General features: G+C 40.5%; 2 protein-coding genes and 1 long non-coding RNA gene across 4 annotated transcripts; 1 reads left to right on the forward strand and 2 right to left on the reverse strand.

Moving 5' to 3' along the window:
* The first annotated feature begins 811 nt into the window (after positions 1 to 811).
* Positions 812 to 26,270, forward strand: diexf (digestive organ expansion factor homolog (zebrafish)). Of its 2 annotated transcripts, none has more exons than XM_023951735.1 (12): positions 812 to 968; positions 6,473 to 6,512; positions 6,587 to 6,758; positions 7,497 to 7,730; positions 9,850 to 9,938; positions 10,005 to 10,409; positions 14,032 to 14,248; positions 14,335 to 14,537; positions 22,140 to 22,322; positions 22,414 to 22,523; positions 22,806 to 23,051; positions 25,386 to 26,270. In XM_023951735.1, exons 1-12 carry the CDS (start codon positions 868 to 870, stop codon positions 25,636 to 25,638), a joined length of 2,253 nt encoding a protein of 750 aa, XP_023807503.1. In that variant the 5' UTR covers positions 812 to 867; the 3' UTR covers positions 25,639 to 26,270. The 2 variants fall into 2 exon arrangements, with proteins under 2 accessions (XP_023807503.1, XP_023807504.1); XM_023951736.1 differs by having other exon boundaries at positions 6,587 to 6,752.
* Positions 26,271 to 30,479: 4,209 nt separating this feature from the next.
* Positions 30,480 to 36,136, reverse strand: LOC101165530 (b(0,+)-type amino acid transporter 1). Its single transcript, XM_004084668.4, has 6 exons — positions 35,368 to 36,136; positions 33,067 to 33,200; positions 32,754 to 32,883; positions 32,531 to 32,655; positions 31,395 to 31,482; positions 30,480 to 31,318 (listed from the first exon to the last, which is right to left on the reverse strand). The coding sequence occupies exons 1-6, from the start codon at positions 36,064 to 36,066 to the stop codon at positions 31,088 to 31,090; spliced, it is 1,407 nt and encodes a 468-aa protein (XP_004084716.1). The 5' UTR covers positions 36,067 to 36,136; the 3' UTR covers positions 30,480 to 31,087.
* Positions 36,137 to 56,679: 20,543 nt separating this feature from the next.
* Positions 56,680 to 57,141, reverse strand: LOC111946855. Its single transcript, XR_002872638.1, has 2 exons — positions 57,090 to 57,141; positions 56,680 to 56,914 (listed from the first exon to the last, which is right to left on the reverse strand). It is a non-coding gene; the product is annotated as an uncharacterized LOC111946855 (long non-coding RNA).
* Between the last annotated feature and the right edge of the window lie 14,948 nt (positions 57,142 to 72,089).

Consider the following 72,089-nt stretch of genomic DNA (forward strand, 5'->3'; position numbering starts at 1 on the left):
AGAGTTAGTTTCTGCTTCTCAAGCTGTTTCTTGTTGGAAAGGTGTAGTTACAGATTAAGATTGGGAAAAAATTTGGGTAATTCCTAGTAGATGTTTAACCCTTGTGCTATCTTAGATGACCCCACCCTCACATTGATGTGTTCTCCCTACCATGATGTAATCCATGGGCACCAGTGAGGTTCACAAATAATTGTAGAAAAAAGGTTTAGCTCACTATCTAGTGGTCTAGAAGACCCAACTCCCAATATTAAAGTGCCTAAGATAGCACAAGGGTTAATAACAGACAAAGTTTCTTTCAAAATTTTACATAAGTTTTACCCTGTTAACAATTTCATGTCCAAATTCAATAGGAACATTGTTGCAAGGTATTCCTATGAGGAAACCACCCAGAGTCTCTACATCACCTCTTCTCGATCTGTTCACACACTAGGGTTTTGATCATCTGCACAAGGATTTTATCTTAAAATAAGAAGACACATTTTTTATATAAACATATTAATCCTAATGGCAAATTTTCACATCCACAAAAAATGTGGATGTGAAATCCAGAAATCCAAACAAAGTCAACAAAGACCGTTTTGAAGCACTTTTAAAATGACATTGTTGTTACATGTCACAAATAAGTCATGCTAGTAAGAAAAAGGCCTTGAAAACCACCAATATATTATTACTTTACTCTGTGTCTGAATATTTGTAACACCTCCTGACTTTGTTTCTTTGATATCTATTTGTATGATGTTGCTATTTCTATGTGCATCATTTCTAACTAAAAAAAAAAATACTCCGCAACTGTAGGTGGCGATAGAGTCGCTTCTTATCTTTACCATAGAAGAAGTCCTTCCTCCACACGTGGCTCAAAAGCACAACATGACGAAGCGAAGACAGAAAAATAACTTCTTTACGAAACTGTCCAAAAAGCAGAAGAAACACTTGAAGGAATTTGGAGAGGAGCACCCATTCCACGATGTGTAAGCGCTGTTTCCTTTTTAGTTTTACAAATGTTAAGACATATACAGACTTGAGGGTTATCAAGAATAATGTATGTTTTATTAAACAAGTTCTGCTAACAGCTCGTATTTATCTATTTAATTAAGATTTCAATGTATTTCTTGGAGAAACATTTTTCCCATTTATTTTTTTGACCATGCTCGTATGAGTAGATTAGCCACCGGAAGTATCTGGCAAACTAGCGATCCGAGCTTGTGCGCGAGGCTGCAGCGTTGACTTTCTTTGAATAAACATCGCTTGTCATCAGTAGGTAGCATAAAGTCGAGCACATCTTGTAATAAAATTTGTTTTTGACCTGCTTCTCAAATTTTAACTCGTGTAACGACGTAGGAATTTTTCCGGACGGAAATTTCGGTTCACAAAACCTCTCGTCAGCTTTTAAGTTAGTTGGTGTCTGATTTTGATACTAGTCGATTTTTGCTGTCGTGTTCTCCACCTTCTGCAAATTTAATGAGATAAAAAAGTAAACAGGTACTGTGTTTTTCGTTGGCAAGCAGTGCAAGCTTGAACATGAGGTCACATGACAGGTTTTGGGTAAGCTGACTGGCCGGCTGGTTTGGGCACCGCAGAATTTCCTCTCTGCTCTCTGCAGATGATGTCCTGTTGGCTTCATCGAGCCATGCATTGGGGCTGTTTGCGTCCGAGTGTGAAGTGGCTGGAATGAGGGTCAGGACCGCTAAATCTGAGGCCATGGTTCTTGACCAGAGAAAGGTAGTTTGCCATCTCTTGCTGGGTGAAGTGTCCTTGCCCCAGGTGGAGGAGTTTTAATATCTTGGAGCATGAGATTGATGGGCAGAGCGGGCTGCATCCAGAGTTATGTGGTTGCCGTATCGGTCCGTTGTGGTGAAGAGAGAGCTGAGCCCAAAAGCAAAGCTCTCAATTTACCGGTCGATCTTTGTTCCAATACTCGCCTATGGCCATGAGCTCTGGGTCATGACAAAAAGAATGAGGTCTCGAATACAAGCAGTTGAAATGAGCTTCCTCCGTAGGGTGGCTGGGCGCTCCCTTAGAGATAGGATGAGAAGCTCGGTCACCCGCAAAGAGCTCGTTGTAGAACCACAATTCCTCCACATCAAGAGGAGCCAGTTGAGGTGGCTTGGGCATCTAGTCCGGATGTCTCCTGGACGCCTCTCTGGGGAGGTGTTCCGGGAATGTCCCACTGGGCGTAGGGCCCGGGGAAGACCCAGGATCCGCTGGAGAGACTACGTCTCTCGGCTGGCCTAGGAATGCCTCATGGTCCCCCCTAGAGTAGCTGTAGTTAGTGGCAGGGGCGAGGGAAGTCTGTGCGTCTTTGCTAAGACTGCTGCCCCTAGGACCCGGTCCCGGATAAGCGAAGGGAGATGGATGGATGTATCAATCATGACTTTTTAAAAAATATTTCATGTATTTCTACCCTTTGGTATCATATTTTTGCGGACTTTGTAGATATTATTTTCATGTTTTTCTGACTTTCTCTTTATGTTGGTAACTTAAAATAAAATAAAAAAATATCCAGTGTAAATAAGATGTCTGCTTTAAAAATGTTTTTTAAGCTAAATAATTTCATAAACATGATATGTAATACTTAGGGCTGCATGTAATAAGGAAAACTCGAGATAGGCGATATTAGTGATCAATATTGCAATGACGATATTACTTGCAATACATGAACAATAGCAAAACAACCAAAAACCAAATTTCCATTTCACTGCAACAGTTTAATTTAAGAGTTAACCCTAGTCTACAAATGAGGCCAACATCTAACATAAAAGAGCTCCATCCAATTGATCAAATACATGAAGGGATTTATTTGATTCGTTAAATACTTCAAGCTGTCATAAGACTGTAACGATTTATTGCAATTTTCACCATCTTTTGCGATATCCGTATTGCACAACTTAATATCGTGATAACGATAAATTTGAAATTTATTGTGCAGGCTTAGTCATGCGAAGATGTTGGTGTATATTCTGCCCTACAGCATCAGTGTAAGTTCAAATTGATCTGTACCATTTCTTGATTATTTTACTAATTGATTATTATTTGATAATACAGAAATAAAAATGTATTTGAAATCAACTTTAATTGTTGTAGTTCTTTTGACTGGCTTTGCAAAGATGCCTCCCTTTTTTGGATTGGGAAGTTATGACACTAAGAACACTCATCTTTGATTCCGGTCACACAAATTGTGTTGTTTTCCTTTATATTTTAGAAATAAAATATGCCCTACATGTGATCACTTAAAATGCCATAACTTTATTTGTTGGCCTATCTGAATGATCTGTATACTAATTAAATTTTAGTCACAGGAATGGAAAAATGTGAACTGCACATAGAACTATTTACTAGTTCTATGTGCAGTTCAGTTTACTAGTTAAAGTTACTTTTACCATGCAAAATGACAACCATCTGAAATAGGGTTGGGCGATGTCCATTAAATTGGCCGTTGACGATGTTTGCTGTCAACCATCGGGATGGACGATGACATCGTCGGGGGGGGGGGGGGGGGGGTATTTTTACATTTTTCGTTCTTATATAACTGCTATTCGTTTTTTTGCTTTTTTCATTTTATTTCCCAACTGATGACTAATCCGTGATGATCCAGTATAAACTGAGGGAAGTGACTTTGACAAAAAAAGTAACAAACAAAATAGAAAAGAAGTAGTCCGCACCCGCACTTCCGGGGGAGTGCGGACTTACAGCTTTGTGTTTGATGGGAAGGGGGGGGGGTACATGAGCGGTATGTGTGGGAGATTTAAGACTGCGATCCGTCCCGCAGCTCTAGGGGTACTACCTACCGAACTCAGAACCGGGTCTAAAAGTGTGTGTCTGTGCACAGCTCGGATCGTCAGCAGAAACACAGCGGTTTGAGCTTCAAAGCAGAAATGTCGCTCAGTCCTTAGAAAACATTCAAACAATCACGCGGATTTGTGTTTCCAGTCGTGTCCCGACTAAATAAAGGCTGATGTTATTCTTACATGTTTACGTGCAGCCAGCAAGCAGCACCACCCAAAGCTAATGTTGTTAGCCCGTGTTAGCATACTGCTAATCCTGGCTTCGTTCAGAAAAAGCACTGACCACACGGATTAAAATTCAAATGATGAGCGAACAGGTGTTTCATAATAACCGTAACATTATTAAAAGCACGTTTAGAAGATCGTCTCGTATTTTACCGAGCTGACATGTCAATGTATATAGCCGCTCGGCGCTGTTTAACATTGTTTTGTATTGAATTGTTACATACAATAAAGTTTGAAGAAAAAAAGCCGCTCGGCGGAGTTTATATCCCTCCGTTTTTCAAACCCTACTGCGCATGTGCGAATGATTTATTCCGACGGAAAGTGTGACCTTAGTGAACGTTTTTATATTCTAAAAACATTCTTCTGGGCCCATGTACACGGTTGGATTCTAATCCGACCATTGATCCCATCAAGATATTTTGTACATGTAACCACGGCTTATGGTGTCGACGCGCAACGGGGCGGGGGCGTGGCATCACGATGGTGGTCTCTCCATCGGGATGTCAGTCACCCATCACGATGGACGATGATATTGTCCATCGGCACAACCCTAATCTGAAACAACTGAGACATCCTTATTAACAAAAAAAGTTACACTTCCCAGCTTGGCAAGCAGGGGGCGTAACACTACTAGAGCAATTAATTATTGATAGAAGATTCATAACATCCCAGGAACTTCAAGACAAACATGGAATAAATAACTTCTTGAAATATAAACAACTTAAATCTATAATTACTAAAACATTTAAATACAAAGACAATTACCTAGAACTACAAGAACCAGTTGTATCTGATTATTTCTTTCAATGAATAAAACCTCCAAAATATATGAACAATCTTATGCAATCTAGATAATATTTCAATCCGATAACAAAATGGGATGCAGATTTGAGTTTCATTACAGTTAAAAGCTTCATGGGAGATGACCAAGGAGGACACCACTATTGAAAGGAAATCATAAAAAAGCGAGACTGGAATTTGCAAAAATGCATCTTAACAAGCCACAAAGCTTCTGGGAAACCGTCCTTTGGACAGATGAGACAAAACTGGAGCTTTTTGGTGAAGCATACGACCAAAAGAACACTGTCCCTACTGTGAAAACATGGAGGAGGCTCAGTTCTGTTTTGGGGCTGCTTTGCTGCATCTGGAACAGGGTGTCTTGAAGTTGTAAAGGTCAAATGAAATCTCTAGATTATCAAGGCATTATGGGTAGAAATGTGCTGCCTAGTGTCTGAAAGCTTGTTCTCAGTGGCAGGTCATGGGTCTTCCAACAGGACAACGATCCAAAACACACAGCCAAAAAACCCCAAGAATGGCTGAGAGAAAAGCGTTGGACTATTCTGAAGTGGCCTCCTATGAGCCCAGATCTGAATCCCATTGAACATCAGTGGAAGGAGCTGAAACATGCCATTTGGAGAAGACACCCGTCAAACCTGAGACAACTGGAGCAGTTTGCTCATGAGGAGTAGTCCAAAATACCTGTGGACAGGTGCAGAAGGCTCATTGACAAATACATAAACCCTTTAATTGCAGTGATTGCCTCAAAAGGTTGTGCAACAAAATATTAAGTAGTGGGTACCGTCAGTTTTGTCCAGCTCTATTTGATTAGTTAGTTTTTTTAAATAATTCTGATAATCAACTCAATTTTAATGTATTGTTACTTTTGAACATTTCAAGTCATTTCAGTAAGCATTGTGGACTTTCTTTCTTTAACTGAGGGGTACCAACAATTTTGTCCACCACTGTATGTTTGTGGCATTTGGGTGTGTGTGTGTGGACAGGTTAAAGAAAAGAAACATGTTTGAAATTTAAAAAGAAGAAAAAGTTTTTTTGTTTAAATAATAAAGTCAAAGACCATAAAGAAATAAAGTCAAGATGGTCCTAAACTAAACTAAACAACATTTCACAAACACTGAGGGTTTTTTTTTAAGGAAATGAAATGAATCCCTTTTGGATTTATATTACTTATCAACCTGAATGGAATGATTGCAAACATCCAACAACTTGTTGCCTTATGCTGCTGACCCCCCCCTCCACTTTAATACCCCCCCCCCCCCCCAAGGGCACCCCTCTCTCTTCTTCCCTTCTTTTCTTTGCCGTCCAGTCCAACAAAACACTGTTACAGATATGAGTAAGATGAATAAAGTTTAGCCTAAATTATCCTATCAAAAATGTATATAATCTATTTATGACTAATAATTCTCTAGAATATTCACCTAGTGTGTCAAACATTTCATAACCCCTATTGTAACAGTAAAATATGTCCAACACAAGAGGCTTTCACCTCTCATCTGTCTACTTAGCTGTTCAACAGGACAAGTTTAAAAAATGTAGCTGGAAAATCTGCAGTCTGCTGACCTAAAACTACCAGAAAATAAAATATGTTTGCACGGACATGGATATTAGTAACTGCAATGCAAACGATTCTCTGATTGCGTCTTTATCTTTTCTGTTTTTTTTCATAGAGTTACCGAAGGATCTGAAAGGATGGAAATAGTAGAACTGGTGAGTTTTGCTTTTCCACTTGTTATCCTTTCTGAACTCTAGTTTCCTCATTTACACTTCTGTGTCTGCTTCAGCCACCTAGCCCAGAACATTCACCCGTAGACCCAGAAGAGCAGGAAGATGGGCAAGAAGACAAGGAACCAGAAAAGAAAACGCCCTATCAGAAGCTACTTTCAACAATGAACCAATGCACACCTCATGCAGAGGAGGAAAGCTCAGAGGATGAAGAGGAAATTCTAAGTAAAGGTTATTGTATAAAGGCTTGTTTGGATGATATTTAGCCTTAAAGTCCCACGAAAGAAATCTTGTGATTTATTGTAAAAACATTATCAGTGGTGTTTTAATTATGATTATGCTATTTTTTTAAACCAAAATCTAAAAAACTGGGTTGTTTTCTAGGACATGCTTTTTACAGAGCAGCAGCAGTTCATTAGAAATTTACCTTTGAGTTTTGGATGGAACTGTTGTCACAGAACAAGCCCACGGCCTCTTCCTGTCACACATCTGTTTACACTCTCTCCCACTAGCTTACAGCCCCTCACACCCTCAACCTTACGTTACTGGTGCAACAAAAACTGCAAGCAATATTGGATTTATCTTGTCGTACAGTTGTCCTTGTCTAAGATGGCATCTGGCTCTAAACTGCACTGCTGGATAGCTTTATATTGCTCATCAGTTTTGTGCCAGTAATGTTAGCTTGGGTATAAGCTTGCGATGGAGCAAGCAAACCAAGCTCTCAGCGACTGGGTGGGGAAGGGGGTTGGATTCCTTCACACCATCTGTCCTGCCCTCAATTCAGAGGCCAATTTATAATGAGCTCCTGCCGATGTGCAGAAAATGTATTTAAAAAACAACACAGGCTTTTTGATTCTGGCTAAAATCTACATAATCATAATTAAAAGAGCACTGGGAACAATTTTACGATATAAAAAAATGTAGTTGGAGAGGGACTTTAATTAGCATTTTGTTTTTAATGTATTACAGAAGTCAATGATGAAGCTGAGGATGAAAGTAATAATGATGAAGAAGATGTGAAAGAGCTGGAGGAACTTGCCAATAGAGAAGCTGAGAATGGAGATTGCAAGTACCAAAACGAGGCTAAAGAAGAAGAGTTTGTTGACAAGGGGCAAGAGTTGGAGTTTTCCCTAGATACCAACTTCCTGAACAGAAAAGAGCAGTGTGAAGCCGGAAACTTCACGCAGGAGGAAAACGGCAAAGGTCAGAATCTACGATAGGGCCAATATATATTATGGTTATGTGTTAGGGGTGTAATTATTCATTAACACAGGGGTGCTCACACTTTTTTGGTGTGTGAGCTACTTTTGAATCGACAATGTCTTGAAGATCTACCTAAAAGATATTCATGCATATATATATATATATATATATATATATATATATATATATATATATATATATATACACACACATATATACATATATACATACATACATACATACATATATACATACATACATACATACATACATACATACCAGGGACTCAGAGAAGAACTGGAGAAAGCATGGAAAGTGAAGGTGACAGTGGTGCCTGTGGTAATTGGAGCACTTGGGGCAGTAACCCCCAAGCTGGAGGAGTGGCTACAACAGATACCTGGAAAGACCTCAGACCTCTCAGTCCAGAAAAGCGCAGTGCTAGGAACAGCTAAGATACTGCGCAGGACCCTCAAGCTCCCAGGCCTCTGGTAGAGGACTCGAGCTTGGAGGAGAAACCACATGCGGAGGGTGAGAGGGGCGTTTTTTTGTTTTTTTTTTTTTTTAATAAATACTATTAGTAAATGACATTGAATCGACAATGTCTTGAAGATCTACCTATAAGATATGCATGCATATATATATATATATATATATATATATATATATATACTATTAGTAAATGTTTATTAGTCACATTAGTTGTTTATTTGAACATTATTGTTTATGTACTGATGATTAAAAAACTACACAGTGAGATTACACAGATACTTTTGTATTAACAGATTAGGCGTTTTATGACAAAGACAGAAAGCAGCAACCATCGTATGACATGCTCTGCTGAAAATCGTGCAATAGGAAGAGCGTGGCATTTAATGCGCTGCTGGCTCCGTACGCGCGTGCCTCTGATAAAACAGCTTCCTTAATGAGCTCGTATTTATCGGCCGAGAACTGCAGAGCTGATAGCAAGAGGAGAAACGCGGGGCGACTTCAATAAACACTCCGGTTGTCCGGAGAGCTCTCCTGCCGGGGACAAGATGTGCCGCGGGGCAGAAAACGACTTTCTCATGACAGTTTGCGCTCAGTGAATTTATGCGCTCAGTGAATTTAAACAGGCGTCTGCAGTGACGTATGTATCAGAGGATGTCCGATTGGCCGTTCTGCATGTCAATCAAGTCCCGTACTTCTCGGTGAGGATTTTGATTGGCTGGTGGATTTTTAAGAAGTGCTTTTTTTTTTTTAATCTTCTCTCTCCTGGATCTACCCTCATGTCCTTGAAGATCGACCGGTCGATCGCGATCGATGTACTGAGAACCCCTGCATCAATCTAACCATATTAATTTGTCTGAGACAAGTTGTTAATTGAGTCAAATTGACCTGTATTGTTATAAATTTATATCAAAATAATACAGTGCCTTGCGAAAGTATTCGTCCCCCTTGAACTTTTCAACCTTTTGCCAGGCATCAAACATAAAGATATAAACTGTAATTTTTTGTGAAGAATGAACAAGTGGGACACAACCTTCAATTGAACAAAATTTATTGGATATTTTAAACATGTTTAATTAAAAAAACAACCAAGTGCCATCACAGCGGACAACACACACGTGATGGGAGCATTAATGATCAAGCCATCATTACAGTCCAATGTATGGAAACACTGAATTTTGCAAAGACGTGACAATTCAGTGTGGTAGAATGTACCGTTTGTATTATTTATATGTGGATAATCATTAGTGGGCTGAACTTATGAAACTCAAATGTAAATGGTTCTGCCATTAGGTCTTGTTTACTTGTTTGTACACTTTTTTTTACACTTGATTATCCTACAAGAAATGCAAGGAATCTGGAAAATTTCCCCTGCACTGTTCAGTACCCAGGTATTTATCTCTTGTGACACATTGGTTGAAGTCTTGGCTAAAGATTTCCTGGATCGATTTTAAGTCAGTGAATCGGATCGTTCAAAATGAACTAATGTCGACTATGAATTGTATCAAAAACCACATTATTATATGAATCAAATCATTGTTAAAATGAATCGTTACACCCCTAACAAAAATGCATTTTTAATGTAGATCTTAATTTCTGTTATAATTACAAATGTTTTGACTGTTATCTGTAGATATGTTCCAGCAGCATTTGTACACAGAGCTCACTGAAGAAGATGTGCAGAAGATAATATCTGACAGCAAATCAAAAACACAAACTACGGTATGGAATGAGTACTTTATTTTTTGCTAAACTCTGCTTACAGTTTTGTCTTTTTTTCTGAATTAGTTGGCAAGAATGGGAACGCTTCTCTGCACCACTTTCCTTGAGAAGTTTGGGCAAGTTGACCTGCAGAAAGATAGAAATCTCCCCGTTTTCCACCCATTTTTGAAAACCAGCTGGAAGGATCTGAACCAACTATCCGACCCTAAAGAAACACCCGAGGAGATCAGCCCTCTCCAGCTGGAGTTACTGACCCTCATGGCCTCCTACAAGGATTTGTGTTACTCAGAGACCTGTCCACTTAAGCTGGGTCCTCAGGTCCGAAGTGCATACTGCCTCCATGTGCTTAACCACGTTCTGAGGGCCAACTCTCAAGTACTGTTGCACAATGCGCAGGTGAGGGAGCGGAAAACAAAATCTACAGTTGAGTGCCAAGAAGAACACAGAGACCAGGGACTGACCAGGCCCAAGGTAACCCAGCCATAACCAAGCAGTTCTTGTTTTCATACATGACTGATTAACAGCTAAGGCAGGGGTCGGGAACCTTTTTGGCCAAGAGAGCCATAAATGCCACATATTTTGAAATGTAATTTCGAAAGAGCCATACAATAATGTAGTGTCCCTTCCCCACACTGAGGCACGGAGACTTAACCTTTTAAAGTTCTTTATTCCGATTACTGCAGACCGCAACAAACGCCGTACAATTAATTCAGCAACTCCTGAATCTCTCCCGCCGAGACGAGAGAGAGCGCTTCTCCCAACTTTATATTCCCCTGCTACCGCTGCAGCCCTCCCATTTCCCTTATTCGGCCCATAGCTGAACCCCATTGGTCCAAACTACCTAACAACAGGCTGAGCGACAGAACTGAGAGCCAATCAGATCTCTGCTTGACGCGTTCAATGAACTCCAGAACTTTTAACGCGGCCCAACAGCCATCCAACTCAGTCCGCGACAATTTGTTTAAAACTAAATATACAAATGAATGTGTGCATTTGATTTAATTTCAACATTTTTAAAGTACAATAAGTCTGTGGATTCTTTTTAATAACATAGTTATGCTGTTGCTAATAAATGATGAGTATTTCTCGTGGTAGTTTTGCTGATGGTCTAGTCTGGTTGATCCGTGGTGAGTTTCTGCTTCGTTAAGGCGTTGAAACTTTAAACGTGATCGTAGGTCTGAATGTTCTGTAGATGTGAGAAAGACTGCTCACATGCAGACGGGGAGCCAAACACACACTCACACGCTGCAGTGAGTGACGGGCAGCGGGTTTTACGTTTTTATAATCCCTGCGCGATTCACCTGCTGTCCCCCCACCCCCACCCTCTGCTTTCTCCCTCTCAGTCACATCCTGTCCCCGCATCTGCGCGCTCTTTCTCAGAGACGGGAGCGCGCAGTTTTAGGCACGTCAATTCACAAGTTTCCAGCTGGTACAAACTCTGTGAAATAATAGATAATAGTAACTGATAGCGCTGGCGCAGATTTCTCTCTCTAAGCACTGCTACTACTGCGCGCCTCTGGCATCGCATCGCGCCCGAGAAGGACTGGTCTAATGAAAAAAAAAAAACTATAATTAAAGATTTGTCTGCGAGCCACATGTGACCATCAAAAGAGCCATATATGGCTCGCGAGCCATAGGTTCCCGACCCCTGAGCTAAGGTGTTATCTAAAAACCCACTCAGATGAAAATAATTTTTTCCCTGCACTTTTCTGAAAATTCAGTTTTAAAAAGATTATATTTGTGATGAAGAAAATATGCTGGATAGCCACAATCTTCCTGCTTCACTCTATCCTGATGCACCTGTTTGCAGATGACTAGATCAATTCACGTCTGTGTCCAAAAAATACTAAAAACGTGTTTTAATTTAGGCTAAAAACAGCTTAATCATGAATGAAAGACCACTGGGGATGCTTTCACAATAGATCGGGTGGGACTTTAAAAGAGAAAAATTGGACATTTCAACAGGACTCACACTGGTAGGGCTGAGCGATAAAATTCTAATTAAATATATCGCGATAGACATTTATTTTGAAGGGTCCGAAATTAGCACTCCCCAGTTGCAAAGATTTTCTCTTCTTTAGCGAGTAAAAGTTGGAGGGTTAGTCGGCACAGGGCGAGTAAATGTTTGCATAAACATAGTCATGTTAATTTGCTATCCTTTTGGTGAACCTTTTTTGTCCTCTCTACCGTTTGCACACAAGTGAAACAAACGAGACGCTTCCCACCCCCGCTGCCTTTTCACCTACACATCGCTAAGTTTAAGCTCATAAAACAGAGGAACATACAGCGATTTTTAATAGTATCCAGTAAGGTTGCACTGCAACCGTTTATCTTAAATAAGAGTCAACATACCTTAAATTATTCTCCAAATGACCCTCGTCTACATAGTAGGCAAGCATCTAACATAAAAGTGCTCCATCCGATTGGTCACATGCATAAAGGAATTTATTTGATTTATTAAATAATTCAAGCTACTATAAGATTGTTTTTACACATTTAAGGAAACTATCTCAATTTTCGCTGTCTTTTGCGATATGTATATTGCACAGCTTGATATTGCGATAATAATAAATTTGCGATTTTGTGCAGGCCTTGTAGCCAGTAAGAACAGGAGGATAAAGCCGCTTCACCTGTGTCTGCATTCATAGCTTGAAGATAGCATTTCCTTATTAAAAGGCATACAAAACAATCTTTTTTTCTTATCAAAATGCATTTGGAGTTCACTCTCTTTCGTTTATACAAAAGCATTGAGATACTTGCTGTTACTTATGAACGTTTATCAGAAGAGTTATTCAGAGATTCACAGAAGAGATATTCACAGATTCGGCCGGAAGACCGAATCTGTGAATATCTTTCTAACTTAAGTGAACTAAAACTGTGAGCTGCCAGATGTCCTGAATCGTCCTGCGTCTTTACTCATGAATGTTAATGATTAATAATAACAATAAATAAAAACATTATGTGGTTTTCAGGCAATTCTTTTGTTATGATTAAATATAAAATATAATCACCGGGAAGCTGAATAAGGATATCGCTGTTAAACCTGTTTTTGTTTTTTCAGCATGTTTGAATTTGATTTTACAGTTAGATGACAATAAATATGTTTTCATACCATTTATAAATTACTAATATGCTTTTTATTTGCCTAAAAATATTTAAAAGATAGAAGGTATTTCTTGTAAAATAGTGTTATAATTTGCCGATAAAAACAAGTTTGGCTGGTAGGTTTTTTTTAATTAACCAGCCAACTTGGCCGGTGACTCAAAAATACGTTTTGGTCCCTGTGTGGAGTTTTTACAGTTATCCGACAAAAAACAGAGTCCACTGCAACGTGCCCTTGAATATTCCTTCTGCAAATTGTGCAGAAGGCATATTCCTTCTAAACTGGAAATACCACCAACCTTTTTTATCACCTAAAGCAGTACCATCAAGCACGCTCAATCTCAGACTGAAATAAACGATTCTCGAGCAAAAACTACAAAGTTCAGACCTGCACAGCAGCAACAGTCTAAACTACGAGAAGACATTCTGAGAAATTGCTTTTAGTTCTTAGCTTATTTACAGGATGTTGACAAAGATGTTTGTAAATTTTATGTTTGTTTTGTAAAACTTGAAAACATTTATTTGTGGAATTAATGTTTTGTTTTTAAACGGAACTGATCAAACAGTTTGGCATTCTGCTTTGTTTGTATTTAAACTTGATGCCTTTTGCTTGAATCATGTTTCTTCAGTAAATCTGTTATGTTTAAAGTATGATAGGAAATAAATATTTAAATCTAAACAACCTGCTGATGACTACACAATTCTCTTATGAGCAGTGTGTTCAAATTTGACAAATATATTTATCAGGATTATATTGTGATCATAAATCGTTATCGTCTGATATGAAGAAAAAATCGTGATATAAAAAATACTATAATCGCCCAGCCCTACTCACAGAGTAACGATATGTGATTGGTCACTAACTTATGGTTCTCTTTTCAAAATAATTTTGCTGGCAATTTTTTTTTCCAAACTAAAGAGGCAGATTTGGAGTCAGATATTTTCCTCTACTCATCTGCTTTCATGTTAATGACTGACATCACTGTGTCAGGTTCTTATTCTCCTTCCTTTCCGGAGTGGAGCTCTTCAAGTGATTCACATCCTTCTCAGTTTGCTGGAGACCAAAGGCAAGAAGATTGTTGTGAGCAACAAGAAAAAATTCAAGGAGGAGTTTGGCGAAGATGCAGATGAAAAGCCACCGAACCTCCACAGACCTGATGATTATCACGCCATCTTTGCTGGCAATGTGGATGACCACTTCAGGATAGGTTTGCTTTAGGGCAAGAATGCACTTTTGATTACCTCCTTGAAGTGTTCCTCACTAACTTCTTTTTGTGTGGACTTGCCTTCGCAGGAGTGTCCATAGTGAGAAACAACATGCGGCTCTACGCCCCCTTCTATTCCTCAGACATCATCATCACTTCTCCACTGGGGCTGCGCACCATTTTGGGGGCAGAAGGAGAGAAAAAGAGAGACTTCGACTTTTTGTCATCCATCGAGCTGCTGGTGGTGGATCAGGCAGATGTCTTCCTCATGCAGAACTGGGAACACGTCCTGGTAAGAGCATCTACATACTGTCTTTTTTAAACTTTTAGTCAGGATTAATTATTTTAATAACTTCTGGGTTCTTCATAAAAGTTTAAGAAGTAAGTAAAAGTGCCCAGGGGTTAGTGACTTGGACCTCCATTTTCAGACTTCACTCTTGTTTAACCCTTGTGCTATCCTAGGCACTTTAACATTGGTAGGTGGTTCATCTAGACCCCACAAGACAGTAGGGGTGTGCCAAAATAGCGATATGGTGATATATCTAGTATATTTAGTCCTGCGATTGATTCTCGAGACGTCTTCGTCAAGTATCGACCTTTTATTTACATTTAAAGACCCTGTAAAACGGTATATTAACCATCCTTTGGTAAGAATTCTTCGGAGGGTCGATAGGGGGCGCTTGTTGCAAGATTGGTTGTTGCAGGTGGACGAAGAAAAATACACATTCAAACAAAGAGGGTGGAGGGGGAAAACAAGATGCGAGAGCAGCAAGTTCAAAGACGCGCCGGCAGCATTGAAGTTGCATCACCTGGAGTTGTGTGAGAAAGCCGTGGCTGTTGCTGGCCTGAAGCCGACACAGCCCAGCGTGGATACCTTTTTCCAGGCGAAGCTACCGCCGTCTTCTGTGAGACAGAGCAGCGGCAATATAACAAACGGAAAACAAAACGGGAGGTGGAGAACAAGGGATTGCGGTTTTTATTGAATGCATTAGAGCCACGCTTTGACATTCCCTCTGGGAAATACTGAAAAAAGGATCCCTGCGCTGTACGGCCAGACCAGAGTTACGGATGAGATGGAAACGGAAGAAAGCGAGGCATCCATCCCTTAGACCCCCCTTCTCCTCTAAGCAGCGGTAGACGAGCAGCTTGAGGCCTGTGGTTCTCCAGAAAAACACGAACATTTAAACATCCATCACATGCAGCTTTTCCCCAATCGTGGTGTTCACAAAGATGTTTACTTTTAGATGCACTTTAAGTTCTTCATGTATTTTATCCTTGGTCATTTATTTTGAAAGTAGTTTATGTCTTATTTTTGTTTCCACCACATTTGCACTAAATGGTGTCATTTATTTTTAACAAAGACACTAAAATTTGTTCACAGAATTAATATCTGATTCACAACTATTTTTTTAAATTAAGCAATGACTATGGGTTTGTTTTTCAAAAGTTAATACCAATATGCCTGGCAGCTACTTGACTTATTCATTTTGTATCCTGTTTACAGCAATTTTGTACTAAATAATGGCTGCTGTTCATGTTCACTATTGTTTAAACCAAATTTTATAGATATTTCCAAATGAAAATTGTCATTGTCAAAGACAGAGTATTACTGATTTCAGCAATGTAAAGACCCGTACACACCGGGATGAATTTCGCGCGCGATTTTCACCGACGTTTAACGCCTCGTGACTAAACAAAGGGCACCAATGTGAGTGTGCATACCGACGCGAAAAACGCCACGCGTAAAAGCGTCATTTTTAAAAAAACGCTTCGGGTTCGTTTTTTTGGTTTGACGCGCTGCGTTTAAAACTATACGACCAATGAGAATGCCGCTTTTGCACACGTTTCTGGAGCTTCTGAAGTTACAGTAAAACACAACTTGGGGGCGCTCAAACACAAAACTGCCTTTCTGAGCACACATACCAGCGAAGAAGACAGTCGCCAAGTAGCGTCTACACTGCCGCGAAGAAATAATGACGGACATTCTAAAATATGCCCGAAAACGCTCATGATACATTTTCAGCTCTTGTACCAGTCGATAAAACTCCCCATGTTCTTCTCTTCTCGTAACTATGGGATGTACCCGAAATCAGCATCTTTTCCGGCGTCTTTCATCATTCACCAGAACTATAATTTCTTCATCGCTGAAACTGGAGCTGGAGCTACTGGTGCTTGAAATATTCATGTTGTCTTTGTTTGATTCTGACAAGCGCGTAAATACTTGCTCTCTTCTTCTGAGTGAAAAGCGAGTTTAAGAAGCGTAAAGTTGCGCAGCGCCACCTTGTGTACAGGGGGAATTTCTGTTTTACATTAAGCGCCATCTAATGTCAGGGAATGAAACTGCATGTTCACTCGGCTCATCGTCAGTGAAAATCGCCTGGGTGTGAACACAAAAAACATGTTGAAAAACGCTGGCGAATAACGTGCGCTGATTTTCGTCTCGGTGTGTACGGCCCTTAACACAAAAGTCTGTTATGAAAAAACTAGAAAACTACAAAAGGCGCACCGGGTGTTAAGGCGGGGGCATGTTAACGCCCCGTTCAGAGCCTCCAGAGTGGGTTAATAAAAGAACCAGTCTCTGTTCTTTTAGACCAGGGGTCTCAAACTCGCGGCCCCCAAGATGATATTTTGCGGCCCCCGCCCTAATGTGAAAGTTTAATGTTAATGCGTTCCGCCAGTCTGTGTGAATGACACTTTTTCAGTATTGTGCGCGGAGCTGACAAACCAACCAATCACAGTGGAGTGTATGACTCTTGGGGGCATGACATTGACCTGGCTTGAAAGTAGGAGAACATTTAAGACAGGAAACCTGACAGCGCCCTCCCCGGACCACATTAAGGAGTTCCTTACTTTCCTTTTTAGAACGTATTTATTCGCTCGTAATTTTTAAATCCATGCAGTCCGTGCTGAACGTTTCTCTGGGCCGCACAGACCCGGTGGAGGGTTAAGGTTATGGTTACGGTTAGGCGCGCGGCGGCATCTTAACCCCAACCAAAACGGTTCTCGTGCGCGGCTGTCACTGCAGCACATCGTTCCAGCAGGAGGTGGATTGTTGCGGAGAATAAATGTCCCACATCTATGTGTGACAGCTAACAGGGCTTTAACATTAACATTAAAATGCAACAACAGACGTGTTTGAGATGAACCAGCGCCGCGCCTGGATCGTTAGCAAGACCGGGGGGGGTTGTGAGATGTAGGCGAAGCTGCAGCGAGACTGAAGGAGAACAGGAAGTTGGAGTTCAATTTAGTTTTAATATGCCTTCCCCCTTTAGTATGATCTGTGTTATTATATCTTTTATAATTATTTGAATGTTTTGTAATGCATGTAGTAGAGCCCTGGGCAGGACTATTTTCTTCATCCCACCTGCGCCTGCCAAATTTCTGATCAATCCCGCCCGCTCCTGCAACGTATGCGCTACGGAGGTTCTGCTTTTGGTTTGGATTTACGGAGAGTTTGAAGGTCAGCTGCAGCTTTGCTCTGAAACGGTGAAAGAGAAGAAAACTTTTCTTCATGTTTGCTTTTTCCCCCTTTTTAAATTGTTTTAATTTCTCTCCATTCAGCAGCAGCTCACTGACGCAAAGACTTTTGATGACTTTTGAGTTGTGACAGCTCTGTCAGTCTGCCCCAGGGCAGCTGTGGCTACAATAGTAGCTTACCATCACCAAGTATGAATGAGGAGTGAATGAATAATGGACACAATGTAAGCGCTTTGGGTGTCTTGAAAAGCGCAGATAAATCCAATCCATTAGAGGGATGGGAATCTGCTTCTTGCTGTAAAATGTGACAGTCTTTAACAATAATCCTCCCGGGTGTGCGTGTGTCCGCGCGCAGACAGACGGCCTGAAGCGCGCTGAACCAGCTGGTAAAGATGCAGGTCAAAGTCATTTGAATTTATGGAGGAAAAAAAACATTGTAATGGTTCAACATAGATGAAAATCTATGAATTAATTTTTTCCTGACGCAAAAATACTTTTTTTAACTTCAGCCTTTTCCAGTTTTTGCTGTTTAGCGCCTCAGTGGGGCATCAGCACGCAGATCTGAACACCATGCGTGTCAAACGATTAACCTCGTTTTTGGTTCTTTTCTGCTTCATCCATTGACATCATGTCCCTGCCAGGCAACCTGCTCCTTCCCTATCCTGCGCAGTGTTGCCAGATAGATTCACAGCTCTTCTGCTGCGCTGGAGCGCCCCGACTATTGTGTCAACCTATGATGACCGTACTTTGCGCTCTCTGTTTAGAACAGACTTGAGGAGCGCGGGGAAAACAACTCTCAGCTGCAGAGGATGTGAACAGGTGTACAGGTAGAGGAAAAGCAGGTAGAGAGGCGGGGGAGGGGCCTTGGCTTCAAACTCTCCCAAAAAGATGGAAACACGGGCGGCAGATTCAGACGCAGCTTTATTATTCTTCAAAATAATAAACCTGATCTCTCCACATTCTCCGTGACTGACAAAACATACGTCACACAGCAGGGGGGTATTCCAGGAAGCATGTTTAAACTCCCCTGACTTTAACCCTGAACTCTGGCTGAAATCCACCTGTACTTGCTTACTCTGGGTATGTCGGTTCCAAAACACCGGATATGAGTTGGCGCAATTACGCTCCACTTGGTAACCCTGGGTTAATGCTCGTGCACGGCGAGTACATAAAGACATTCTCAATGGTTCGCTGATTTCTGGAGTCACCATGGGAACGCTTGGAGAAAAAAAGAGAGCGCCATACTTCAGTGATACAGAGTCTGAGATTTTATTGACGTCGTATGAAGATTATAAGTCCATCAAAAAAGTAACACGGCTGCATCATCAAATATAGAGTTTCTGCTTAGAGAAAAATAACAAAGTTTCTGATCTTGTTTCCATTTTCCTTGTGAAGCGCATATATATATATATATACACACACACATACTTAAATAAATTTTTTCTATTAGTAACAAATAATTTACTTAAATTTATTCAACCTAATTTTTTACGTCTATAAAATTCAATAATTGTTTATATACCTCAAATTTACGTATTTATCTAACTAAATGTCACATTACTCCATTGATCTTTTTTTAATCTTAATTACTTATACTTCTTGAACTCTCATATGTCTAAGCTTGAGCCGGCAGATATGCTCATTTTTATGACAATAAAAAGGACGGAAAAAATGCACAGAGTGCAAAAATTCATTAAAGAATTTTCCATCATTGTCATTATAATATATACTTGTATGGAGGCTTGTAGGGGTGCTATATAAATTCATCATCCTCTCCTTCACTCTCACTCATGGTGCATAGTAGGACAAAATAACTCGGCAAAACACAGTAAAATAGCTATACAACTAAACACATTCTGTCAAAAAGCCACACTTAAACCCAAATCCGTCCAGACAGGCAAAGGGAATGGTATCCCACAATCCCTTGCGGTGCCGATCTAACAGCAGCACCAAAGTTACACCTACTTAATTGAATTAATTTGAATGAAAGGAAAATAATTGTCTGAAAATTACGTGTTATTTTTAAGGTGACCTTAAAAAATGATTTATCTTAACTGAAGCAATTAATTTAATTGGATCAAAGTAAAAATGTTTATCTTTACAACATCCATACGTGGTCTTATCACCCTCTCACCGTGGAAAAAGTATTATCTGAACTTCTTCATCCACTAAATCATCTTCAAATGGACACGCCATGCTGCTTCACCTCTCTGAAAACAAACTAACCTTAAACTAAACCTGTTCCGGACCAGGTTATGTTCAGAGCATGAGTGGCCATGGTAACTTGACCTACCCTGAAACATACCTCCATTTCTGTGAACAACCAAGAGTGTTGTTCACTTGGTTGGCTGTTGTGAACGGGTTCGTCTTCACCATGGAAATGATTCTGCCATCATCCACCACTGTGGACGTCCAGGTCTTTTTGCGTTGCTGAGTTCACCAGTGGTTGCTTGCTGTCTGTCTGTCTGTCTGTCTGTCTGTCTGTCTGTCTGTCTGTCTGTCTGTCTGTCTGTCTGTCTGTCTGTCTGTCTGTCTGTCTGTCTGTCTGTCTGTCTGTCTGTCTGTTGCTGTCTGTCTGTCTGTCTGTCTGTCTGTCTGTCTGTCTGTCTGTCTGTCTGTCTGTCTGTCTGTCTGTCTGTCTGTCTGTCTGTCTGTCTGTCTGTCTGTCTGTCTGTCTGTCTGTCTGTCTGTCTGTCTGTCTCTGTCTGTCTGTCTGTCTGTCTGTCTGTCTGTCTGTCTGTCTGTCTGTCTGTCTGTCTGTCTGTCTGTCTGTCTGTCTGTCTGTCTGTCTGTCTGTCTGTCTGTCTGTCTGTCTGTCTGTCTGTCTGTCTGTCTGTCTGTCTGTCTGTCTGTCTGTCTGTCTGTCTGTCTGTCTGTCTGTCTGTCTGTCTGGTCTGTCTGTCTGTCTGTCTGTCTGTCTGTCTGTCTGTCTGTCTGTCTGTCTGTCTGTCTGTCTGTCTGTCTGTCTGTCTGTCTGTCTGTCTGTCTGTCTGTCTGTCTGTCTGTCTGTCTGTCTGTCTGTCTGTCTGTCTGTCTGTCTGTCTGTCTGTCTGTCTGTCTGTCTGTCTGTCTGTCTGTCTGTCTGTCTGTCTGTCTGTCTGTCTGTCTGTCTGTCTGTCTGTCTGTCTGTCTGTACGTACGCGTGGCGCACCTCTGTGTGTGTTGTCTGTCTGTCTGTCTGTACGTACGCGTGGCGCACCTCTGTGTGTGTTGTCTGTCTGTCTGTCTGTACGTACGCGTGGCGCACCTCTGTGTGTGTTGTCTGTCTGTCTGTCTGTACGTACGCGTGGCGCACCTCTGTGTGTGTTGTCTGTCTGTCTGTCTGTACGTACGCGTGGCGCACCTCTGTGTGTGTTGTCTGTCTGTCTGTCTGTACGTACGCGTGGCGCACCTCTGTGTGTGTTGTCTGTCTGTCTGTCTGTACGTACGCGTGGCGCACCTCTGTGTGTGTTGTCTGTCTGTCTGTCTGTACGTACGCGTGGCGCACCTCTGTGTGTGTTGTCTGTCTGTCTGTCTGTACGTACGCGTGGCGCACCTCTGTGTGTGTTGTCTGTCTGTCTGTCTGTACGTACGCGTGGCGCACCTCTGTGTGTGTTGTCTGTCTGTCTGTCTGTACGTACGCGTGGCGCACCTCTGTGTGTGTTGTCTGTCTGTCTGTCTTTACGCGTGGCGCACCTCTGTGTGTGTGTGTGTTGTGTGTCTTTAGCGCTTTTGTAGGATAAGGAGGAAGGGAGACAAGAGCGCGCAAGTGAGTGACCAATCCGTTTGTGTTATTCAGTTAGGGAGAACAGTAACAAAAAAAAACGTTTCTTCTAAAAAAAAACAGGGATTAAAAGGGATTTTACAGGGAAAAACAGGGATTTTATTAACCCACTCTAGAAGCGCTGAGGGTCTGAACGGGGCATTAACATGCCCGCGCCTTAACACCCGGTGCGCCTTTTGTATGTGTCAAAGACGGAAAAATCCCGTGACTGAGACCGGGCCCTACCATCCGGCGCGCCCTATAGTCGTGAAAGTACGGTACTTTGATTTTTTTCAAAATTCCTTTGAAATTCGTTTTATTTATATTTGTAGAAAACACCCAAGTTCCACTTTTAAATTGAGACTTATATATAACAGGTAAAAAAAAATACTTGATTTTTGCTCTTTTTTTTTATATCATATTTTAAAAAAATTAAAACTTTCCCTTTTTCTATTTGTTTTTTGTTTTAAAAAAAGAGACTTAAAAGTCCAAAAAGGTACATGAACTGAGGTTAAAATTCATTTTTGGGCTTGTTTTAAATCGCAAATACCTAATATGCTTCTAACATTTTAGAAGCCTGTTTTTTTTTTTTTTGGCACAAAAGAATGAATAATGTTTATAAAGACTTTGGTTGTATTTTTAAACTGTGTTTGAGTGACTGTCTTCTCCCATCAGCATGTGTTAAATCACATAAACCTGCAGCCGCTGGACTCTCATGGAGTTGACTTCTCCAGGGTGAGGATGTGGAACCTGAACAACTGGGCCCGACACTATAGGCAAACCCTGGTCTTCAGCTCCATCCAGGACCCACAGATCAACAACATCCTTACCAAACATTGTTCCAACTACAGAGGACAGGTAAACTCTGCGGTTCACTTTGTATTATCTTTTTAGGACTGTTAATGCTTGGTTTTTCCTTTTACTGTTATGATGTTTATTTTTGCCTCAGATTGCCTCTAAGAATCTACCAAAGACGGGCTCCATCTGTCAGGTGCTGGTTCAGCTTCCCCACGTGTTCCAAATGTTTTCTTCTGAGAGCTTCATTGATCACGATGCTCGGTAAATCCTTTTTAAATCAAAGTTTTGACTGTTACAGTAGATATCTGTGCTTTAAACCTATGGAGATCTTGAGTTTATTCTTTTTATTTGTTTTCATGTATCCTTTATTTACCCAACATGGTTAGCTTGAAAACATCCAATATGTTCTTTGAAAACACTAAAATGCTTTGTTTGTAGTTTCACTAAAAGCAATACTTTATATTTCTTTTTAAATCTTGTAAAAGTTTTTATTGAAGTGGTTTATCTTTGTTATCTTTTGTTGATGTTTTGCTTTGTTTGTAGGTTTCGGTTCTTTGTGGATAAAGTCCTGCCTCAGTACAAGGACTCTGTTATATCCCACACTCTGGTCTACATCCCATCCTACTTTGACTACATCCGATTACGAAACTACATGAAAAAGGCGGGGATGAGCTTCACCAGCATCTGCGAGTATTCCAGTAAATCGGAGATTTCCCGAGCCAGACATTTTTTCCTGAAAGGCGACAAACACTTCCTGCTCTTCACCGAACGCTTCCACTTCTACAAGAGGTGAGTTCTTTGTGATGAGAAGGGTTTCAATTACTGCTCGAAAGAGACTATTCTGTCAGGGGGAAAAACGAAATTTATGAAAATAAATGTTTTTTATTTAAGAAATTAATATTTATTTAGTTAGCTGTCCCTAAAGATCTAGGTTTACATCCAAAAAATAAGGGAAATCCATTTTTAGTTTTTGAGTCTACTAAAGACCCACTCTATGAAAATCATGTTTTTGGTATTTATACATGTTCTCATGATGGAGGACACATAAAGAAAAATAAGCTTTCTTTATTCAAATCATTGTGAATCTGGATCAGATGGAAATATGCAATTTGAAAAATATCGTATTTGTTACGTAAAAAATACGCTGGACGGCCACAAGCTCCCCGCTCCGGTCCATTCTGATGCATTCACTTGTAGATGACTATATCCATTTAATCTTTGTTTTCCTCATCTGAACTGGCATCTGGCTCAAAAGTGTACGGCTGGATAGATCCAATATTGCTTGGCCTTTCTGTGCAATGTTAGGTTGGGGGGTGAGGGGTGTAAAATAACTGGAGAGAGTGTAAATGAAGAGCTCACAACTCAGAGATGAATTTCTAATGAACTCCTGTTGCTCTGCAGAAACTGTCCTAGAAAACAAAACAGGTTTTTTGATTTTGGCTAAAAATGGCATAATCATAATTAAAGGACTGCTGGGAACACTTTTACCATAGATCAAATTCTTAAACCTTTCAGCTAGGGCTGGGCGATAAATTGATTTTATCAATGAATTTAAATTTGAATTTGCAAAGCAGAGGGAAAAATAAGCTTGTTTCCCAATATTTACAAGCACACGTGACATGCAACTTCTTAACACTTCTTTGTAGATTTTAGTTCAGGCTGATGAAGCAGCAGGACATTTGGCAGCTTTTAATGGGATGCAGACGGAACTGGAGGCTAAACCTGCTGGACTCACAGCAGCAACAGAGTTTATTAAAGAATGTTGATCTGGAGACAGCGGTGTTGTTAGACACTGATGCTATCATGCTACGGCACTATAATGCTGATCTGACGAAATGTTTTCTGACTTTAAACCAGTTTGTGGTCGCAAACAGGTTTAAAGTCGGATGATACTTTCCCAGAGCAGACTTTAAAACGTGGCGGATAAATAAAACCAACTTACTTCAAAAGACATTCATTAAAAAAACTATTTTCACTGTGAAAAAACTTTATTAGCAGTATGTTGCAACACAGAGCCAGTGTTGAGCTGAAAAAGAAAACGCACTACCCACACATCTCGGAATGCACAGAGATGTTCGAATGAAGCAAAATATCACTTTGGGGTTGTTTTTGTGAGGAATTCGCATAATCCATTAATTTTTTTTCCTCATAATACATTCATTTAATTTAAAAAAAAAAGAAATTATTAATTTTTCAGTGTCTCCTTTTGTTTGTTAGGGCAAAAGATTGCAAGAAATCAAAACAATAAAAGTGCGTTTTACTTTATCTATCTGAGCTGAACCTTTTTGCTAATAACCATGGTGAATAATCCAAACCCATATATCAGTTGTTGGTGTTAAAAGACTTAAGAGCTCTAAAAGTTGATTTGATTATGATATAGGCCCTTTAAGGCTGTACAACTACTCACTAGACTCTTCATACACATTTCTGACACATGAACATTTTCACACGTTTTCATTAGACATTTTAGATGTTAATTTTTGTTTAAACTCTTGTTTTTTCTTGAAGAGAAATATTGTTTTTGTGAATTGTTTTATTTTTAGTTTTGGAGCAGACGCAAGAGATAAAAATTCCAAATAAATCTGTCTTCTTAAAATGTCAAGTAACTATTTAGCAGAATATTCTCTCCAGGGTTGTTATAAACCAGTGGTCCCCAAACTACGACCCCGTGGCCCCGCCTCCACATTTGGCCCACTGAACAATATCAGAGACGCACTTTACTGCATGCTGCTTTTTCCCTTTTAGAACATCGCACCTTGTTCTATGTCCTGATTGGCTGAAGACCTTATCAATCAATCTCCTCTGTGCCATTCTTCCACACATGCAGACTTCCAAATCTACATAAATCTTCGACTGGGATCAGATCTTTGTTTTCATTCTATAATACTGAAGTTATTTTTCTATAAAGGTTTGAACTATGAGAGTTTAAAGAAAAGAAAAGTGTGAACATTTTCATGTCTGTCTGAGAAACATGTAGAAAGTCTGTTGTGAGGAGTTTTACTGCCTCAAAACATCAGACTGTGCAGATTAACACAAAGTTCAAGACTCATCCATGCTCTTCATTTGAACTGTGCAGCAAACAGCTGAAAAACATATCACATAACTTCTGCATGTGATCTCCAGGTACACCATTAAAGGAATCCAGAACCTTATCTTCTATGGTCTGCCGTCCTTCCCTCACTTCTACAGTGAGGTGTGTAACATGCTGGCAGAGGGGGGTCCAGGAGGGGCGGCCAGCTGGACATGCACTGCCCTCTACTCCAGATATGATGCTCACAAGCTGACCGCCATCACAGGAGGCCAGCGAGCGGGACAGATGCTGCATTTGAACAAGACTGTTCATCTGTTCATCACAGGGGAGGACAAGACCCTCTGATGCTGTTAATTAAAGGAACAACGAGCTGCTGAATATTACAAGCTTATTAAATGGCTTTCATGTCTGGCAGTGTTTCCTTTCAGTCACATCAATGCAGCTTTGAAAAACCAAGTCAGACCATAATAAAAATAGGTTTATCATTAAAGCATCACTCACAATAAAAATGAGTTAACTATTGAAAGTTTGTCCTTATCTGTTAGGTTTATAAATGTGTCAGTGATAATGTTTCATAATATGTGACCCACAATAAAAGACAAGCTTAAAAAAAAGTAAGTGATCACAAAGTGTAACGTGTGACCTCCAAAAATTCAGTTAACTATCAAACATTTGTTTTTAAAAATAAGGTAAAAACATTTTGAACAATTTAATCTTCATCAAACATTTCAAGACCACTAAGTGTTGAATATTTACTTAGAATCTAGTTTTAGTCTGTTGGTTTCAAATCAGTCTTTTCTCCGTTTAATGGTTTGTCTTAATGTTATTTTTATTAGGGTCTTTTGCTGTTAAGGCTACCTAACTATTGTAGTACGTGTGTTTTCAGTAAATAAATGTAAAACACCTTTCATTCTGTTGCACACGTTTTCAAAGCCAATTGTAAAAATAAATGAACAATTCTAAATGATTAAAGAAAATCTGGATTGTTGTCTGACTTGTAGAAAATGCAGGTTGAAGAATATGATGCCATCCCAATGCAGTGAGGTGCCTTGCTGGGGGGTATTCTAGGAAGCATGTTTAAACTCCCCTGACTTTAACCCTGAACTCTGGCTGAAATCCTCCTGAACTTGCTTGCTCTGGGTCTGTCGGTTCCAAAACACCGGATAGGAGTTGGCGTAATTACGCTCGACTTGGTAACCCTGGGTTAATGCGCGTGCACGGCGAGTACATAAAGACACTCTCAATGGATCGCCGATTTCCAGAGTCACCATGGAAACGCGTGGAGAAAAAAAAGAGAGCGCTATACTTCAGTGATACAGAGTCTGAGATTGTAATGACGGCGTATGAAGATTATACGTCCATCAAAAAAGTAACACGGCTGCATCATCAGCAAAAGAGAGTTTCTGCTTGGAGAAAAAGAACGGACAAAGTAAACGCACGAGTTTCTGATCTTATTTCCAATTACGTTATGATATATACACACAACCTATAAAACTTAAATGAATTGATTCAATTGGTAAAGAGTAATTGAGTTAAATTATTCAGCCTAATATCTTATGTCTCAATAATTGTTTATACAACTCAAATTAACATATTTATCTAACAATGTAATTTTTTCCAATTCAATTAAATGTTTTTCCATCTTAATTTAATGTACTTCTTGAACTCTCATCTCATATATCTAATTTTATAGGGGTATTATGAAATTGAAAAACCAGTATGTCGGTTGGGTTTAATAATAATTTTTCCATCCGGTATTATGAGGGTTGTACAACTGTCTACCACATTCAATTTATGGAAACGGTAAAGTTATCCACATATTAACTGCAAATTTACGTTCTTTCATGTTGTTTGCCTTTTTTAAGAGCCACAGTCATATCTGCTCTAATAATGCAAACCAACACTCACTGGCCACTTAATTACATCTGTCCAACTGCTCATTCCAAAATGGTCAAGGCGATCTGCTTCAGTTCAAACCGAGCTTCAGAATGGGGAAGAAAGGTGATTTAAGCTACTTTGACCGTGGCGTTTGTGCTGGTGCCAGATGGGCTTAAATAATGCAAAGGAATTGTTTCAAAAAGAGAAAATATCCAAAACATGGCTGTCCTGTGGGCAGAGGTTAGAGGAGAATGGCCAGACTGGTTTCAGCTGATAAAAAGGCAACAGTGAACTCGTTACAACCGAGGTTAGCAGAAGTGCATCTCTGGATGCACAGCACGTCCAACCTTGAAGCAGATGGATTACAGTGGCGGAAGACCACACAGAGTGCCATCCTGCTTTGTATCAATGGTTCTGGAGGTGGTGTAATGTGTAGCGAATTTATTTGGGCCCCTTAGTACCAATTAAGCAAAGTGACAGCCTACAGGAATATTGTTGGTGACCACTTTATGACCACAGTGTAACCATCTTCGTTTGGCTACTTTCAATGAGGATACCGTGTTATTTCATAAAAGTGGAATCATCTCAGACCTGACCTAACCTGACAATCCCCTGTACTCAGGGGATCCTGGCTCTGCACCCTCGGGGGCGTGTCTAACCTAATTCCTCACTGACCGCGCAGGATTATGTGGCTGGAGGTGGGGCTGGTGTGCCCCACGGTCTCCTTGCCGCACTGTTCACCTAGTACGTCCACACCTAGGAGAGGGTCTGGGGACTGGGTTACCACAAGCCATCTTCTTTTGGAAGGAGTAATTGGGTGATTGGATGAAGCTGTTGGTGGACGGAGGCATCCATTTTGCCCCTTTACACTAATTTTAACTGCACCCTCTTATTATATGACATCCATGTACACACCAAGGGGATGGTGGTCACGTTGAATCCTGTCTTCCGCAATGACTTCGGTGGCTTGTCAGCCCAAGTTGGATTGGCCACCAACCGGTACAGGGGTGGCTGGGTGTTCGGAGGGATTCTGTAATCCTGATCTGCCTCACTTTCTGTCAGTGGTCTAATATAAAATATAAGATCATTGCTTGGAAGATCAAAAGGCTTTTATAATTTCAAGATATCTTTTTTATGAAGCTGGTCTGAGAACAGCCAGGGCCAACCTGTCACGAGGCATCAGGCTGGCCAAGAAGGAGCACTCCAGGAGGATGGCTGCCCGCTTCAGTGACAGTGGTGACACCAGGAACCTGTGGCGGGGCATCCAGACCATCACGGATTACAAGCCCGCCCCACAGGCCTGCGACTATTCAACCCCTCTGCTGGACCAGCTAAACACCTTCTTTGCCCGCTTCGAGGCAGACAACAGCATCCCGGCACAGAAGACTCCTCCCCCTCCCAGTGACCTGGTGCTGATGCTATCACAGAACAGCGTGAGGCGCTCACTGGGAAGGATTAAGCCACAGAGAGCCCCAGGACCTGACAACATTCCATGCTGTGTCCTGAGGAACTGTGCTGATGAACTGACAGATGTCATCACCGACATCTTCAACCTCTCACTGAGCCAGGCTGTTGTCCCGTCATGCTTTAAAGCCACCACCATCATCCCAGTCCCAAAGAAGTCCTCTCCCTCCTGCTACAATGACTACCGCCCAATCGCTCTCACCCCCATTCTCATGAAGTGCTTTGAGCGGCTGGTCATGCAGCACATCAAGTTCACCCTCCCCCCCACTCTGGACCCCTACCAGTTTGCATACCGGTCTAACCGTTCGACCGATGATGCCATCTCTACAGCCCTCCACTCAGCCCTCACTCACCTGGAAACAAAAGACTCTCATGTCAGAATGCTGTTCATTGACTTCAGCTCCGCCTTTGATACAGTCATCCCCCAGCAGCTCATCTACAAGCTAGACCAGCTAGGACTCAACACCTCCCTGTGTAACTGGCTGCTGGACTTTCTGACAGGGAGACCACAGGGAGTCCGTGTTGGCAACAACACCTCCAGCACCATCACAATTAACACAGGGGTCCCCCAAGGATGTGTGCTGAGCCCCCTTCTCTTCACTCTGCTGACTTACGACTGCACCCCAACATCAAGCTCCAACCTCTTCATCAAGTTTGCGGATGACACAACAGTGGTGGGTCTCATCAACAACAACGACGACGAGACCCCCTACAGGAGTGAGGTGAACAGGCTGGCTCTGTGGTGCAAAGACAACAATCTCCACCTGAATGTGGAGAAGACAAAGGAGATGGTTGTGGACTTCCGGAGAACTCCCACCCAGCATGCTCCACTGATCGTCAATGGTGCTGCTGTGGAAAGGGTGAGCTGCACCAAGTTCCTGGGGGTGCACATCTCCGACGACCTGTCTTGGAACCACAACACTACATCACTGGCCAAAAAATCCCAACAACGCCTGTACTTCCTCCGCAAACTGAAGAGGGCCAGAGCTCCTCCCCCCATCATGCAGACCTTTTACAGGGGCGCCATCGAGAGCTTCCTGACCAGCTGCATCACCGTGTGGTACGGAGCCTGCAACGCGTCCTGCCGGAAGACTGCAGCACATTGTGAAAACAGCTGAGAAGATCGTTGGTGTCCCTCTTACTGGCCTCTCGGACATTTATCGCTCCCGCCTCACCCGCAAAGCCATCAGGATTACAAGGGACCCCTCACACCCATCCCAGAGACACTTTAACCTGCTGCCATCTGGGAGGAGGCTGCAAAGTATGCAGGCCAGAACCAGCAGACTCAAGGACAGTTTCCTCCATCAGGCAATAAGGACACTCAACTCCCTCCCTGCCCTCCGCCCCCTGGCCCCTCCACTCCATCCTACCAGCTCTCATTGAAAACTTCACACCATTTCCGAATATCATCATCACCAAAGACTGCCATCACTGACTCATCCACTTACTGTTCTCAGCACTGACGTCACTTTAAACTGCCACTTTAAACATGCCACTGTTCTTTAGCACTGTTTAGACTATTGTTATTCTTCCTACTATGACTGTCTTTTTATCTATTTTTAAGTCGTTTATTTATTATTTTATGTGCTGCTTGCACTGTGGGGTGAGAGGAAAGCAATTTCATCTGTGCTGTATGTCTTATGGATGCAGCATACTTGACAATAAAGCTGACTTTGACTTTGACTTTTATTTAATTATGCCTTTTCATTTTTAGAAAGTGTGACTCAAAGCAGTGGTTTTCAACCAGTGTGCTGTGGGAAATTATTTAATTTAATTAATCTGGTTTAAAAAATAGACTACAATATCAGCTCTGTGTTCACGCACTCCATGATAGAAGCAAAAACATATTTCAAAAACTTTTTTCACAAATAACTGCCTTCAAATTTACCAAAAAATATAACTTCAAAACAGAACAAACCAAACTGCAGTATTTTGAAGTGGGCAGTAATGTTGTGCTTCTGAACTAACTGTTAATTAAACTTCACAGTTTTATGACGTTAAATTTTTGATGTACAGCATCTTGTTCATATTTTAATTTTGTTAAACCATTTTATAAATAGGATGGTGATAATGATGATGGTGATGATGATGATGATGATGATGATGATGATGATGATGATGATGATGATGATGATGACGATGATGATGATGATAAAGAGTTTACACTCTGACCACTTGAAAATTTAGAAGACATTGGCTAACTGCTTAGCTAACTGTTTTGAGAACAAATTTGAAATTTGTTAGACCGTTTCAATTAAAACTTTTTTTTTAAGTTTCTTTGTGCAAAATGTACATTTGCTAAGAAATTAAGACAAAAGATTAACACTGCACAATTCTAAGAACATGTTAAATAACAGACCCAGCCTATCTCAAACTATGTTGGTGCTATTTGTTTGTTTGTTTTTTACTGAAAAATTAGTAACCAACAAACTGGTTAAAGGTTAAGTCACAATCACGGGTTTTTGTCTGCAGGAGCGACCTCCAAAAACAGCTGCAGAAACAGAGTCATCTTTCTGAGCGGACCAGGGAGCAGCTTGAAATGGATCAAAGGTATGTAGATTATAGCACCGCTTGATATAAACAAAGCTACATAAAGGTATTCAATCTGAGGATTGTCTAAAATGGGAGCCAAAACCAGAAAAATTGCCACAAGGAGGACCAGTATCGGGATCATTATTGGAACCTGAGAAGTAAAGAGACAATCATTACTACAGTTTCTGAATACAATAAGGTCAAAACTAGATTTTTTAAACACTCACGCTGAATGGTCGAGGGATATTTTTCATTTTGATTTTCAGGTAAATTAGCCCTCCCAAAGTGATGCCGTAGAAAAACCAGGCTGTGAAACTGAAGCAGAATTGAACAGACCAGTAAGAGAAAAACAAAAAGGTGGTGGTTTAAATATAAAATTAAAGCCGCAAGGGGCGTTGTATGGCCCGCAGTAGCAACCCGCACCCACCGCCCGGCTCTACGCACCACCGCTGGGCTTCGCTGCCCACTTCTACTCAGCAACGCCGCCATTGCAGCCCACCTTCAATCAAGGCTGGTAAAAAATGCATATGCTAATAATGCAAATTTTTAGTAGTTTTGCTAATGTAGCTAAAAGTGCAAGCATTGCGATCGGCATCATTAACTGACTCAGAAAAACACTTTGCTTCATTGGTGAGGGCTACATATTATAAGTTCATAGAAAATCCACCTTTATCAAAATAGCGACTTTTCTGTTGATTTTATCTCCATAGCAACCATTTTATATTTTCATTGCCTTGGGATGACGAACAGATAGACGTCAGTTGCTTTCCAAGCCCACATTCCTTTATTGATCTTGTCGTCTGTAACATAGTTTTGTTCAGCTTGGGCCAAGGAATTGCATATTTCATTTTCATTACATTCCGATACAGAATGTGCGAGCTAGCTAAGATCGCAACGGTTGCGAATTTGCCACGCGCCGTTCAAAATTTACAACTTCTAATTGCAACATTTTGTCCGCAGCACCTTGCTATGGATGTCTGAGAATTTATGAGGCAATCGCTAAAAATCCCTAGGAGAAGTTTTCGTTTGTATGTGGCCCTAAAGGGGCTTTTTAAAAAAAAGCACGATGGCCAAAGGTCAACCACACTTCTGTGGTGTATGCAGGATTTTCGGCCCATTCCTTTTTTTTTACGGTATCCCTTGCCGTGATGTCATCGTCTTCGGGGGGATGAAGTTGACTTTGTGGAAAATTAATTTCAATTTATCCCAGGTGTGTGGACATTTTGGTGACCTTTCGAGTATGCGGTGGGGGTCACATTTTTGCTGAAAGGCGCCGAAATCGTTCCAACAGTGAAAACAATATGGTCCCTGCAGTCAGTGACTGCTGCTGTGGGCCATAAAAATAGAAGCAGAGATATGTCACCTGAAGTAGTTCACAATACTCTGAAAGTCTCCAGGGATTAGGACCACTAGAGAAATTACAGTGGTTAAGATCAGCGCTGGAGATGGAGTTAGTCGGTTGACATGAGCCATGGACAGAATTTCCGGCTACAAAACAAACAGTCTCAGATTAAATCTTCTGTGACCTTATTTTAATCAATGCTGCTTAATCAAATGACAAAACAAACAAAAACATTTAAGCCTACCATGTGCCCTTCCCTGGCAGCTACAAAGCAAACACGACCTCCACTGAAGAAGGTCCCATTTAAAGAACCAAAAGCAGATAAAGCCGCAGCCACGGACATAATCCAACCCCAACTGCCTAACACCTTATTCCTGTGAAGATCAGACAAATTTCATTATCCTTTTTTAAAATATAGTGTACAAGACTGACAAATTATTTTAATATGAATGCTTTTTTTCATTTTCTTTATTTTTACTGCTCGTGTATGTCTATAGAAGGAATAAAACAGGGAAACTGATTTCCTATGAAATGAAACAATCACACTGGGTACTTACCCCCAGGTTACAGCTACAGCAGTGGAGGTCATGAGCTCTTTTGGAGTTATAACTGCCAGGTAGCTCACATTCACCATCAGGTATAAAGCAGTTACCGAAGAAATCGCTATCAGCAGCGCTCTGGGAAGATTCACCTGCAAAAAAACATAAACATTAGATTAATTTTTTTATACTGTTTTCCCAGAAAGTGTAGAGCAGGGGTGTAGTTATAAATATAACTAAATGTAATGAAAAATAAATGTAACTACTCCTTGATGATAAATAATTCTTCATTTATTTATTATAACTTTTTAAAGTGACAATTACAGTTACATAGAAAACATACGTTTGCTTGTTACTCTAACGTAAATCCTTTTAAATTGTGTCCGCTTATTAAAACCCATAACTCCATTAATGACGGATGAAGCTGTCCAAGTGAATAAAGAAAAATAACATCAAACTGAGCTAGAAAGAACATTATAGTGTAACATTTGACAAAAAAAGGCTGCATACAGCCTTGCATCCTGATGGTTTGATGACAACAATTTGTCTGCATACACACACATAAGACCTGCAAACATTGAATAATTACAGCAGCTGCACATAAATGTAATAGACTACAAAAAACATTTATTATAAGACATTATAAAACTTTGTTGCTCTCGCGGGCCACGTAAAATGACATGGCGGGGCACATTTGGCCCCTGGGCCTTTAGTTTTACACATGTTGTGTAGAATGTGAGATCTGGCAAAATAACAATAATCTGTGATATTGATGAATCTCTAAGCTTTTTATTAACCATGCTTTTTCATATTTAGGTCAATGCACAATTTAAAAAAAGAGTGCACTTCTTTAACCCTTGTGCTATCCTAGGCATTTTAACATTGGGAGTTGAGTCATCTAGACCCACTAGACAGTGCGCTGAACCTTTTTTCTTCAATGATTTGTGATCTTCACTGGTGTCCATGGATTACGTGAAATCTTTCCACCTTTATCCACCTTTGTCATGGTAGGGAGAACACGTCAATGGAAGGGTTGGGTCATAGGATAGCACAAGGGTTAAGAGTAATTGTTTACTAAACACATTAAAGTTTGATTAACCTCGTTATGTCGTTCTGTTTCTTCATCCAGCAGTTAACAATAAACTGATCTGAGCAAAGCGTTGTTTGTGCCATTCTTCCTTCCTTACTGAGGAAGTAATATATCAGTTTGTGTTTTCTCAGTATATGTTATATTTAGACTTGATCTTCTGTCTCCTGATCCTGTCTCTGTTTGCCTGCTGCCTGCCCCGACCCTCTATTGTGATCATCCTGTTACTCTTCTGGCTGGCAGTAGTCGATAAATGCCTGCTGTTATCGACTACTGCCAGCCTGACCCTGATTTAGCTTTGTGGACTTTTAGCTGAGCTAACAAACCTGCTCCATTTGGAACCAGATGTCTGCCTGTTCTTGTGACTCTGGTAAAGGATAATATTAGTTCGGAAAATTACGTTTTTTTATGTACAATATATAGAAAATTATGATCAACCATGCATCTAATGAAAGAAATAAGAGACGATGGAGATACAGGCAGTCAAGTCGCAGAAAGTGAGAAGGATGACCCCAACTCATTGAGGTAAAAATGCCAATAGATGTCGTGATGCTGCATGCACACGGATGACATGCTACATCCGCATGTTATGCAGTGTGCCACTGTGTGTGACGATGCTTGATGAAAACAGAATGTCAGGAGATAAAGAGACTAATATATCAGTTTGTGTTTTCTTCCAACATGCAAAAATAATGTCTTGGTAATACTGTCACAATAATGTTTCTCCAGTTTGGGAATTTTCCATGGCTAAGTGTAATTGGTTTTCTAATTTAGGCCTAAAACTGTTCACTTGTGCAATCCTATGACCCAACCCTTACATTAGTGTGTTATCCCTTCCGTGACAAAGGTGGATAAAGGTGAAGAGGATTTCATGGAATCCATGGACACCAGTGAAGATCACAAATCATTGAAGAAAAAAGTTTAGCACACTGTCTTGTGTGGTCTAGATGACCCCACTCCCAATGTTAAAGTGCCTGGGATAGCACAAGGGATACTTACACAGAAATTGTTTTTAATTGTTTTTTAATATATTAAAACAAGAAAGGTTTATATGTTTACAGAAGTCTTAATTAAGGCTTTCTTAATTCATACATCAATGGGTTAAGATGTAGTTGCTTATTATGTCTACAGGCCCGAACAACCCAAAAACCTGCATAAATACATGAAAATTTGGGTTTATGAACTTTGTTTTGAGCAGATAAACATTTACCGACAAGCAAACTGTTTCCTACCTCAGGACGTTTCAGCTCCTCAGTAACATAATTTAGATTGTTCCATCCATCATAAGACCACAGTCCTTGGTATAATGCAATTCCGATGGAATTAATCCCCAAGTTTGTGTTTTCAAAGGTGTCTTTAAAGTTGTAATTGTGTCCTCTGACCAACATCACCAACCCTCCAATTATGATAACTGCCAAAGCTAGAACTTTAGCCAGCGTGAAAAACACTTGCACTGACATGGAAAAGCGAACATTCATGCTGTTAACAAGAGCTAAAGTTAAAATAGCAGCTGCAGCCACACATTTCAACAGCAAAACTGGAGGGGGGCATTCAGGATAAAAGGGTGCCAGCACATACCGAGCAAAACTCAGTGAAATGCCAACAATACCAGCAGGTCTGACAAATATTACAGAGCTGAAAACAAGCATGAAAGCAATGACAGGACCTGAAGTCCTGAGGATGTAGATGTATTCTCCTCCTGATTCTTCTATGACAGTGCCCAGCTCAGCATAACAGAAAGACACCGTTATGACCAGTAATCCGCAACATGCCCACACCAACAAACTGGCACCAGGGCTGCCGATACTACTTAGCACCGTCTGGGGGGACATGAAGATCCCGGATCCAATCATCGTCCCTCCTATGAGAGACACTGCTCCCATCAGCCCCACTTCCCGTTTCAGGCTGAGTTTATGCTCCTTGACATCCATATTTGTGGTAGTTCAGGACCATCTGCTGTCTAACACCTTCGGCTGCAGGGGTATTACTGTGGCCAAAGTCACAGTTGCACCAACACTTGTGGTTAATAATTATGTGACCAGTTCACATAGTTGTCAGGTCTGTTTTGCTTGACTACAGCAATCTAAGTCAGCTAATTCAGTAGATATGATTGACAGTTTCTGGAAAGTTTCCATTCATTTATGTCACTTTTATCAGCAATCATCAGACCTTGACCTCTCTATCTGTCAGTCTTATTGACGAACAGCTGATATCATCTCCCTAAGTTTTTGTTGTTTTAAGCATTGTTTTTTAGAGTAAATGCATTTAGATCAAACTTTTAAATTACAAGAGTATCTTTAACCCTTGTGCTATCCTATGACCCAACCCTTCCATTGACGTGTTCTCCCTACCATGACAAAGGTGGATAAAGGTGGAAAGATTTCACGTAATCCATGGACACCAGTGAAGATCACAAATCATTGAAGAAAAAAGGTTCAGCGCACTGTCTAGTGGGTCTAGATGACTCAACTCCCAATGTTAAAATGCCTAGGATAGCACAAGGGTTAATGAATTTTTGCACTCCGTGCCTTTTTTTCAGTCCTTTTTATTGTTATAAAAATGAGCACATCTGCCGGCTCAAACTTAGACATATGAGAGTTCAAGAAGTATAAGTAATTAAGATGATAAAAAGATTAATGGAGTAATGTGACATTTAGTTAGATAAATATGTAAATTTGAGTTGTATAAACAATTATTGAGTTTTATAGACGTAAGAAATTAGGTTGAATAAATTTAACTCAATTATTTGTTACCAATAGAAGTAATTCATTTAAGTTGGCAAAATTGTATAAGTTATATATATATGCGTCACAAGGAAAATGGAAATAAGATCAGAAATTTGTGCGTTTACTTTGTCTGTTGTTCTACTACAAGCAAAAACACTTTCTTTGGATGATGCAGCCGTTTTACTTTTTTGATGGGCGTATAATCTTCATACGCCGTCATTAATCTCCGAAAAAACTCTGTATCATTGAAGCTCTCTTTTTTTCTCTACGCGTTTCCATGTTGACTCCGGAAATCCATTGAGATCCATTGAGAATGTCTTTATATACTCAACGTGCACGTGCATTAACCCAGGTTTACCAAGTCGAGCGTAATTACGCCATCTCATATCCGCTTACTGAAATACCCCACTGGGGGTATTCTAGGAAGCATGTGTAACCCTTGTGCTATCTTAGATGACCCCACCCTCACATTGGCGTGTTCTCCCTACCATGACAAAGGTGGATAAAGGTGGAAAGACTTAATGGAATCCATGGACACCAGTGAAGATCACAAATCATCGAAGAAAAAAGGTTTAGCGCACTGTCTAGTGGGTCTAGATGACCCAACTCCCAATGTTAAAGCACAAGGGTTACACTACCCTGACTTTAACCCTGAACTCTGGCGGAAATCCGCCTGAATTTGCTTACTCTGGGTATGTCGGGTCCAGAAGACCGGATATGAGTTGGCGTGATTGCGCTCGACTTAGTAACCCTGGGTTAATGCACGTGCACGGCGAGTACATAAAGACATTCTCAATGGATCGCCGATTTCCGGAGTTACCATGGAAACGCATGGTGAAAAAAAGAGAGCGCCATAGTCCAGTGACTGAGACGGAGTCAAAATGACGGCGTATGAAGATTATGCGCCCATCAAAAAAGTAACATGGCTCATCAGCAACAGAAAGAGTTTCTGCTTGGAGTAGTAGAACGGACTAGGTAAACGGACGAATTTCTATCTCATTTCCATTTTCATTGTGACGCATATATATATATAACTTATCCAATTTTCCCAAATTAAATGAATTACAGTGATCCCTTGATTATCGCGGGGGTTACGTTCCAAATAGAACCCGTGATAAGCAAAACCCGTGAAGTAGAAACCTTTATTTTTTTACAATTATTATACAATGAAATTCACTATTATACATTGAAAAGAAAGAACAAACCATTTAACAGGCTAAATCAATTGTTTTTTTAACAAATAAAAGTACTTTAGAAACGTTTTTTCAACAAATAACTTCTGTAGTGTGCTGTCAAATAATAATTTCAATCATCGATAAGAAAAGAAGGCTTTAAATTGCGGAGATTAGCCCCGCCCACCGCGACCCGAGTGGATTAAACGGAGGAAAATTTAAAATGATTATGAAAAAAATAAAAAAGTACAGTGGGACAGATAGTGACTCCGGTCTACTTTTTCACTGCTCTTCATACTGAGCCGCTGCATCCTGTGCAGCGTTTTTTCCTTCTGAAGCCCGCGGTGCAGCTGCAGGTGTGTTTGTTCGGGAGAGGAACATAGTGATAGGCAGTTGTCGCTCTTTTTTCTTCTTTGCTAAAGATCCTTATACACGGACATGCCACCATCGATTATGTTGGAGAACTGTAATGAACGGCTCATCAAAGGGTCCCATTCTTGAGCTACTCGCTGAGTGACTTTTTAGCCAATCAGAATGCAGAACACAATGCACAATCCAAATCCGTGAAGTAGCGAAACCGTGAAAAGTAAACCGTGATATAGCAAGGGATCACTGTACTTCTATTGGTAACAAGTAATTGAGTTAAATTTATTCAACCTAATTTCTTTCTTCTATAAAACTCAAGAATTGTTTATACAACTCAAATTTACATATTTATCTAACTAAATGTCATATTAATCCAATTCAATTAATATTTTTTCCATCTTAATTTATTGTAATTCTTGAAATCTCATATGTCTAAGTTTGAGCCGGCAGATATACACATTTTTATAACAATAAAAAGAAAAAAACAAATTTTCACAGTGAACAGTCTTCCATTTTTCAATTTTCCGACAGCATCATTACAACATAACACACATGGGGTGCTATATAAACTCATCATCCTCTTCTCTGTCTGACTCATGGTGCAGAGACTTAAGCATAGTTGGACAAAATAACTCGGCAAAACACTGTAAAACAGCTAAACAACTAAACACATTTGGTCAAAAACCCACACTTAAACCCAAATACGTCCAGACAGGCAAATGGAATAGTATCCCAGAATCCCTTGCGGTGCTGGGTTTTTTTCCAGGAAGTGGGTTATGCTAACCCCCACAATAAGTTTGAGGCTAAGGAAGTTGATAACCTCAGCTTTCGGTTCCAGAAATGGAGGTATGTTTCAGGGTATGTCAAGTTGCCATGGCAACTCATGCTCTGAACATAACCTGGTCTGGAGCAGGTTTAGTTGAACTTTAGTTTGTTTTCAGAGAGGTGAAGCAGCATGACGTGTCCATTTGAAGATAATTTAGTGGATGAAGAAGCTCAGATAATACTTTTTTCACCATGAGAGGGTGAGAAGACCACATATGGATGTTGGAAAGATAAACTTTGTTGATCTAACTTAATTATTTGCTTCAGTTAAGATAATTAAAAATTAAAGCCGCAAGCGGCGTTGTATGGCCCACAGACGCAACCCGCCTTCCACGCCCAACTCTAGCACCACTGCAGCCCTCACCGCCCTCACCGCCCACCTTTGACGAGGGCTAGTCAAAGCTGCATATGCTAATAATGCTAACTATGCTAATTTTGCTAGCTATGCCAATGTGTCTTAAAGTGCTAGCATTGTGATCAGCATCATTGACTGACTCAGAAAAACACATTCCTCAAGATGCTAATAATGCTAACAATGCTACCTATGCTAAAGTGGCTAAAAGTGCTAGTATAGCGATCAGCATCATCAACTGACTCAGAAAAACACATTACCTAAAATGCTAATTATGCTAACTATGCTAGCTATGCTAACTATGCTAGCTATGCTAACGTGGCTCGAAGGGCTAGCTTAGCGATCAACATCATCAACTGACTCAGAAAAACACATTGCTCCATTGGTGAGAGCTATATGTCATAAGTTGGTAAAAAATCCACTTTTTTCAAAATGGCGTCTTTTCTGTTAATTTTATCTCCATAGCAACCATTTTGTGTTTTGGTCACCTTTTGATGACGAACAGATCGATGTCAGTTTCAGACAAATCGGAAAAATAAACTTTTTGTTGTCCTTAGCAACAGTGGTTTTATGCTAACCACGCCCACATTCCTTTTATGTCCATTTCCAGTCTTTTTCAATGTATTCAGTTTCAGGCATGGATGCATGCATTCAATTTTCACTGTATTGTATTGAAATGCATGGGAGTTATAACAGTGCGCCACTTTGCTAGCTTGCCACATACACGCCGTTCAAAATCTACAACTTCTAATTCCAACATTTTTTCCACATTAGCTTGCCATTGATTCCCAAAAAGTTTCAAGACGATCGATGAAAATTCCAACGACAAGTTTACGTTTGAATCCGGTGGTAAAGGTGTTTTTTATAGAAAATTCAAGATGGCTGCCTTTTCCCGAGGTCATAGGTCGACGAAACTCCAGAGGTGATTGTAGACTTACGCTAGGGACAAGCGAGTCAAATTTCGTCAAAATCGCTCGAAAAAAAGTTCCTTTTTCCATACTGTGTAAAATCGCGAAAATCTCAAAATGGCAGATTTTGGCACAAAATGGCAGCCAAACCATAGGTCGTGTCACTTACACGTAATGATTTGTCCGCATCACCTTGCTATGAATGCCTAAGAAGTTACGAGACAATGGCAAAAAATCCCTAGGACGAGTTTTCGTTTGTATGTGGCGCTAAAGGGGCTTTTTTAAAAAAAAGCAGGATGGAGGCCTTTTCCCAAAGTCAAAGGTCAACGACACTTCTGTGCTGTTTGTAGACTGGAGCTGGCAGCAAGTGTGTGCAATAGACCTTTTTCGCAAAAAACCGGAAACACGTCAGCAACGTGTAAACTTAGTTCCGGTTTGTGCTTCGCTGGCGGAGAATGGCAGAGCCTAGAGTGTTTTCGAAGAGTCTGGGTTGTGTTCCGAAGGTCATCAGCGCCGATGTGATGAATAGTGTGAAGATGCATTCGTCCACTAAAGGAAACAAATTGGACAAGGGATATAAATTCGTCCACGAAGAGTTTATCCACCATTACCAAGGTAAGCTTCAGCTAGCTTAGCCATAGCCGCATCACCGGTAACTCTGTGTGTTTGTTTACGTCAACTGTAAATCCTGGTGTTATTTGTAATATAAGGTATAACACATCGCAGTGAATATGTGGTGTGTATGTTTAAGTGAAAAGGCATGAGAACACCCAAAAATTTGGTGAAGCTGTAAATAAGAAATGTTAAGTTGCCCGTTTGCGTCTTCATTCTTTTTGCTGCGGTTGCGGCACTTTCTTCACTTACTATTAGTATTATTTTTCTGAAAGTAGGGTGACCAGACGTCCTCTTTTCCTGGACATGTCCTCTTTTTTGATACTTATATACTAAAATAACATTGAACATAGATGAAATGCAATCATATTTGCTTTATGTATGCAGCTCTGCACACCAATTACTCTAAATGAAATATCTCACAAACTCACTTCACTCCTCTTTTTTACTAACTCAAATCTGGTCACCCTACTGACAGTTATAGTTTAGTGTTACATTGATGTAGCAACATAAGTATGTCTTAATTGTAACCTATTTAATTTATTGTGGTTAGATATCACTGGATGGATGCAGAAAGTGCCAACCTGAAAGCTTTCTCCTGCAGTTGTGCAGCTGGTAAAGGATTCTGCAATGACATCCTTTTGCCATCCTGTTCCAGACCGCACATTATTCACAGCTGGGTCAGCAGGCTGCTCCCCCTCCTGGCCTGCACGAGTGGCTTGCAAAGATGGCACAGACCAAGAGCACAGGTGGGTTTGTGATCAAATTATCATTATGATTTAAGAATGGATCTGTATCCATAACAACTATAAATTATTATAAAAACACCCCCAGTAGTGACTACAGACTGTAATTGCTTTTTGCCTTTTATTTATAAGGGAATCCATCCTGAACCGGTTAGTGAGCTGGTGGTGCAAAAGCCCAAAACAGTTGGCAGGGACGGTCTGAGGTCCACACTGTACAAGGCATATACAGGTGAATAATTTAACTTTTTGTTGCTTTGTGAGAGCAAGTTAAGTTTTTTTTCTTGATGTTATGACTAACCAAATTATGGTTACAGCAGATATAATGAATTAAATTTAAATGTAGTTATGCACTTATGTCTAACTTTTGTGTGTTGTGTTTCTGTTGTGTAGGACCACAGCCAGATCCATATATGATGGCATCTGGAAGCAGATTATGCCAGATGCAGCCCCAACCTCTCAAGGCTGTGTTGGATGGGTTTCTGAGATGGAATGAAAGAGAACTTGGATATATATTATAGCAAATGCATGAATGCATACCTTAAATTACACTTATCTTGTCTTTAACAATCAGTTCAGCCTTCTGTCTTACTGTTGATCTGTAATGTTATTTTTTATTGTAAATCTTTGATGTTATTTGTGTTGTGATTAATCAGTTGTTGTTACGCATACCAAAAAATTAAATGAGGCACAATTTTGACCAAAATTGTTTTATTCATCTAATTTTTTTGTGAAGTCAAAGTCACATTTCAACAGAAAAATATTACGAATATAACAATTACATATATATTTTTTTATAGTATATTTATTGTGATTTTCAAAGCTTTAAACAACATCACACAAAAGGAACATTCAAATCTGGCATTAAAAGTAATATTGAAATATGCATACACACAAAAAAAAAAAAAAGGGACACTTAAATCAGCAGTGAGATGTCTTTACACACACACTTAAGTCATTGTTTAGCATTGAATGGGCTTGGAAAAAACTTATATAGGGATTCCACAAGAGTTTGAAGGTTTTTTCTTTTTTTTAACAATATATGTCAACCTTTCCAAAGCTAGACATGTCATCAATTCTTTTGTCCACATTGTAATCGAGGGTGTGTCCATACTCCTCCACAACATTGCAATAATTGTTCTTGCTTGTAAAAGCCCAAAGTCGATGAGCAATGATTGTTTCTGTGTTACGACAAAGTGTTGAGGGTATATACCTAACACACATAATCTAGAACACAACGGAACATTATTTCCAATTATATGACCAATATATCCAGTTACACTCTTCCAAAAGCATTGGATCACTGGGCATTCCCATAAGCAGTGGATTAAAGTTCCTTTATCCACTTTGCACTTAACACATATGTCTGGAATGTCTGGGAATATGTGGTTGAGTCTACTAGGTGTAAGGTATGTGCCATTTATATTGCAGCAGCTTAAATTTGGTGTTGACTGATTGTGTCTGAGCTTTCAAACAAGCCGTTTCCCATTCATCTTCAGAGATGTCTTCTGATATGTCGATTTTCCACGCTTCTAGCTTTTGTAAAGAAGATTCTTTTGAATGTGTTAAAAGCAGATTGTAAAACAAAGAAATCTGTCCTTTTCCCTCTATGCAAGATTTTATTAATTCTTCAATTTTTGAGAGTGGAGGTAAGGAAAGTTGTTTCTGTGCAGAATAAATGAAGTGTTTTATCTGTAAAAACTTAAAGAAATGTTATCTTGAGACATTATATTTCTCACACAGCTGACTAAATGACATTAGGTTGTTGGATGTGTAGAGGTCTGAAATTTTTTTAATACCCTTGGTGAACCATATCTTAAATCCACCATCTGCTCTGCCAGGTAGAAAGTTATTATTACCCCAGATAGGTGAGAATTGTGACAACACCGGTGTGTCTCCAACATATTTATGTGAAAAATTCCATATCTTAATTGAATTTTTAAGAAAAGTGTTCTTTGTTTGCCTAGTTAGCTTTGTAGGGCTAGCTGAATATAAATATAAATTGAGAGGAAGCTCAGATGTTGTATTTTGTTCAATAGTAACCCAAGATGGATGTGGGAGCCCTGAAAAATAGTACATGGTTAACCTTAATTGGGCTGACCAATAATATAGTTTTAAATTCGGGAGTTGGAGTCCTCCTTTTTTGTATGGTAAACACAGTAGCTTTGTTTTTAGTCTGGCTTTTTTGTAATTCCAAATGAATTGATTAAACAAACTATTAATGCATTGAAAAAAGGTCTCAAACTTTGACTTTGGAGTGCATTTTGGCCACAAAAATCAGTTTTTCATTCAAAAGTGTCAAAAACGCGTTTTCAGCTCAAAATAGCACTGTTTGGACTTTTCAACTTACAAGGTGACAAAAAATAACACGTTCTTCAACTGAAAATGAAAACTTTGACTTTGGAGTTCATTTTGGCCACAAAAAACAGTTTTTCATTCAAAAGTGTCAAAAACGCGTTTTCAGCTCAAAATAGCACTGTTTTGACTTTTCAACTTACAAGGTGACAAAAAATAGCACGTTCTTCAACTGAAAATGAAAACTTTGACTTTGGAGTGCATTTTGGCCACAAAAATCAGTTTTTCATTTTACAAATTGTCAAAAACGTATTTTCAGCTCAAAATAGCACTGTTTGGACTTGTCAACTTACAAGGTGACAAGAAATAACACGTTCTTCAACTGCAAATGAGAACTTTGACTTTGGAGTGCATTTTGGCCACAAAAAACAGTTTTTCATTCAAAAGTGTCAAAAACGCGTTTTCAACTCAAAATAGCACTGTTTGGACTTGTCAACTTACAAGGTGACAAGAAATAACACGTTCTTCAACTGCAAATGAGAACTTTGACTTTGGAGTGCATTTTGGCCACAAAAATCAGTTTTTCATTCAAAAGTGTCAAAAACGTGCTTTCAGCTCAAAATAGCACTGTTTGGACTTGTCAACTGACAAGGATACAAGAAATAACACGTTCTTCAACTGCAAATGAGAACTTTGACTTTGGAGTGCATTTTGGCCACAAAAATCAGTTTTTCATTCAAAAGTGTCAAAATAGCGTTTTCAGCTCCAAATAGCAATGTTTGGACATCTCTACTTACAAGGTGACAAAAAATAACACGTTCTTCAACTACAAATGACAACTTTGACTTTGGAGTGCATTTTGGCCACAAAAAACAGTTTTTCATTCAAAAGTGTCAAAAACGCGTTTTCAGCTCAAGAAAGCACTGTTTGGACTTGTCAACTTACAAGGTGACAAGAAATAACACGTTCTTTAACTGCAAATGAGAACTTTGACTTTGGAGTGCATTTTGGCCATAAAAAACAGTTTTTCATTCAAAAGTGTCAAAACGCGTTTTCAGCTCAAAATAGCACTGTTTGGACTTGTCAACTTACAAGGTGACAAAAAATAACACGTTCTTCAACTGCAAATGAGAACTTTGACTTTGGAGTGCATTTTGGCCACAAAAATCAGTTTTTCATTCAAAAGTGTCAAAAACGCGTTTTCAGCTCAAAATAGCACTGTTTGGACTTTTCAACTTACAAGGTGACAAAAAATAACACGTTCTTCAACTGAAAATGAAAACTTTGACTTTGGAGTGCATTTTGGCCACAAAAATCAGTTTTTCATTTTACAAATAGTCAAAAACGTATTTTCAGCTCCAAATAGCACTGTTTGGACTTGTCAACTTACAAGGTGACAAGAAATAACACGTTCTTCAACTGCAAATGAGAACTTTGACTTTGGAGTGCATTTTGGCCACAAAAATCAGTTTTTCATTCAAAAGTGTCAAAAACGCGTTTTCAACTCAAAATAGCACTGTTTGGACTTGTCAACTTACAAGGTGACAAGAAATAACACGTTCTTCAACTGCAAATGAGAACTTTGACTTTGGAGTGCATTTTGGCCACAAAAATCAGTTTTTCATTCAAAAGTGTCAAAAACGTGCTTTCAGCTCAAAATAGCACTGTTTGGACTTGTCAACTGACAAGGATACAAGAAATAACACGTTCTTCAACTGCAAATGAGAACTTTGACTTTGGAGTGCATTTTGGCCACAAAAATCAGTTTTTCATTCAAAAGTGTCAAAATAGCGTTTTCAGCTCAAAATAGCACTGTTTGGACTTGTCAACTTACAAGGTGACAAAAAATAACACGTTCTTCAACTGAAAATGAAAAATTTGACTTTGGAGTGCATTTTGGCCACAAAAATCAGTTTTTCATTTTACAAATTGTCAAAAACGTATTTTCAGCTCAAAATAGCACTGTTTGGACTTGTCAACTTACAAGGTGACAAGAAATAACACGTTCTTCAACTGCAAATGAGAACTTTGACTTTGGAGTGCATTTTGGCCACAAAAATCAGTTTTTCATTCAAAAGTGTCAAAAACGCGTTTTCAACTCAAAATAGCACTGTTTGGACTTGTCAACTGACAAGGATACAAGAAATAACACGTTCTTCAACTGCAAATGAGAACTTTGACTTTGGAGTGCATTTTGGCCACAAAAATCAGTTTTTCATTCAAAAGTGTCAAAATAGCGTTTTCAGCTCCAAATAGCAATGTTTGGACATCTCTACTTACAAGGTGACAAAAAATAACACGTTCTTCAACTACAAATGACAACTTTGACGTTTGAGTGCATTTTGACCACAAAAATCATTTTTTCATTCAAAAGTGTCAAATAAACGTTTTCAGCTCTAAACAGCACTGTTTGGACTTCTCAAATGACAACATGACAAGAAATAACACACTCTTAACTTTTGAGTGCATATTGTAGTGTCAAAAACGCGTTTTCAGCTCAAAAAAGCACTGTTTGGACTTGTCAACTTACAAGGTGACAAGAAATAACACGTTCTTCAACTGCAAATGAAAACTTTGACTTTGGAGTGCATTTTGGCCACAAAAATCAGTTTTTCATTCAAAAGTGTCAAAACGCGTTTTCAGCTCAAAATAGCACTGTTTGGACTTGTCAACTTACAAGGTGACAAAAAATAACACGTTCTTTAACTGCAAATGAGAACTTTGACTTTGGAGTGCATTTTGGCCATAAAAAACAGTTTTTCATTCAAAAGTGTCAAAACGCGTTTTCAGCTCAAAATAGCACTGTTTGGACTTGTCAACTTACAAGGTGACAAAAAATAGCACGTTCTTCAACTGCAAATGAGAACTTTGACTTTGGAGTGCATTTTGGCCACAAAAATCAATTTTTCATTCAAAAGTGTCAAAATAGCGTTTTCAGGTCCAAATAGCAATGTTTGGACTTCTCTACTTACAAGGTGACAAAAAATAACACGTTCTTTAACTACAAATGACAACTTTGACGTTTGAGTGCATTTTGACCACAAAAATTGGTTTTTCATTCAAAAGTGTCAAATAAACGTTTTAAGCTCTAAACAGCACAACAGGACAAGAAATAACACACTCTTAACTTTTGAGTGATATTGTAGTGTCAAAAACGCGTTTTCAGCTCAAAAAAGCACTGTTTGGACTTGTCAACTTACAAGGTGACAAGAAATAACACGTTCTTTAACTGCAAATGAGAACTTTGACTTTGGAGTGCATTTTGGCCATAAAAAACAGTTTTTCATTCAAAAGTGTCAAAACGCGTTTTCAGCTCAAAATAGCACTGTTTGGACTTGTCAACTTACAAGGTGACAAAAAATAACACGTTCTTCAACTACAAATGACAACTTTGACTTTTGAGTGCATTTTGGCCAAAAAAATCTATTTTATTCAAAAGTGTCAAAATAGCGTTTTCAGCTCCAAATAGCACTGTTTGGACTTGTCAACTTACAAGGTGACAAGAAATAACACGTTCAACTGCAAATGAGAACTTTGACTTTGGAGTGCATTTTGGCCACAAAAATCAGTTTTTCATTCAAAAGTGTCAAAACGCGTTTTCAGCTCAAAATAGCAATGTTTGGACTTGTCAACTTACAAGGTGACAAAAAATAGCACGTTCTTCAACTGAAAATGAAAACTTTGACTTTGGAGTGCATTTTGGCCACAAAAAACAGTTTTTCATTCAAAAGTGTCAAAAACGCGTTTTCAGCTCAAAATAGCACTGTTTGGACTTGTAAACTCACAAGGTGACAAGAAATAACACGTTCTTCAACTGCAAATGACAACTTTGACTTTGGAGTGCATTTTAGCTTCAAAAATCAGTTTTTCATTCAAAAGTGTCAAAAACGTGTTTTCAGCTCAAAATAGCACTATTTGGACCTAACAACTTACAAGGTGACAAAAAATAACACGTTCTTCAACTACAAATGACAACTTTGACTTTGGAGTGCATTTTGGCCACAAAAAACAGTTTTTCATTCAAAAGTGTCAAAAACGCGTTTACAGCTCAAAATAGCACTATTTGGACCTGTCAACTTACAAGGTGACAAAAAATAACACGTTCTTCAACTACAAATGACAACTTTGACTTTTGAGTGCATTTTGGCCACAAAAATCAATTTTTCATTCAAAAGTGTCAAAACGCGTTTTCAGCTCAAAATAGCACTGTTTGGACTTGTCAACTTACAAGGTGACAAAAAATAGCCCATTCTTCAACTGAAAGAAACAATACGTTCTTTTTTTTTTTTTTTTTTTCTGGTCCTGTCCAACAGCTAGGCAGGCAGATGAGAGCTGAGGGCCTCTTGTGTTGGACATATTTTACTTTAACAAGAGGGGTTATTAATCTTCAGACAAACCAAATGTGTGACTGAACAAACCCCTTTTGTAATTGAGGCCAAACTTTATTCATTTCAATCATGATTGAAAATCTTTGGTGTCGGACCGGACGGGAAAGGAAAGAAGGGAAGAAGAGGGAGGAAGAGGGAGGGATGTCAGAGGGGGGGGGGGGTGATAGTGAGAGGGGGGGGTAAGACCATGAAGCAGCATAGAGCAGACAGGTTTACTGGTTGTTTATCGTTACGGTACAGTTCAAATGTAGTACAAAAAGGGCGGGGGCCTGTTCACACACACTCAAATATTATCAACACACCCGCTAGCTGCAAAAAATGTTCACATGTCAACATGTACACAAAACAGATAGTGTTCACGAACGCATACCTATGCCTTTAAACCAACTAGTGTGAAATCTTTCATTCATTCAATCATGCAAACTATAAGTGCAAAGGTGAGCTAACACCTGTGCTCAGGTGAGTGTTTATGTTCTTCTAAAATGGATGGTGGAATGTTAAAAGAAGGAGGAGGAGCGCCCAGCCACCCCCACACCCAGACCCCCGCCGCAGCAGCAGCGGCAGCCGGAATTCCCCCAACGCCACACGGGAACAGGCAGGGAACAACCGCCCCCCGGGCGACCAAGACCGCCACCCAGGCCAGGGCCAGCAGGACCGCCGCGAGGCCCCCAGAGCCAGAGAGCAGAGAGGCGCGGAGGGAAAGAGAGCGCCGCCCCAGCCCAGCCAGGAAAGCAGCCCCCCCGCCGCGCCGGAAGAGCCCAACGCAGGGCCCCACCGGAGAAGGACGCCCACAGCCCCAGACGAGCACCCCACCACCACCCAGGAGTTCCGGGCATCCCCCCGCCCCAACCCCAGGTACGAGCCAGGACCCCCAAGGGAGACCCGCTCCGCACTCCAGGCAGCCACCCACCCGGCCCACGGTTGGTCCAGGGAGGAGCAAGGCAGGGGCCCGCCGCCCCCGCCCAGCAGGGGGGAACCCCGGGGAAAAAAGTGAAGAACAATACGTTCTTCACTTGCAGATGAGAACTTTGACTAATGAGTGCATATTGTTCATAAAAATCAGTTTTTCATTCAAAAGTGTCAAAACAGCTTTTTTTCAGCTCTAAACAGCACTGTTTGGAGGACTTCCGGTTTGGCGAGCATGCGATAGGACGTGTTTTTTTTCTGCTGCCCAATACTTTTTCATCTTAACTCCACAAACGGACGTTTACAACGCCTAGCAGCATCTGAGCAGTGAAAGAAATCTCCCTGCTTCTATTTTCTCCCAAAATGCCACCCAAAAACGCTAAATCGGCTGAAAAGACAGCAGAATCGTCTGATCACAGCGCCTTTTCGGCTGTTAGCAGAGCAGACATAGCTGCGTTGCTAGCCGAACACAGGTCTACAATTCTTGCTGATCTGAAAACAACGTTCTTTGACGAAGTGAATGGAAAGCTCGATGGATTACAAAAGGAGTCGGAGCGCCACGATGAACGTTTGACATCATTGGAGGAAAACGCTGAGTCACTTAATCAACGTTTATCTAAAGTGGAGGCTAGCTGTGCCACGCAACAAGCTAACACCGAGAAGCTCTAATCCAAGCTAGCGGACATGGAAGGGAGACAACGGCAGTCTAACGTGCGATTAATAGGACTTCCAGAAGGGATTGAGGGTCTTCAGCCATCCAAATTTTTTTCCCAGCTGCTCCGAGATGTTTTTGGAAGGGATATTTTCCCCTCACCACCTGAACTGGACCGGGCTCATCGAAGCCTAGCTCCGAAGCCTGGTTCCGGGGCCAGACCGCACGCGGTCATCCTTTGTTTTCACCGGCACCAAAACAAAGAGCTGCTGATCCGGGAGACCAGGAAGAGAAGAGAGCTGAAATACTTGGATAAACCCTTTCGGATCTATGAGGACTACATCCCTGAAGTTGTTGGCCAAAGGAAGGAGTACAGATCAGTCATGTCAGAACTGTATCGGATGGGATTGAAACCCTCCGCATCACCAAATCTGATGGCACGCGGCAGAGCTTCAGCTCCGTGCTGGAGGCTGAAAAGTTGGTGAAGGATCACAAGACGGACTAATTAAATAATTTGAACGTGGGTGAAGTATTAAACTTTGTTCACTTTTAAATCGTGATTTAGGCTTTTTCAGCCACACAGCGGTTTATATTAATGACTGCCCCCTAGCGTGCCTTTTTTGACCTGGATCACGTTGTGATTCTTTTTGGCTTTCCTGCCACTTGGTTTTTTATTTTTTATTATTTATTTAATTTATTTTTATTTTTCACTCATTATTACCAGAATACTTTGGGTGTTATCGTGAACGTTCTATTTTCTATTTGGGACAAATTTTCTATTTTTTTTTTTTTAAGTTTTAAAGGTACTGCATACATATTTCAGAAATATTTGCAATTCACTGGGATGCATTCTTTCAGGTATATCTTTATTTTAAATCAGGGCATAGAAGAGTTAAGATTTAGTGTAGAAGTTTTGTATTTTGCTAGGGTAGGTGTGCTGTTTGTTCTAACAGCTAGTATCACCAGGTTGTTCTGGGGTTTCGGGGGAGGGGGATTTTTAATGCCATGCTGTCAACATTGAACCAAAGTTTTATTTCTGCTTTCACTATCTCAGCCAAAATGTGCATTTATGACTGTACCTCGACTAATCACTGTGCTAACTGTTGTAGTATTCTTTCTTTCTTTTTTCTCTTATTGGAATATATTTAGGCTTTAATGGCTTGTTTTGTTGATATTGTAACATGGAATGTCAGGCCTGAACCACCCAGTTAAAAGAAAAAAGCTCTCACTCACTTAAAGAATATGGGTACCGGAATAGCATTTGTTCAGGAAACGCACCTTAAAAATGTAGACAATGCCCGCTTGAGAGGTGGTTGGGTTGGACAGCTATTTCATTCGACTTTTCAGGCGAAGGCGAGGGGAGGTGCAATATTAATAAATAAGAATATCTCTTTCACCCCCTCCTCAGTCTTAGCTGATCCCAATGGTAGATATGTAACAGTCACAGGTTTACTCTATAATCTTAAATTCACTCTAGCCAATATATACGCTCCAAACACTGACGATCCAAATTTTTTCTCTCGTATTTTTGAACGACTGCCATGTTTAAATTCACATTTTTATGGGCGGAGACTTAAACTTGTGCTTGAATCCAGAAATGGATAGATCCTCTGTTAAACCAGGATACGCAATACCCAAAGCCGCTTCCTACGTTCAGTCTTTCCTCTCTACCTATGGCGTCTTGGACATCTGGCGTTTCCTGCATCCACAGGACAGACAATACTCTTTTTTCTCCAATGCTCACAAGACCTACAGTAGAATAGACTATTTTCTAACGGATAATAAACTGACCCCCTATATTCAGGCATGTGATTATCGACCAATTGTAATATCAGATCATGCACCATTGGTACTTAAATTAAAAATACCAGGAGTATCCCCACCCAGACGGCACTGAAGATTCAACTCTCTGTTGCTGAGTGACGAATCATTTTTGAAATTCATCTCTGATCAAATAGCCTTGTTTTTGGAAATTAATTTAACACCGGATGTCTCCATAGCATCGGTTTGGAAAGCCTTAAAGGCATATCTTAGAGGTCAAGTGATCTCTTATGTAGCTAAAAAGAAACGAGACGCTATCGCTAAACAAAGAGATTTAGAGAAACGGATTGCAGATGTGGACAACAGACACTCATTAAATCCCACACCTGATTTGTACAAAGAACGTCTAAAACTTCAGGGAGAACATGATAGGCTCACTTCTCATTCCATAGAATACCTACTGCTTGAAAACAGGAGTAATATTTACGAACATAGTGATAAGACAGGAGAGGTTCTAGCAAGATAGTTGAAGGGTTCAAGGGCAAAACAAACTATAAGCGCAGTGACAACGCAAGCTGGGGAGACGGTCATAGAGCAACAACAGATAAATGATGTCTTCCGAGACTACTACTGCAATTTATATAGTTCGGAGGACACCTGTAATTCTGATCTTCTTTCTAAGTTTTTTAGACATCTACATATACCAGCGGTGTCTCCGGAGGATGTCTCTGTCTTAGATGCACCAATACAACAGCAGGAGATAGTAGCAGCTATTGAATCCCTGCAGCCACACAAATCACCAGGTCCAGATGGCCTACCAAGTGAATTCTACGAAGCATTCTCTGAAAAACTGGCTCCAATGTTAGCCAATGTATATACAGACTCTTTTAACAATGGTGTTCTTCCAAGTAGTCTAAATCAAGCATGCATCACATTACTCCCAAAAACAGACAAAAATCTCTTAGACTGTGGTTCTTATAGGCCCATCTCACTTCTTAACTGTGATTATAAAATCTTAGCCAAAGTTCTTGCATGTCGTTTAGAAAAAGTGCTGCCTACCATTATATCTTGTGACCAGACTGGTTTTGTAAAAGGTCGGCGATCCTTTTTTAATATACGTCATTTATTTAACATTATGTATACCGCCAGTATTAACGAAACTGAATGCCTTCTCTCCATGGCTGCAGAGAAAGCTTTTGATAGAGTGGAATGGATTTATTTGTTTGAAACTCTGAGAAGATTTGGACTTCGTGGACCCTTTTTATCCTGGATTAAACTGTTATACTCATGTCCCTCAGCCATGCTCCTTACAAATGATACATATTCCAAACCGTTTAGACTACATCGTGGTACTTTCAAGGCTTTCAAGTACTTTCAAACTTTCAAGGCTGTCCTCTAAGCCCCCTTCTCTTCGTATTAGCCATCGAACCATTAGCTATCGCTATAAGAAGCCATTCTTCCATCCATGGTATAGTAAGGTGGGGCAAAGAACATAAGCTAGCTCTTTATGCCGACGATCTCCTGCTGTTCTAATCCAGGGCTGAAACAACAATCCCAAATATCGTAGACCTCCTGACAGAATTTGGTAAAAGTCTCAGCATACAAACTCAACCTACACAAATGTGAACTGTTGCCACTGAACACTTCAGAATTAATTTTAGGAAGCATCAGTCTGCCCTTCAAGATTGCCAAAGAGGGGTTTTCATATCTTGGAATTAGACTGACGAGAGACTTTGGTGATCTTTTTAGAGAAAACTTTGTTAAATTGCAAACAAACGTGCAGCAGGATTTCTCTAAATGGTCACCCCTCTACCTCTCATTAATTGGTTGTGTAAATGTGGTTAAAATGTCAATATTGCCCAAATTTCTATACTTGTTTCAGTGCCTACCAGTATTAATTTCGAATGCCTATTTTAAAAAGCTTCATTTAATAATTTCATCATTTATTTGGAATGGTAAAAAGGCACGTTTACGTAAAGAACATTTGATGAAACCAAAGCAGGAAGGTGGTCTAGGTCTTCCCAATCTTCGCTACTATTATTGGGCTGCCAATCTGTCTTGCTTGCCTTCTGGGGGGAAATATTCAGATGGTGCTGGGCCAACATGGGTGGAGATGGAAAGACTTTCTTCTAGCCCTATTTCTCTGCTACAGGTAATTTGGGGCATCTCTTCCTTTAAGCAAAAACATGTCGTTTAGCAATCCAGTAGTTCATTATTCAGTAAAAATCTGCTTACAATTTAGGAAACACTTTGATCTGTTAAGAATGAGCTTACTAGTCCCAATCGCACCTAATGTTTTCTTCCCAAGATTCTACATTTCTCAGGTGGCAACAACAAGGGCTGAAAACTCTCGATGATTTATTCTATGAAAATAAGTTCGCATCTGTTCAGCAGATATCTAATAAGTACAAACTTCCAACTTCTCATTTTTTCAGATACTTGCAGATTCGTCACTTTTGTTTCAGTTTCCATCCCAGGGTTCCCAGACAAACCACCAAATAATGATAATAATGAATGATAATAATAGGATAATGAATTCCGATCAACTCAAAAAAGAAAGCCATTTCAGCGATGATAGGTCTGATTTCATGTCTGGATACAACTTCAATGTCGATCATCAAAAAGGGTTGGGAGTCATCTTCGAATCAAAATGTTTGGACTTTTCAACTTACAAGGTGACAAGAAATTACACTTTTTTCACTTTTGAGTGAATATTGTACAGAAAAATTAGTTTTTCATTCAAAAGTGTCAAAACAGCGTTTTCAGCTCTAAACAACACTGTTTGGACTTCTCCATTTTACTAGGTAACAAGAAATAACACGTTCTTCAACTGCAAATGAGAACTTTGACGTATGAGTACATTTTGGCCACAAAAATCAGTTTTTCATTCAAAAGTGTCAAAAAAAGCGTTTTCAGCTCTAACCAGCACTCATTGGACTTCTCCACTTACAAGAGGACAAGAAAGAACAAATTCTTCAATTTTGAGTCCATATTGTAGATAAAAATCAGTTTTTCATTCAAAAGTGTCAAAACAGCGTTTTCAGCTCCAAACAGCACTGTTTGGTTTTCTCCATTTATTAGGTGACAAGATATAACACGTTCTTTGACTGCAGAATAGAACTTTGACGTTTGAGTGCATTTTGACCACAAAAATTGGTCTTTCATTCAAAAGTGTCAAAGAATCGTTTTCAGCTCTAAACGGCACCTTTTACAAGGTGACAAGATATAAATTTTCAGCTCTAAACATTACTGTTTGGACTTCTCCAAACGGGCGTATTTAGAAACTGAGTGAGTGAACCTTAAAACCGCGCAGGCGCAATTCTAACTGAGAAGTGATCTTGCGCGGTCAATTCCTTTTTGCGCGCTCATGTGGATTTACGCTCAGTGTTAAGGGGGCGTTTTTGTCACTTTTGGGGCAGGAACCTTTCTGGTTGATCTGATTGGCTGAAATTTTGCATGGCTTATCGGCGAGGCAGAGGGGTGGGACCTTCATTTTTCAGTGAAGGGGGGGGGGGGGTTAACAGGCGGCTCTTGAGCTGCATGTCGCTCTCTGCCTTTTATCATATTTTCTATATTCAGTACTTTCACAACCATAGGCTGTGTCCGAATTACCGCCCTAACCCCTAACTACTAAAACCCTATATAGTGCGGCACTATATAGTTCTCTATATAGTTCTCTGAATTTTCAAAGCAATTCGGACACCCGTGCTCACTAGTTTTCTCTTTCGGGTGTTTTCAAATGGCGCTTGGCACGGAAACAAAGTGGCGCATTACCGCCACCACCTGGTCTGGAGGGGAACTACTTCTATTTAACGCGGAGAATGACACCCGTTTGTCAAATTAAAAAATATAATAAATATGAACATTTTATGAAGAGTATTTATGAATCTGCTGTGTTCTGATCATGGAAAATGTGGCTGATTTATAAATAATAAAATTACAAACACATTGGTGTAGATTTTATGTATTTGTTGATAAATAAACCCCCATGTTATTACTCCATGGCAATATTTATTTTTGTGCCGCTGAACGATTTATGGGCTTTTGCGAGGAGGCATTTTTTTCTGTAGTTTTCTCTTCTACCTTACTGAAAATAGCTTTATATATGAATCTGTCTGTGTTCCTGGCAATAATTCAACCGTTTTTCATGGGATCAAACCAAAAACGAGCAGATATGCAGCATCACAGGGCGGCAAGGAGAAGCAGGCGTCTCCGAAGATTTCCTATGGATGCCCTGGCCAGACATGAACAACTTGTGAGTTAAACTTAAAGTTTTTTTTATTAGTTCAATTTAAGCATTTGTCACTAATTGTGCTCAAGGTTACACAGTCTGCGTAAGAGTTTAAAATTCTTTTTCAACACTGGACTCTGAACTGTATAGTCTAACTACATGAAACACTTGTGAGATCAAAGTTTAGTATTTTTTATTCAGAGTCAAACCATATCACTTGTTTTAAACAAAAATACTTTAATTTTTAAATATTTATATAAAAATCCAAAAACCCAGCCAAAAAAAAACCATGAGATTTTCCAGCATTTATAAATACGTCATAAACTAAAATGTAAGACATCAGAATAAAATGAAACATTCAAAAAAATCCGATTTAATTTTCTCAATGAAATAATTATTTTTCTATTTTACAGGGTCTTCCACGTCTCTACTGCTTTGCCAACATAAAGGTGTCTGTCGTGGCCCTTCACGCTGACGGTCAGTCCGACACAAAACCAGACCGGCAGACCCGCAAATCGGTTGACCCGCAGGACCATTGAGCATCTGGTGGAGCAGCTTCGGGTTCCTCACACTCTGGGGGGGTGTACAGGAGACTGAGGTCCTGGTGTTTCTTTTCTGGCTGGCGTGTGGCGCATCTTACGGCGTGGTAACCAGGGCCTTTGACATGCCACGGTCCACTGTGAGCGGCAGACCGCATCCTCCAGCTGATGAGCAGGGTCACCCAGCATCCAGTGGGAATGAACTGTCATTAGTCACCTCTGGTTTTATAGCAGCTTGCTTGGTCTTCCACCTTCCAAAAGGTCGTGGGGAACATCGATGGCTGCCACTGAAGAATAAAGGCCCTAAAAGAAAATGCAGCTTGTTATTTTAACAGGAAGCTTTTTTATTCCATTCAACTGCAGGCTGTATGTGACTCTAAGCCAAATTTAGAGATATTTTTGTTGGGAATCAAGGATCAGTCCACAGTTCACAGGTTCTACGTAAAAGCCCAATTTATGTAAATCAAACATTACCCACCTGAATGATCATTTTGGGTGATGGTGGGTATCCCTGCATTGCTCATCCCATCACGCTGCTGACACCCTACAGGGAACCCATGAGGAATGCGGTTCAGGCCCGTTACAACCAGCACCACGCCAAGGCACACTCTGTGGTGGAGAGAGAGCATTTGGCAAATGAGGAGGAGAGCAATATTTCTGGGGGCACTGGAAGTAAAACCAACCTTTGCAATGAAAATCATTGCCTGCAGTTCAGTTCTGCACAATCTGTGTATCAGCGAAGGGGACTGCTTGGAGCCACAGATGTTGAGCCACAGCAGGAACCAGTAGGACGGGTAAAGAGGCGTCCGTCTGCGAGGACAGATCTCTGCTTTCCTTTTAGCTCCAACTGTGACACACATGACTCTAGAAGACCAGGATTTTTGTTATGATGTATAAAAATAAATGTTGACATATAAAACGTAAATGTAAATATGTACATTTGATATTTATATGAAAATCCTTTTGAGATTGTTAAAATGGCTCAGATTTAAATAATACATGTAAATAATTCATTTTTGTTCCTGCATTTATTAAACAAATGGCAAAAACGACGACGTTACATTTTGTGAACAATATTTTAAACTCAGGTAAGCTTAACAGACTCTCCTGTCACTCTTTGTCCCTTCTTGCTCTCTCCTCCTCTCCTCTTTCAACAACAACCTTTACCCCAAAATGACAACGATTACAGTTTAATGATAAATAAATACAAATCTGATCAAGTGTCTCTCACTCCCATCCGGCACGAGCTTGCCTGATAACAAACAGGCTCTTTCTCCATCCACAGATGGATCAGATTTTCCTCATCCTCGTCAGTCCCTACATATATAAACACATTTTAAAAATGTGTTAATAACTTATGACTACGGTTAGAACTCACTGTTTTTTGATGTACTATCAACAGCGTTTGTTTTTAGCCTTCAATGCTAATTCGCGCTAGCGTTAGCTTTAGCATTACCAAAATTGATGAGCTTCAAAACAATGTAGATAGTCGATTGAGGAATAAAACATATTAAACACATCATCTTACGTATTTATAAATATATTTTACAACATATACAAGATACTTTTAAATATACTTACATTTTTAAGTCCTCTTTCTAGCGCAACCGTCCGCCATCTTTGAATAATTCAAACGCAGTGTATTGTGGGTCACACGCAATGCATTCTGGTATGAACGCAGTGCATTCTGGGCAATATTCGCCGATCGAGTGAGCATCGATCCACACTGGTTTTTCGTAGAGAATTCTGGGAAATTTCTAGTGCACATGATTTTTGAACTGTAGATTCGGACAGCACTACAAAATGGCGACCGCACTATATAGTGCACTATATAGGGGTTAGGGCGGTAATTCGGACACAGCCATAAGGTCTTACATTTTCTCCAAAATGTACAGAGCGGCCCTAATGTGTTATTGCGTGAGCAGATATGTGAATAATGCAGAACAACTTCGTTTTGGAAACCCTGGAAATGCAAAGAGACATGATTATGAGGCATAGTTTAAACTGCAAGCTATCAGCTACGCGGAAGAACAAGGGAATAGAGCAGCTGCAGTTCGGTTAAATTAGATCTTCACAGATTCAGACTTCCTGCTTCTTCTGATAAAGTTTCAAATGTGTCAGCAAGTATCTCAATCATTTTGTATTAACACAGAGAGTGAACCACAAATGCATTTCTGAAGAAAAAATATGTTTTTTCCCCCCTTTTAATCAGAAATGTTCGTTTCAAGGTGTAAATGCAGACACGCAGCGAGCCGGCTGCCAAGGGACCGTCAACAAAGTGCAACCTTTGGCGACAAAAATCAGTTTTTCATTCAAAAGTGTTAAAATAGCGTTTTCAGCTCCAAATAGCACTGTTTGGACTTTTCTACTTACAATGTGCCAAGAAATAACACTTTCTTCAACTGCAAATTACAACTTTGACTTTTGAGTGCGTTTTGGCCACAAAAATCAGTTTTTCATTCAAAAGTGTCAAAATAGCGTTTTCAGCTCTAGAAGGCACTGTTTGGACTTCTCCACTTAGAAGTTGACACAAAATAACACTTTCTTAAGTTTGGATGCATATTGTACATAAAAATAAGTTTTTTTTAACTAAAAAAATGTCAAAAAAGCGTTTTCAGCTCTAAACAGCACTGTCTGGACTTCTCCAATTACAAAGTGACAAGATATAACTCGTTCTTCAACTGCAAATGACAACTTTGACTTTTGAGTGCATTTTGGCAACAAAAATCAGTTTTTCATTCAAAGTGTCAAAACAGCGTTTTCAGCTCTAAACAGAACTCTTTGGACTTCTCCTTTTACAAGGTGACAAGAAATAACACGTTTTTCACTTTTAAGTGCATTTTGTACAAAATAATCAGTTTTTCATTCAAAACTGTCAGAAATGCGTTTTCAGCTCGAAACGGCACTGTTTGGACTCTTCCAATTACAATGTGCCAAGAAATAACACTTTCCTCAACTGCAAATGACATCTTTTAATTTTGAGTCCATTATGGCCACAAAAATTGGTCTTTCATTCAAAAGTGCCAAAATAGCGTTTTCGGCTCTAAACAGCACTCTTAGGACTTCTCAACTTACAACATGACAAGAAATAACACATTTTTCACTTTTGTGTGCATTTTGACCACAAAAATCGATTTTTCATTCAAAAGTGTCAAAACAGCGTTTTCAGCTCCAAATAGCACTGTTAGGACTTCTCCACTTACAGTGTGCCACGAAATAACACTTTCCTCAACTGCAAATGACAACTTTGACTGTTGAGTGCATTTTGTACATAATAATCATTTTTTTCATTCGAAATCGTCAAAATAGCGTTTTCAGCTCTAAACAGACCTGTTTGGACTTCTCAACTTACAACATGACAAGAAACAACACCTTCTTCAAGTGTAAATGAGAAGTTTGACTTTTTAGTCGATTATGGCCACAAAAAACAGTTTTTCATTCAAAAGTGTCAAAATAGCGTTTTAAGCTCCAAATAGCACTGTTTGGATTTCTCCACTTGCAAGGTGACAAGAAACAACACGTTCATCCACTGCAGATGAGAACTTTGACGTTTGAGTGCATTTTGACCACAAAAATCACTTTTTCATTCAAAAGTGTCAAAGAAGTGTTTCTTGCTCTAAAAAGCACTGTTTGGACTTCTCTGCTTACTAGGTGACAGGATATAACACATTCTTCAACTGCAAATGAGATTTTAGACATTTGAGTGCATTTTGGCCACGAAACTCAATTTTTTATTCAAAGGTGTCACAGAAGTGTTTTCAGCTCTAAATAGAACTTTTTGGAGTTCTCCACTTACCAAGTGACAATATATAATACGCTTCTGAAGTTTTGAGTGCATTTTGGCCACAAGAAACAGTTTTTCATTCAAAAGTGTCAAAATAGCGTTTTCAGCACTAGAAAGCACTGTTTGGACTTCTCCACTTGCAAGGTGACAAGAAATAACACTTGCTTCACTTTTGAGTGCATATTGTACATAAAAATCCGTTTTTCATTCAAAAGTGTCAAAATAGCCTTTTCAGCCCTAAACAGCACTGTTTGGACTCATACAGTTACATCGTGACAAGATATAACACGTTCTTCATCTGCAATTAAGAACTTTGACTTTTGGGTGCACTTTGGCCACAAAAAACTGTTTTTCATACAAAAGTGTCATAAAAGCGTTTTCAGCTCCAATTAGCACAGTTTGGACTTTTCCACTTAGAAGCTGACAAGAAATGACACTTGCTACACTTCTGAGTGCATATTGTACATAAAAATCAGTTTTTAATTCAAAAGTGTCAAAATAGCCTTTTCAGCCCTAAACAGCACTGTCTGGATTTCTCCACTTGCAAAGTGACAAGAAATAACACGTTCATCAACTGCAGATGAGGACTTGACGTTTTAGTGCATTTTGACCACAAAAATCAGTTTTTCATTCAAAAGTGTCAAAGAAGTGTTTCTTGCTCTAAACAGCACTGTTTGGACTTCTCCACTTACAAGGTGACAATATATAACACGTTCTGAACTTTTGAGAGCATATTGTACTAAAAATCAGTTTTTCATTCAAAAGTGTCAAAAAAGCGTTTTCAGCTCTAAAATGCACGGTTTGGACTTCTCCACTTACAAGGTGACAAGAAATAACACTTTCTTTACTTTTGAATGCATTTTGTACAAAAAGATCAGTATTTCATTCAAAAGTGTCAGAAATGCGTTTTCAGCTCCAAATAGCACTGTTTGGTTTTCTCCATTTACTAGGTGACAAGATATAACACGTTCTTTGACTGCAGATGAGAACTTGGACGTTTGAGTGCATTTTGGCCACGAAAATCAGTTTTTCATTCAAAAGTGTCAAAATAGCGTTTTCAGCACTAGAAAGCACTGTTTGGACTTCTCCATTTACTAGGTGACAAGAAATAACACGTTCAAAAACTGCAGATGAGGACTTGACGTTTTAGTGATTTTTGACCACAAAAATCAGTTTTTCATTCAAAAGTGTCAAAAAAGCGTTTTCAGCTCTAAAATGCACGGTTTGGACTTCTCTACTTACAAGGAGACAAAAAATAACACTTGCTTCACTTCTGAGTGCATATTGTACATAAAAATCAGTTTTTCATTCAGAAGTGTCAAAATAGCGTTTTAAGCTCCAAATAGCACTGTTTGGACTTCTCCACTTACTAGGTGACAGGATATAATACGTTTTTCAACTGCAAATGAGATTTTTGACGTTCTGAACTTTTGAGAGCATATTGTACATAAAAATCAGTTTTTCATTCAAAATCGTCAAAATAGCGTTTTCAGCTCTTAAATGCACTGTTTGGACTTCTGCACTTACAGTTTGACGAGAAATAACACATTCTTCAATGTTAAGTGCATTTTGACCACAAAAAAGAGTTTTTCATTTAAAAGTGTCAAAAAAGCGTTTTCAGCTCTAATCAGAACGCTCTGGACTTCTTTACTTACAGTTTGACAAAAAATAACACGTTCTTCACTTTTGAGTGCATTTTGACCACAAAAAAACAAGTTTTTCATTCAAAAGTGTCAAAGAAACGTTTTCAGCTCTAACATGCACTGTTTGGATTTCTCCACTTACACTGGGACAAGAAACAATACGTTCTTTACTTGCAGATGAGAAATTTGACTAATGAGTGCTTGTTGTACATAAAAATCAGTTTTTCATTCAAAATCGTCAAAATAGCGTTTTCAGCTCGTAGATGCACTGTTTGGACTTCTGCACTCACAGTTTGACAAGAAATAACACATTCTTCACTTTTGAGTGCATTTTGTACAAAAAGATCAGTTTTTCATTCAAAAGTGCCAAAATAGCGTTTTCAGCTCCAAATAGCACTGTTTCGACTTTTCCACTTACAAAGTGAAAAGAAATAACACTTTCTTCAACTGCAAAAGACAACTTTGACTTTTGAGTGCATGTTGTACATAAAAATCAGTTTTTCATTCAAAATCGTCAAAATAGCGTTTTCAGCTCTTAGATGCCCTGTTTGGACTTCTGCACTTACAGTTTGACAAGACATAACACATTCTTCACCTTTGTGTGCATTTTGGCCACGAAAATCAGTTTTTCATTTAAAAGTGTCAAAACAGCGTTTTAAGCTCCAAATAGCACTCTTTGGACTTCTCCTTTTACAAAGTCACAAGAAATAACACTTTCTTTACTTTTGAGAGCATATTTTGAACATAAAAATCAGTTTTTCATTCAAACTCGTCAAAATAGCATTTTTAGCTCTTAGATGCACTGTTTGGACTTCTGCACTTACAGTTTGACGAGAAATAACACATTCTTCAATGTTAAGTGCATTTTGACCACAAAAAAGAGTTTTTCATTTAAAAATGTCTAAAAAGCGTTTTCAGCTCTAATCAGAACGCTCTGGACTTCTTTACTTACAGTTTGACAAGAAATAACACGTTCTTCACTTTTGAGTGCATTTTGACCACAAAAAACAGTTTTTCATTCAAAAGTGTCAAAGAAACGTTTTCAGCTCTAACATGCACTGTTTGGATTTCTCCACTTACACTGGGACAAGAAACAATATGTTCTTTACTTGCAGATGAGAAATTTGACTAATGAGTGCATATTGTACAAAAAAATCAGTTTTTCATTCATAATCGTCAAAATAGCGTTTTCAGCTCTTAGATGCACTGTTTGGACTTCTGCACTCACAGTTTGACAAGAAATAACACATTCTTCACTTTTGAGTGCATTTTGGCCACGAAAATCAGTTTTTCATTTAAAAGTGTCAAAACAGCGTTTTAAGCTCCACATAGCACTCTTTGGACTTCTCCTTTTACAAGGTCACAAGAAATAACACTTTCTTTACTTTTGAGTGCATTTTGTACAAAAAGATCAGTTTTTCATTCAAAAGTGCCAAAATAGCGTTTTCAGCTCCAAATAGCACTGTTTCGACTTTTCCACTTACAAAGTGACAAGAAATAACACGTTCTTCAACTGCAGATGAGAACTTTGACGTTTGAGTGCATTTTGACCACAAAAATTGGTCTTTCATTCAAAAGTGTCAAAACAGCGTTTTCAGCTCCAAACAGCACTGTTTGGTTTTCTCCATTTACTAGGTGACAAGATATAACACGTTCTTTGACTGCAGATGAGAACTTTGACGTTTGAGTGCATTTTGACCACAAAAATCAGTTTTTCATTCAAAAGTGTCAAAGAAGTGTTTCTTGCTCTAAAAAGCACTGTTTGGACTTCTCTGCTTACTAGGTGACAGGATATAACACGTTCTTCAACTGCAAATGAGATTTTAGACGTTTGAGTGCATTTTTGCCACGAAACTCAGTTTTTTTATTCAAAGGTGTCACAGAAGTGTTTTCAGCTCTAAATAGCACTTTTTGGAGTTCTCCACTTACCAAGTGACAATATATAATGCGCTTCTGCAGTTTCAGCTCTAAACAGAACGTTCTGGATTTCTCCACTTACACTGGGACAAGAAACAATACGTTCTTCACTTGCAGATGAGAAATTTGACTAATGAGTGCATATTGTACACAAAAATCAGTTTTTCATTCAAAAGTGTCAAAACAGCTTTTTTCAGCTCTAAAGAGCTCTGTTTGGAGGACTTCCGGTTTGGCGAGCATGCGGTAGGACATGTTTTTTTCTTCTGCCCGCTACTTTTTCATCTTAACTCCACGAACGGACGTTTACAACGCCTAGCAGCATCTGAGCAGTGAAAGAAATCTCCCTGATTCTATTTTCTCCCAAAATGCCACCCAAAAATGCTAAATCGGCTGAAAAAACAGCAGAATCGTCTGATCACAGCGCCTCTTCGGCTGTTAGCAGAGCAGACATAGCTGCGTTGCTAGCCGAACACAGGTCTACAATTCTTGCTGATCTGAAAACAACGTTCTTTGACGAAGTGAATGGAAAGCTCGATGGATTACAAAAGGAGTCGGAGCGCCACGATGAACGTTTGACATCATTGGAGGAAAACACTGAGTCACTAAATCAACGTTTATCTAAAGTGGAGGCTAGCTGTGCCACGCTACAAGCTAACGACGAAAAGCTCAAATCCAAGCTAGCAGACATGGAAGGGAGACAACGGCGGTCTAACGTGCGATTAATAGGACTTCCAGAAGGGATTGAGGGTCTTCAGCCATCCAAATTTTTTTCCCAGCTGCTCCGAGATGTTTTTGGAAGGGATATTTTCCCCTCACCACCTGAACTGGACCGGGCTCATCGAAGCCTAGCTCCGAAGCCTGGTTCCGGGGCCAGACCGCGCGCGGCCATCCTTTGTTTTCACCGGCACCAAAACAAAGAGCTGCTGATCCGGGAGACCAGGAAGAGAAGAGAGCTGAAATACTTGGATAAACTCTTTCGGATCTATGAGGACTACATCCCTGAAGTTGTTGGCCAAAGGAAGGAGTACAGATCAGTCATGTCAGAACTGTATCGGATGGGATTGAAACCCTCGCTGCTTTACCCAGCGCGGCTCCGCATCACCAAATCTGATGGCACGCGGCAGAGCTTCAGCTCCGTGCTGGAGGCTGAAAAGTTGGTGAAGGATCACAAGACGGACTAATTAAATAATTTGAACGTGGGTGAAGTATTAAACTTTGTTCACTTTTAAATCGTGATTTAGGCTTTTTCAGCCACACAGCGGTTTATATTAATGACTGCCCCCTAGCGTGCCTTTTGACCTGGATCACGTTGTGATTCTTTTTGGCTTTCCGGCCACTTGGTTTTTAATTTTTAATTATTTATTTAATTTATTTTTATTTTTCACTCATTATTACCAGAATACTTTGGGTGTTATCGTGAACATTCTATTTTCTATTTGGGACAAATTTTCTATTTTTTTTTTTTTAAGTTTTAAAGGTACTGCATACATATTTCAGAAATATTTGCAATTCACTGGGATGCATTCTTTCAGGTATATCTTTATTTTAAATCAGGGCATAGAAGTGTTAAGATTTAGTGTGGAAGTTTTGTATTTTGATAGGGTAGGTGTGCTGTTTGTTCTAACAGCTAGTATCACCAGGGTGTTCTGGGGTTTCGGGGGAGGGGGATTTTTAATGCCATGCTGTCAACATTGAACCAAAGTTTTATTTCTGCTTTCACTATCTCAGCCAAAATGTGCATTTATGACTGTACCTCGACTAATCACTGTGCTAACTGTTGTAGTATTCTTTCTTTCTTTTTTCTCTTATTGGAATATATTTAGGCTTTAATGGCTTGTTTTGTTGATATTGTAACATGGAATGTCAGGCCTGAACCACCCAGTTAAAAGATAAAAGCTCTCACTCACTTAAAGAATATGGGTACCGGAATAGCATTTGTTCAGGAAACGCACCTTAAAAATGTAGACAATGCCCGCTTGAGAGGTGGTTGGGTTGGATAGCTATTTCATTCGACTTTTCAGGCGAAGGCGAGGGGAGGTGCAATATTAATAAATAAGAATATCTCTTTCACCCCCTCCTCAGTCTTAGCTGATCCCAATGGTAGATATGTAACAGTCACAGGTTTACTCTATAATCTTAAGTTCACTCTAGCCAATATATACGCTCCAAACACTGACAATCCAAATTTTTTCTCTCGTATTTTTGAACGACTGCCATGTTTAAATTCACATTTTTATGGGCGGAGACTTAAACTTGTGCTTGAATCCAGAAATGGATAGATCCTCTGTTAAACCAGGATACGCAATACCCAAAGCCGCTTCCTACGTTCAGTCTTTCCTCTCTACCTATGGCGTCTTGGACATCTGGCGTTTCCTGCATCCACAGGACAGACAATACTCTTTTTTCTCCAATGCTCACAAGACCTACAGTAGAATAGACTATTTTCTAACGGATAATAAACTGACCCCCTATATTCAGGCATGTGATTATCGACCAATTGTAATATCAGATCATGCACCATTGGTACTTAAATTAAAAATACCAGGAGTATCCCCACCCAGACGGCACTGAAGATTCAACTCTCTGTTGCTGAGTGACGAATCATTTTTGAAATTCATCTCTGATCAAATAGCCTTGTTTTTGGAAATTAATTTAACACCGGATGTCTCCATAGCATCGGTTTGGGAAGCCTTAAAGGCATATCTTAGAGGTCAAGTGATCTCTTATGTAGCTAAAAAGAAACGAGACGCTATCGCTAAACAAAGAGATTTAGAGAAACGGATTGCAGATGTGGACAACAGACACTCATTAAATCCCACACCTGATTTGTACAAAGAACGTCTAAAACTTCAGGGAGAACATGATAGGCTCACTTTTCATTCCATAGAATACCTACTGCTTGAAAACAGGAGTAATATTTACGAACATAGTGATAAGACAGGAGAGGTTCTAGCAAGACAGTTGAAGGGTTCAAGGGCCAAACAAACTATAAGCGCAGTGACAACGAAAGCTGGGGAGACGGTCATAGAGCAACAACAGATAAATGATGTCTTCCGAGACTACTACTGCAATTTATATAGTTCGGAGGACACCTGTAATTCTGATCTTCTTTCTAAGTTTTTTAGACATCTACATATACCAGCGGTGTCTCCGGAGGATGTCTCTGTCTTAGATGCACCAATACAACAGCAGGAGATAGTAGCAGCTATTGAATCCCTGCAGCCACACAAATCACCAGGTCCAGATGGCCTACCAAGTGAATTCTACGAAGCATTCTCTGAAAAACTGGCTCCAATGTTAGCCAATGTATATACAGACTCTTTTAACAATGGTGTTCTTCCAAGTAGTCTAAATCAAGCATGCATCACATTACTCCCAAAAACAGACAAAAATCTCTTAGACTGTGGTTCTTATAGGCCCATCTCACTTCTTAACTGTGATTATAAAATCTTAGCCAAAGTTCTCGCATGTCGTTTAGAAAAAGTGCTGCCTACCATTATATCTTGTGACCAGACTGGTTTTGTAAAAGGTCGGCGATCCTTTTTTAATATACGTCGTTTATTTAACATTATGTATACCGCCAGTATTAACGAAACTGAATGCCTTCTCTCCATGGCTGCAGAGAAAGCTTTTGATAGAGTGGAATGGATTTATTTGTTTGAAACTCTGAGAAGATTTGGACTTCGTGGACCCTTTTTATCCTGGATTAAACTGTTATACTCATGTCCCTCAGCCATGCTCCTTACAAATTATACATATTCCAAACCGTTTAGACTACATCGTGGTACTTTCAAGGCTTTCAAGTACTTTCAAACTTTCAAGGCTGTCCTCTAAGCCCCCTTCTCTTCGTATTAGCCATCGAACCATTAGCTATCGCTATAAGAAGCCATTCTTCCATCCATGGTATAGTAAGGTGGGGCAAAGAACATAAGCTAGCTCTTTATGCCGACGATCTCCTGCTGTTCTAATCCAGGGCTGAAACAACAATCCCAAATATCGTAGACCTCCTGACAGAATTTGGTAAAAGTCTCAGCATACAAACTCAACCTACACAAATGTGAACTGTTGCCACTGAACACTTCAGAATTAATTTTAGGAAGCATCAGTCTGCCCTTCAAGATTGCCAAAGAGGGGTTTTCATATCTTGGAATTAGACTGACGAGAGACTTTGGTGATCTTTTTAGAGAAAACTTGCAAACAAACGTGCAGCAGGATTTCTCTAAATGGTCACCCCTCTACCTCTCATTAATTGGTCATGTAAATGTGGTTAAAATGTCAATATTGCCCAAATTTCTATACTTGTTTCAGTGCCTACCAGTATTAATTTCGAATGCCTATTTTAAAAAGCTTCATTTAATAATTTCGTCATTTATTTGGAATGGTAAAAAGGCACGTTTACGTAAAGAACATTTGATGAAACCAAAGCAGGAAGGTGGTCTAGGTCTTCCCAATCTTCGCTACTATTATTGGGCTGCCAATCTGTCTTGCATTTCCTTCTGGGGGGAAATATTCAGATGGTGCTGGGCCAACATGGGTGGAGATGGAAAGACTTTCTTCTAGCCCTATTTCTCTGCTACAGGTAATTTGGGGCATCTCTTCCTTTAAGCAAAAACATGTCGTTTAGCAATCCAGTAGTTCATCATTCAGTAAAAATCTGCTTACAATTTAGGAAACACTTTGATCTGTTAAGAATGAGCTTACTAGTCCCAATCGCACCTAATGTTTTCTTCCCAAGATTCTACATTTCTCAGGTGGCAACAACAAGGGCTGAAAACTCTCGATGATTTATTCTATGAAAATAAGTTCGCATCTGTTCAGCAGATATCTGATAAGTACAAACTTCCAACTTCTCATTTTTTCAGATACTTGCAGATTCGTCACTTTTGTTTCAGTTTCCATCCCAGGGTTTCCAGACAAACCACCAAATAATGCAATGGATGAGATCATGAATTCCGATCCACTCAAAAAAGAAATCCATTTCAGTGATGATAGGTCTGATTTCATGTCTGGATACAACTTCAATGTCGATCATCAAAAAGGGAGACATCTTCGTATCAACATGTTTGGACTTTTCAACTTACAAGGTGACAAGAAATTACACTTTTTTCACTTTTGAGTGAATATTGTACAGAAAAATTAGTTTTTCATTCAAAAGTGTCAAAACAGCGTTTTCAGCTCTAAACAGCACTGTTTGGACTTCTCCATTTTACTAGGTAACAAGAAATAACACGTTCTTCAATTTTGAGTGCATATTGTAGATAAAAATCAGTTTTTCATTCAAAAGTGTCAAAACAGCGTTTTCAGCTCCAAACAGCACTGTTTGGTTTTCTCCATTTACTAGGTGACAAGATATAACACGTTCTTTGACTGCAGAATAGAACTTTGACGTTTGAGTCCATTTTGACCACAAAAATTGGTCTTTCATTCAAAAGTGTCAAAGAATCGTTTTCAGCTCTAAACGGCACCTTTTACAAGGTGACAAGATATAAATTTTCAGCTCTAAACATTACTGTTTGGACTTCTCCAAACGGGCGTATTTAGGAACTGAGTGAGTGAACCTTAAAACCGCGCAGGCGCAATTCTTATTTTATTTTTTTTTTTTTTTTTTTTTTTTCCAACTTGTCCTGTCCAACAGCTAGGCAGACAGATGAGAGCTGAGGGCCTCTTGGGTTGGACATATTTTACTTTAACAAGAGGGGTTATTAATCTTCAGACAAACCAAAGGTATGTCTGAATAAACCCCTTTTGTAATTGAGGCCAAACTTTATTAATTTCAAACATGTCTGAAAATCTTTGGTGTTGGACCGGACGGAAAAGGAAAGAGGGGAAGAAGAGAGAGGGACGTTAGAGAGAGGGGGGGTAGGGGGTGATAATAGGAGGGGAAGGGGAATAAGACCATGAAGCAGCATAAAGCAACAAGTTTACTGGTTGTTTATCATTATGGTAAGGTTCAAATGTAAAAAAAAACAAAAAAAAGGGCGGAGCCTGTCCACACACACACTCAAATGTTATAAACACACCTGTTAGTTGCAAAAATGTCCACCTGTCGACATGTACACAAAACAGATAGTGTTCACACGCATACTTATGCCTTAAAACCAACTAGTGTGAAATATTTCAGTCATTCAGTCCGTTGAGCTAACACCTGTGCTCAGGTGAGTGTTTATGTTCTTCTAAAATGGATGGTGGAACGTGAAAAGAAGGAGGGAGAGTGCCCAGCCATCCCCACCCCAAGACCCCAACCGCACCAGCAGCGGCAGCCGGAATCCCCCCAACGCCACACGGGAACCGGCAGGGAACAACCGCCGCCCGGGCGACCAAGCCCGCCACCCAGGCCAGGGCCAGCAGGGCCGCCGCAAGGCCCCCAGAGCCAGAGAGCAGGGAGGCACGGAGGGAAAGAGGGCGCCGCCCCAGCCCAACCAGGAGAGCAGCCCCCCCACCGCGCCGGGAGAACCCAACGCAGGGCCCCACCGGAGAAGGACGCCCACAGCCCCAGACGAGCACCCCACCACCACCCAGGAGTTCCGGGCATCCCCCCGCCCCAACCCCAGGTACGAGCCAGGACCCCCCAAGGGAGACCCACTCCGCACTCCAGGCAGCCATCCGCCCGGCCCACGGTTGGTCCAGGAAGGAGCGAGGCAGGGGCCCGCAGCCCCCGCCCAGAAGGGGGGAACCCCGGGGAAAAAAGAGGGCCCACAAGGGGTGTTGTAAATATGGCCCGACCAGGCTCGGCCACAGTTGGAAATTTGGCGGGGCCCAGCACTCAGGAGCAAGGACCAGAACCCACCCCCCAGGGACACGAACACCCCCGGCTCAGATGTAATGTGAACCCCCCCACCGCGCGGAGAGAGCACCGCCGGGCCCAGGAAGCCGGCACCCCGGGGACACAGCCGCCGTTGCAAAGGGGCCCGTACCCCCCACCAGGGAAGAGGCAGGGGACAGATGGTCCTAGGTCCCACCTTCCTTGCAAAATGTGTGTGCGTGTATGTGTGTTTGAGAGAGTGTGTGTGTGCATGTGTGTGTGTTTATGTTGGGATGTATATATTGAGGGGGGAGGGGTGTGTGTACTAAGGGGGGTGCGGTTAAAATTGGCGGGTAGGGCACTAAGGGGACGTCTCCTGATTACTCACAGTGACGTCCCCTCACCCTCCCCACCAAGGGGCCCTAAATGTCTAAGGTGCGGTTAAAATTGGCGGGTAGGGTGCTAGGAGGACATCCGCTGCTTGCTGGCAGTGATGTCCAAGCACCCCCCCTACCAAGGGCCCTACATGTCTAAGGTGCAAATAAAACCGAAAGAGGGGGGGCCCACTCCATACGGCAACCACAGGAGGGGGGTCACTGCCTAGTAAACCCCCCCCCCCCAAGGCTCATCGCAGGCTAAGCCCCCCACCCCCTCACCCTATTATGAGGTTATATGAGGAAGGGGGTAAGTTGGGGACAGATTGTCAGACTGTCCCCCGGTGGTCAAACAGCCGTCCCCCGCCCCCCCCCCAGCAAGGGGGCCAGGCCCACCCAGCCCCGGGGCCCCACCCCCGGAGGCGCAGACACCCCAGGCCCAGCACCACCACCCCCACACAGAGAGAGGGGAGCCAGAAAGCGCCGCCCCCCCCCGGAGCAAACCCAGGCCCCCACCCCCAAACGCCGGCCCTAGAAGAGCTCTGGTCAGGCCTCGACGGGACCGAGGCAGCCAACCGGCCGGGGAAACCGCCGATGGCCTCAGCGGAGACCCCGACCCGTCAACCCCCCCTGCCCCGTACCAATAGTGCCCCCCCCCCTCCCCCAGAATGCCCCCCCACAAGACAGGGCCGACAAGACCCCCACCCCACCCCCAGACCCCGCAGCCGAAGCGGATGACACCCAGAGCGACCGGGGGCCCCAAGAGGGTTGTCCCGTCCCGCCCCAGAGCCAGGGAAGGGCCGATCCCAGCCCCAGGTGTAGACGGGAAGCCCATCCAGCGCCGCTGGGCCCCCCCCCCGAGCAGCGCCCCCCGCCAACCCCCCCCAGCACAGGCAAAGGGACCACCCCCCCAAGCCAAGCCAGACCACCACCCCACCCCCCCACCACGCACCCCCACACCCAAGCCCAGAGGACCACGCAGCGCCCCAGGCCGCCCCACCCAGGCGCCGGACCCGAC

This window comes from Oryzias latipes, chromosome 22 (genome assembly GCF_002234675.1).
Source record: "Oryzias latipes chromosome 22, ASM223467v1".
Classification (NCBI taxonomy): Eukaryota; Metazoa; Chordata; class Actinopteri; order Beloniformes; family Adrianichthyidae; genus Oryzias; species Oryzias latipes.

What these genes read in the sequence shown, in the direction of transcription:
- diexf (XM_023951735.1), top strand. Translation starts at nt 868, where the DNA reads ATGACGAAGCGAAGACAGAAAAATAACTTCTTTACGAAACTGTCCAAA. An exon ending in GGATGGAAATAGTAGAACTG is followed by an intron (nt 6,513 to 6,586) that starts GTGAGTTTTGCT and finishes TGTCTGCTTCAG; the next exon opens with CCACCTAGCCCAGAACATTC. An exon ending in TTCATTGATCACGATGCTCG is followed by an intron (nt 22,524 to 22,805) that starts GTAAATCCTTTT and finishes CTTTGTTTGTAG; the next exon opens with GTTTCGGTTCTTTGTGGATA.
- LOC101165530 (XM_004084668.4), bottom strand. Translation starts at nt 36,066, where the DNA reads ATGGATGTCAAGGAGCATAAACTCAGCCTGAAACGGGAAGTGGGGCTG. An exon ending in AGGAGCTGAAACGTCCTGAG is followed by an intron (nt 33,201 to 35,367) that starts GTAGGAAACAGT and finishes GTTTTTTTGCAG; the next exon opens with GTGAATCTTCCCAGAGCGCT. An exon ending in ATATCCCTCGACCATTCAGC is followed by an intron (nt 31,319 to 31,394) that starts GTGAGTGTTTAA and finishes TTTACTTCTCAG; the next exon opens with GTTCCAATAATGATCCCGAT.